This window comes from Lycium barbarum, chromosome 2 (genome assembly GCF_019175385.1).
Source record: "Lycium barbarum isolate Lr01 chromosome 2, ASM1917538v2, whole genome shotgun sequence".
Classification (NCBI taxonomy): Eukaryota; Viridiplantae; Streptophyta; class Magnoliopsida; order Solanales; family Solanaceae; genus Lycium; species Lycium barbarum.
Genome location: NC_083338.1, coordinates 129,873,753 through 129,945,841, shown reverse-complemented (window position 1 = coordinate 129,945,841; position 72,089 = coordinate 129,873,753). Strand labels below are relative to the sequence as shown.

Sequence of the window (72,089 nt, the reverse complement as noted above, 5' to 3'; positions counted from 1 at the left end):
TAACTAACCACACTACGAACTACACTAAATCAGCCATGGTAGCTTGTAAATTACATAGATGGTCAACACTTGTCCTCAAGCTCGTGGTTGAATAAGATTCAGAAATCCAAGTTTATCTAACAAATACTTGTGTTGAGCCTTTCCCAAACCCTTTGTAAGCAAATTAGCCAGTTGATTACTTGTGTGAACAAACTCAGTTTTGAGCATTCCTTGGCAATTTTTTTTCTCTAACAAAGTGACAATCAATGTCAATATGCTTGGTTCTCTCATGGAATATTGGATTAGCTGCAATTTGAATAGCAGCTTTGCTATCACAAAACATCTGGTTCATCCATTTGAGATCCAGTTCCTTGAACAACCCAATCAACCAAGTAACCTCAGCTGCACATGTTGCCATAATCTTAAACTCAACTTCTGCCGAGCTTCTTGACACTGTTTCTTGCTTCTTTGACTTCCAAGACACAAATGCTTCTCCAAACTTGACCAAATACCCAGTGACTGATCTTCTAGTTTGCAAGTATGCTGTCACGCCCCAAACCATGGCCTGAGCGAAACACGGCACTCGATGCCATACTGTATGTGACCGAGCGAACCATATGGCTTGGCTGAATCATCATGAGGCATACATGAGCGGAAATATAACATGAATGTGATGAACATTTATAAAACATGAGAATCATAACATTAATAAAATACTGATTTAAAACATGAATGTAGAAATATCGTAAATGATCCAAAATCGCTATCCGACATTGAAACATCTGACATGACATGTCTGACTAGTCTAGTCTATGAAACCTTTACATAAGTCTGAACATGAAAACATACTCGCTGGGACAAGGCCCCCAGCATACCTTTAATGCATATCTTTTCATGAAAATAATAAATAATAAATGTCTAAGCCCTGGAAGAGATGAGGCTCACCAACAAGCTGATAAGTGATAAATCCTACTAGGCAGGTGCGTCGTCCTGAAAATCAGTACCTGCATCGTGAAATGCAAGCCCCTGGGCAATAAAAGGGGACGTTACCACATTGAATGTACTGGTATGTAAAGCAACTGAATGAAATAACATGAGACATGGAAATAACATCATGAACACTGAATACATATAGATATAACATGAGTAAAACATTATAAGTAGGGAGAGCATTGCATAAACCGACAACATGATATCACCACGTGGGCACGTGGAGTCTGGAGAACGTGACATGAAAGTATCCAATCAATATAACATGAAGGAATCATCCTAACTTGGCGGAGCAATCCTTATCCTACGGTGGCTAACGTAGTTTCAGGCTACTTGAGCCGTCTCGGTAATTTGTGCAACTCCCAAAAACATGAACATGAGAATAGGTGACATCTGAGCTCATGGTTTTCCATAAAAACATGACTTGCATTATACATGGATATAGTTACATAATATACTTGCATGAAAACGTGTAGACATGTAACGTATTTTCTTGAGAATAGACATAATAAATTATAACTTGCATGTAAGAACCCATGGAATGCAAGGTATGAGTTTACATGGATTACAGACTGATTCTCAATAATCAAAATGATGTATCAAGAAGACAATGAAGAATTTCTAATAATTTAATACATAATATAACATGGGCCATGGACTTAGGGCTATCATGAACATGGTTAAAAACCCTAGTTTTCGTAAAACTTCATACTTTATGGAAGAAATGGAGTGGGGAAGAACAATGATGCTCCCACACGTAGATAGAAACCCTATATACCTGGTAATGCTCCAAACTTGTATTAAAAATCTATTTTTGGAAGAAGAATTGTAATCCTTGGCCTTGGATTCCTTTAGGTGGGTTTTCTTGAAAACCCTATGTTAAGAACCTGAAATTCCTACTTAGAATTCATGGGAAATTGATGAAATTCACTTAGGATGGTCTTAAGGAACTTACCTTGATGCTTGGAAAAGTTGAGAGGAGAGAACTTTCGTGTTAGGGCTTGAGAGGAATGAGACTTATGAAATAAAACTGAATTCCCGTCTTTTAGTTGTCTCAGTCGCGGCACTGTCCGTAACACATGTTACGGTCCGTAACACTGGACCGTAACACGCGTCAAATTTTCAGAGAGGGTCTAAGTTTTGAGGTTGGGTTACAGACACGAGATACGGACCGTATCTCGTGTTACGATCCGTAACGATAAATCGTCCTTTGGTCCAAGTTACGAGACAGTGATTTTTTGAAGCCATACCCGTTATGGTATGAATGACGGTCCGTAACACATATTACGGACAGTCCCTTGAAGCGTAACGCCGGGTTTTCTGAATTGAAACATATTTTCGATTCCAACACTCTCCTTCTTGGGTTTCTAACCTCCTGAGTCATGAATATGGTTTAGTACAGATTTACGAGGTGTTACAATATCTTCCCCTTGGGATCATTCGTCCTCGAATGATAGGTCATGATTAAGATTGGGACTGGACATTGCTTGAATACATGAACGTAAAGGAAACATGGGACATGAAATGACGTGATTACATAGAAACATGAATACTGAAGCATGAGACACGAGACATGAGTTTTAGAGGCATGAACATGAAACGTGAGAAGTGAACGTGTATGGAAACACAACTTGGCTAGAAAAGGTATTTACTTGGAATGGTTTTGCTTGCTCTTCGAACAAATGAGGGTATCTGGATTTCATATCCTCTTCTGCTTCCCATGTAGCTTCTTCAACTTTCTGACTCCTCCACAGGACGTTCACTGAGGCTATTTCGTTAGTTCTCAACTTACGAACCTGACGATCAAGAATGGCTACGGAGATCTCCCCATAGGTGAGGCCATCATTAACTGTGATAGTATCAGCAGGAACAACCAACGACGGGTCTCTTACACACTTCCTCAACATGGATAAATGAAACACTGGGTGTACCACAGCTAAATCTTGGGGTAACTCAAGTTCATAAGCTATTTGATTGACCTTTTGCATAATTCTATAAGGTCCAATATATCTGGGACTAAGCGTCCCTTTCTTCCCAAATCTCATAACACCCTTCATGGGTGAGACTTTAAGGAACACACAATCATTAACTTGAAATTCTAAATCCCTTCGCCTCATATCTGTGTAAGACTTCAGGCGACCCTGAGCCGTTTTCAAACGCTCTTGAATTAACTTGACTTTCTCCATAGCCTGATAAACCAAATCTGGCCCTAACAATTCTGCTTCACCAACTTCAAACTAACCAATCGGTGACCTACACCTTTGCCCATACAAAGCTTCAAACGGTGCCATCCCAATGCTAGCATGATAACTGTTATTATAAGAAAAATCAATGAGGGGTAGGTGATCATCACAATTACCTTTGAAATCTAGGACACATGCTCTTAACATGTCCTCAAGGGTCTGAATAGTGCGCTCTGCCTGACCATCTGTCTGTAGATGGAAAGCTATGCTGAGGTTCACCTTGGTACCCAATCCTTTCTGAAAGGATTTCCAGAAGTTCGCTGTGAACTGAGCACCACGATCTGAAATAATAGACACTGGGGTCCCATGCAATCTGACAATTTCATTAACATATAACTTGGCGTAATCCTCTGCTAAATCTGTGGTCTTGACTGGCAAAAAGTGCGCCGACTTAGTAAGCCGGTCAACGATCACCCAAATAGAGTCATGCCTCCTAGCTGAACGAGGTAGACTTGATACAAAGTCCATATTGATCATTTCCCTTTTACAGATAGGAATATCAATATTCTGAGCCAAGCCACCAGGCCTCTGGTGTTCGGCTTTCACTTGCTGACAATTCGAACACTTAACTACAAAATCTGCTATATTCTTCTTCATATCATCCCACCAATAAATCTTCTTAAGATCATGATACATCTTAGTGGAACCTGGGTGAATGGAATACCTAGAGTTGTGAGCTTCAGACATGATTCGGTCTCTGTGCCCATCTATGTCTGGAACACATAATCTGCCTCGATACCTCAAGGTACCATCATCTCCCCCTTATCCAAAAGTCGTCGTCTTATGCTTGTGAATCCCCTCTCTCAGCTGCAATAAGTAGGGATTACTAAACTGTTTCTCTTTGACTTTAACCACTAAAGAGGAAAGAACTCTATTCTGAACAACCACACCACCATCCTCAGAGTCCAAAAGTCGAACTCCAAGACTGGCCAAACAGGGAACTTTCTTGGTCATAACTTTCTTATCTGCATCAACATGGGCTAAACTCCCCATGGAACGCCGACTAAGGGCATCGGCTACAACATTCGCTTTCCTTGGATGATAAAGAATATCCACATCATAATCCTTAAGCAATTCGATCCATCTCCTCTGCCTAAGATTCAGCTCCCTTTGCTTGAAGATATACTGCAGGCTTTTATGATTTGTGAAAATATCAACATGCGCTCCATACAAATAATGACGCCATATCTTAAGTGCAAAAACCACAGCTGCCAACTCTAAGTCATGAGTCGGATAATTCTTTTCATGAGTCTTAAGCTGTCTAGACTCATAAGAAACAACCCTTCCATGCTGCATTAAGACACATCCAATACCAACTCCCGAAGCATCACAATAAACCATGAACCCTTCGGTTTCTTTTGGTAGCGTCAAAACTGGAGCAGAAGTTAGTCTCTTCTTCAACTCTTCAAAGCTTCGCTCACAAGCATCTGACCATTGAAACTTAACCTTTTCCTGAGTCAACTTAGTCAACAGAGCAGAAATAGAGGAAAATCCTTCTACGAAACGTCTATAATAGCCTGCCAGACCCAAGAAATTTCTTATATCAGAAACTGGTGTAGGTCTGGGGCAACTCCTTACGGTATCAATCTTCTGAGAATCAATTTTAACACCTTCAACTGAGATCACATGACCTAACAACGCCACTGACGTAAGCCAAAACTCACAATTTGAGAATTTTACAAAAAGTTCGCGATCTTTAAGAGTCTATTCTGAGATGTTTTGCATGATCAGTCTCACTACAGGAATACACCAAAATATCATCAATGAAGACAATGACGAATAAATTGAGGTAAGGCTTGAAGACCCTGTTCATAAGATCCATAAAAGCAGCTGGCGCATTTGTCAACCCAAATGACATAAAAAAAAAATTCAAAATGGCCATAACAGGTTCTGAAAGCGGTCTTCGGAATATCAACTCCCTTAACCTTTAATTGATGGTAGCCTGATCTGAGGTCAATTTTGGAATAACATTGGACACCCTGAAGTTGGTCGAATAAGTCATCTATTCTGGGAAGAGGGTACTTGTTCTTAATGGTGACTTTGTTCAACTAGCAGTAGTCAATGCACATGCGTAAGGAACTATTTTTCTTTCGGACAAATAAGACCGGCGCACCCCAAAGTGAAACACTGGGCCTAATAAACTCCTTATCAAGAAGATTTTTCAGCTGGGCTTTTAACTCTTTTAACTCTGCTGGAGCCATTCTATATGGCGGAATAGATATCGGCTTAGTGCCGGGAAGTAGATCAATTCCAAAGTCAATCTCCCTGTCAGGAGGTACTCTTGGAAGATCTTCGCGAAAGACCTCTGGAAACTCATTTACAACTGGGACGGACTGGAGAGTTAGAGTCTGGGAATTTGAATCCTTGACTCGAACTAGGTGGTAGATATGACCCTTGGAAATCATTTTTCTGGCTTTTAGGTAAGAAATAAATCTACCCCTTGGTACTACTGAATTATCCTCCCATTCTATGACTGGCTCATTAGGGAATTCAAATCTCACAACTTTGGTTCTACAACATACTGTGGCATAACATGAAGCTAACCAGTCCATACCCATGATCACATCAAAGTCTACCATTTCTAATTCTGTTAAGTCAGTTATGATCCTGCGGTGATAAACTAGAACTGGACAGCCCCTCTAAATACGCCTAGCTATGACTGACTCTCCCACTATGGTGGACACCTCATAGGGTTCATGTAATTTTTCTGGTTCAATACCAAACTTCTTAGCAACAAATGGGGTTACATAAGATAAGGTGGATCTTGGGTCAATAAGGGCATATACGTCAAAAGTGAAAACTGTTAGTGTACATGTGACAACATCTGCACGAGCTTCTGTATCCTGACGACCTGTCAACGCATACAAATGGTTTCGTCCTCTGCCTGTGTTTCCAGACTTAGTTGCATTGTGCCCCTGCTGGGCCTGATTATTACGAGTAGCTGCTGAATTTGTGGACTGTGCCACGTTACCTCCAGTACCTTGCCTAGCTGATGGGCAGTCCTTCTAAAAATGGCCCTTCTACCCACACGACACTTACCTGAGTGTCTCTTATTACACTTGTCGCATATCGGATTGGTATAAGTCGACTGACCCACACTAGCCTGAGAGTAAGAACTTAATGGCCTGAAATTCTGCTTCTTATCATTTCGAAACTTCGGGACTGGGCACTTGTTGTGGATGGAGCAGGTCCTGCAGACCTGTTCTTAAAGAATTTCTTGTTCCCATTACCCATGAACTGTCCGGTAGACTTGACTCTCTTATTGAATTCCTTGTCTTTCTCTTTATGCAAGGCTTCCTCTTCCTTTCGCCTTGTTTCATTCCCCTGTACAAAAGCAACCATCTTAGGGATAGTCATTCCCCTGTTCTGTACAGCAATATTGGCCCCATCGTATAAATGGGGATCCATACCACCAACAAACCTCCTCACTCTTGCCCTCATGTCCAGCATCATAAGTGGAGCATGCTTAGCTAGACTAACAAATTCCAAATAGTAGTCCTGAACTGACCTGCCATTCTGCTTAAGCTTCAGGAATTGCTCAGTCTTAGCTCCTCTGACCTCTATTGACATGAAGTGGTCCAGGGATGCACTTCCAAATTCATCCCATGTATCATCAGGTGCATCCTCACCTCGGGATAATTTACAAGATTCATACCAAGTGTTAGAAATGCTTTATAGCTGATGTCCAAGTAGCTGCTTCGGTTTCCTTAACTGTCATAATCCTGAAGATTTTTTAAAGAGCATCAATGTAGTCCTGAGGGTCCTCACCTTTCTTTGTCCCCGTGAAGACTGGGGATTCATCCTGAGAAAGTCCTTAGTCTTAGAAGACTCTCCATTATTCCCTGAACTTGACCCAGATTCCTGACGTTGGGCCTTAGCTGCTACCAGTTGTGTGAGCATGTTGATAGCACTCCTAACATCCCTATCTGAATCACTAGGAGGTGTAACTGTTGGAGCGGTTGGGCTGTTATCTGAGTCGGAACGGTCTCTTCGTGAGCTACATCCGTGGTAGCCCTCTGGCTAGTGGTTATGGTCTTCCTGGTGTATTTTCTTTTGGCAAGCATTTTCTGAAAATACGTACACGCACGAATTAGAAAGTTATCCCGAGAGTACTGTTCTAACTGCACGATCTAGAGTATGAAAAAAGTGAGACAATCCTAAATGTCTTGGTGGTCAACTGTTTATGTGTATGTGGTGAAAAAAGTGAGACAATCTTAAATGTCTTGGTGGTCAACTGTTTATGTGTATGGGGCCTTCACACATTTAAAAGTGATCCCACTGGACACGGTTTCATAAACTCCCTAAAGACACTTGAACCTAGTGCTCTGATACTAAGCTTTGTCACGCCCCGAACCATGGCTTAGGCGAAACACGGCACTCGGTGCCATACTGCATGTGACCGAGTGAACCACATGGCTTGCTGAATCATCATGAGGCATAGATGAACGGAGATATAACATAAATGTGATGAGCTTTTATAAAACACGAGAACCATAACATTAATAAAATACTGATTTAAAACATGAATGCGGAAATATCGTAAATGATCCAAAATGGCTATCCGACACTGAAACATCTGACATGACATGTTTGACTAGTCTAGTCTATGAAACCTTTACATAAGTCTGAACATGAAAATATACTCGCTGGGACAAGGCCCCCAGCATACCTTTAATGCATATCTTTTCATGAAAATAATAAATAATAAATGTCTAAGCCCCGGAAGAGATGGGGCTCAACAACAAGCTGATAAGTGCGAAATCCTACTAGGCAGGTGCATCGTCCTGAAAATCAGTACCTGCATCGTGAAATGCAGGCTCCCGGGAAATAAAAGGGGATGTCAGCATATTGAATGTACTGGTATGTAAAGCAACTGAATGAAATAATATGGGACATGGAAATAACATCGTGAAAACTGAAACTGAAACTGAAACTGGAACTAAAGTCTAGTCATGAACATGAATACATATAGATATAACATGAGTAAAACATTATAAGTAGGGAGAGCATTGCATAAAACGACAACATGATATCATCACGTGGGCACGTGGAGTCTGGTGGGAATCTGTGCGACTCCCAAAAACATGAACATGAAAATAGGTGACATATGAGCCAATGGTTTTCCATAAAAACATGACTTGCATTATACATGGATATAGTTACATAATATACTTGCATGAAAACGTGTAGACATGTAACGTATTTTCTTGAGAATAAACATAATAAATTATAACTTGCATGTAAGAACTCAGGGAATGCAAGGTATGGGTTTTCATGAATTATAGACTGATTCTCAATAATCAAAATGATGTATCAAGAAGACAATGAAGAATTTATAACAATTTAATGCATAATATAACATGGGCCATGGACTTAGGGTTATCATGAACAAGGTTAAAAACCCTAGTTTTCGTAAAGATTCATACTTAATGGAAGAAGTGGATTGAGGAAGAACAATGATGTTCCCACACGTAGATAGCAACCCTACATACCTGGTAATGCTCCAAACTTGTATTAAAAATCTATTCTTGGAAGAAGAATTCTAATCCTTGGCCTTGGATTCCTTTAGGTGGGTTTTCTTGAAAACTCTATGTTAAGAATATGAAATTCCTACTTAGAATTCATGGGAAATTGATGGAATTCACTTAGGATGGTCTTAAGGAGCTTATCTTGATGCTTGGAAAAGTTGAGAGGAGAAAACTTTCGTGTTAGGGCTTGAGAGGAATGAGACTTATAAAATAAAACTGAATTCCCGTCTTTTAACTGTCTCAGTCGCGGCACTGTTACGGACCGTGTTTACGGTTCATAACATATGTTACGGTTCGTAACACTGGACCGTAACACGTGTCAAATTTCCAGAGAGGGTGTAAGTTTTGAGGTTGGGTTACGGACACGAGATACGGACCGTATCTCGTGTTACGGTCCGTAACGATGAACCGTCCTTTGGTCCAAATTACGAGACGGTGCTTTTTCGAAGCCATACCCGTTACGGTATGAATGATGGTCTGTAACACATGTTATGGTTCGTCCCTTGAAGCGTAACACTGGGTTTTCTGAACTGAAACATATTTTCGATTCCAAAACTCTTCTTCTTGGGTTTCTAACCTCCTGAGTCATGAATATAGTTTAGTACGGATTTACGAGGTGTTACACATGCTCCCTAGTATGAATCACAATAGGAAGTTAGTTGTGTAGCTTCACCTACTGGCATTAGAAGTCCTAAACCAGGTGCTTCTTTAATGTACTTCACCACTCTAAGTGTTGCTTCCATGTGAGATGCCTTAGGAGAATGCATATACTGACTTAGCACTTGAACTGAGAATGACAGACCAGGTCTAGTCATAGTAAGATACAATAATCTTCCTACAAGACTCTGATGTTTGGTTGGATCTTCAAGTATGGGATTATCTTCACTATTGATATTCTGAATACACTGATCATATTGTATAGAAGTTAATTTTTTATTCAATTCTAAGGGAGTAGCAGCAGTTTTAGATCCTCCTAGGCCAGACTCAAAGATTAATTCTAAAGCATACTTCCTCTAGGATAAAACAATGCCTTTGCTTGATCTAGCACACTCAATTCCCAGAAAGAACTTGAGTTCACCCAAATCTTTCATTTTAAACTGTTACTGCAAATTTTTCCTTGTGTCACTCAATAACTGAGCATTGTTTCCAGTTATAAGTAGATCATCAACATATACTAACACCACTACAATGTCACCATTTGTCCTCTATGTAAACATAAAATAATCGTATTAGCTTTGTTGAAATCCCAAATTAACCAAAGATTCTGTCAACTTCAAATTCCATTGTCTTGGTGCCTGTTTAAGTCCATACAAGGACTTGTGGAGTTTGCAGAATTTATGATTGTCCCCCTGTCTAGCAAACCCTTCAGGCACCTGCATATACACCTCCTCCTCAAGATCCCCATTAAGAAAAGCATTATGTACATCCATCTGAAAGATTAACCAATTCTTAGCAGCAACAAGAGCTACTACAGATCTAACTGTGACCATTTTTGCTACAGGGCTGAAGGTTTTACCATAATCTAGACCTTCCTTTTGGCTATATCCCTTGGCAACCAATCTATACTTAAATATCTCCACCTCACTATTGGATTTGTATTTAAATTTGTACACCCACCTACACCCAATAGGCTTCTTGCCTGGAGGAAGATCAACCAAACTCCAAGTCTGATTTTCCTCTAAGGCATTTCAAGTTCCATGGCATGTATCCACTTAGGATCTAAGGAAGATTATCTAAAGGAAGATGGTTCAGACACTGCTGATTGAGCTGCAGGAATTTGATTGTAAGCTGAAGAAACATGAGAGTAGGAAACATAAGATGATAGAGGATAAATATAGGAGTTTGTTTGAGATTTGGTAACATAATCCTGCATCCAAAGATGAGGCTTTTGAGTCTAGATGATTGTCTAGTGTTGTTGTTATCAGATAGAACAAGAGGAAGTGGGATACAAATATTAAAAGAATGATCATGTGTAGGTGACATTGGTGGTTGAGTAGGTAGAGAAGTGCAGTCATTGACAGAAGTAGTAGGAGGATCACAAGGATCTGTATCTACATCTGAAATAGTGGGTGATTGTGTTATGTCCATAGAAGGAACAGGATCAGAGATGGAAGGTGAACTATCACCAACCACAGAAGGTGAGAGCAGATCTAGAACATGAAAAATTAGATTAAGGGAAGTTTGTAAGTGTTTGAAGGGAAAAATATCCTCTTTGAAGACTACATGTCTATTCACAAAGAAACTTTAGAGTGAAGATCATAAAGTACATATCCCTTCTGAGTAGAGGAGTAGCCTAGTAAAAAAGCAGGAATTGCTCTAGAGGAAAACTTGACAGTAATTGTTGGAGAAGTAGCATAACACAGACAACTAAAGACTCTAATGTGAGTAAGGGATGGTGGATGTGAGTAGAGCATTTCAAAGAGAGATTTGTACTTGAGAACTCTAGATGGTAATCTATTTGTGAGGTAGACAGCAGTAGACACACATTTACCCTAAAATTTTAAAGAAATAACAGCTTGAAATCTAAGGGCCCTAGCCATATCTAGGATAGTTCTGTGTTTTCTTTCAGCAATGTCATTTTGCTGTGGTGTATAGACATAAGAGGTCTGATGTAGTATCCCATTGTTAACTAAAAAGCTTTGAAATTTAGCATTCATAAACTCACTGCCATTATCTGTTCTAAGAGTCTTAACAATAGTTGAGAACATATTCCTAACTTGAGTAATAAAATGTTTCAACACTACACGTGTATCTGATTTAGAAACAAGTAGATTAATCCAGGTATATCTGGAGAAATCATCAACAATTGTCACAAAATATCTTTTTCCATTATGAGTTGGCAACTTATAAGGGCCCCATATATCACAATGTATTAGTTCAAAAACTGCTTGTCAGATGTGAGTACTTAAGTGAAAAGGTTGTTTAGACTGCTTAGCAAGAGGACAAACAGTACAATGATCATGTTTAGCAGACTGTAATCCTTTAAGAAACTCATGCCTTTTAATCACATCTATAGGGGCATGACCTAACCTCTCATGCCACAAAGTAACAGACACATACTCAGAAGAACTAACTGTATTTACAAGTTCTTTTATTGGCTGAACTGGAGCTTGTTGAGGTGTTCCTTCTCTCAAAATGTAGAGTCCATGTTCCTCCCTACCAATCCCCTTGATCTGCCTACTGTAAAGATCTTGAAAAATACAGAAGTCAAGAAAGAAAACCACTAAACGCATAAGTTCCTTTGTTAGATGAGAAACAGACAACAGATTCTACTGAAAATCAGGAACAAATAGAACATTAGTGATGACTTGATCCTTAAGTACTCATAAACTTCCTACATGTGATACTGGAACTGCATTTCCATTTGGCAAGTGTACTTTACTCTTATCAGATTTTGGAACATGTTAACCTTGTCTAGTATATCCAGGTTTGATGTCATATGATTAGTTGCTCCAGAATTCACTATCCACTCCTTATTCACATATTTTGAAACTAAGGCAGATAAGATTCTACCTGCATTAGCTGAAATTTTAGTGGTTGCATTCTCACTGCCCTTTGATAGCAACTGCAGGATTTGTTTGTACTGGTCCAGTGTGAAGAAAGTGGTAGGTGCTTGAATTGATGGCATCTGCATTGGTGTCTCACCTTGACTAGTCTCAGCATAATTAGCATAGGCTCCAGACTTCTTCTTTATTTTCCACCCTCTTGGATATCCAATCACCTTGAAGCATTGATCCTTGAAGTGTCCTTTATAACCACAAACTTCACAAATGATAAACTACTTCTGAGATTTGGTAGGATTCATGTGATTTTCATAGTGACCTGCTAGTCCACCACTTGGATTACCACCTCCATTTCTATGATTATCATAGTGTCCACCTCCTGGACCTCTATTTGAATTATTGCCACTTCTTTTAAGACTGTATAAGGTTGTGCCTTCAATCAGACCAGATCCCACACTCATATGAGCAGAACTAGCAAGGTTTCTCTAGCTTTCCTGATCAATTATTAGTGAGTATGACTTGTTTAGACTAGGTGTAGGTGACATCATAAGGATTTGGCCTTTAGCTTGTGAATAGGACTCATTTAGTCCCATTAGAAATTGCAGAAGTCTCTGGTACTCAAAATGTTTAAGGAATTTCCTTGATTTTGGGTAAGGACAGCCAGGACAAGGCATAATAGCATCAAATTCATTCCACAAATCTGTCAACTTAGAGAAATAATCTGAAACTGACATAGTTCCCTATGTAAAAGTATGAATCTCTTTATGCAGTTGAAACACATGTGAACCATTTATTTTATCAAATCTCTCCTTCAGTTCATGATAAGTTGGTATTTTACCAACTTATCTCTTCTTTAATCTTATATTTTTGCTATATTTGCTTGAGAAAATAGTGTATTTAATATCATTTACATCTATATTACAGGTTTTATGTGATTTAGAAGTGATCAGAAGAAACCAAGTGAAAATTTAGTCAAAAAGAGGCCAAATGGGACAGTTTTGCAAAACTGTCCAAACTGGACAGTTTTGCAAAAACGGGACAGAACTGCAAACAACGGGCAGAACTGCAAAAACTGAAAGTTGGGGCATATTTTGTCATTGTTTTGACTTGGAAAAATCTGGGCATAAAGAGAGGCTTAGGGCAAGAAAACATTTTCATCTTTGGCACCACACACAAGTTCTTTGAGGCTAGGGTTCATCACCAACACCTTGGAAGAGAAGATTTGGAGACACCAATGAGAAATTCTTTACCCATTTCTTCTACTCTTGCTATGTATTGAATATTTATGTGTGTAGTATTTCATTTCAATACTTGAATTTCGTTTATGGAAATATTCTTGATTAAAGTTTGGATTGAATCTCTTGTTTTGCTTATGTGTTGAATGATTTTATTCCTAATGAAGTGAGTTATTGTTTCTTTAATTAATCTCATTTTGAATGATTCTTAAGGGAGTAGCTAACCCTAAGACTTGCCCATTTATTTCGGTTTAAACTTGGAAGAGGCAAACTCGGGATTGGGAAAGATTAATTAACAAGAATTTGGGGCGTTAACCCTCATCTAATGGAAATCGACCTAGGAATAGGCGACACCACTTGTAGCCATATTCGGGTGTTCTTAATGCTCCTAATTGCTTTAGGGATATTCAATTAGGTAGTCTAGTTAGTCTTCGGAAGAAGCTAATTTAGAGTCATTATCCGAGGCTAAGTAATATAAACTCACCATTATTTGTAAATCATGAAGTACATTGGATCGTTACTTGAGCGTAGTTTCCCTTGTATCCATGCTTGTGGCCATTGATCATTTTACTTGCTTTCTAGGTTAGTTTACATTTTTGCATTAGTTATAATTCTCTCAAACAAAACCAAAACATTATCTATCGTTTGGCTTTAGCGTAGTTGGTGAAAATTCCTACTTTTCCTAATCGCCTACATATTGTTCTCTGTGGGATTCGACCCCGACTCATAGTTGGGTAAATTATATTTGCATACGACCGTGCCCATTCCAATTAATAGGGTGGATTTGGACGTTATCAAAAATGGCGCCGTTGCCGGGGACCAATTTGGCGTATTTAGGTTAGTTTGGGATTTAAGCTAACTTGCTTTGGTCCAAATTTCCTTTGCTTTATTTTATCTTTTAAAAAAAAAAAAAAAAAAAAAGAAACTGTCCAGTTCTGAAAAACTGCCCAGTTTTTGCTTCTGCAGAAACTGTCCAGTTTTTGCTTATGCAGAAACTGTCCAGTTTTTGCTTCTGCAAAACTGTCCAGTTTCTGAAAAACTGTCCAGTTTTTGCTTTTGCTAAAAAAAAAATTTAAAAAAAATGACATCATATAATGAAAATTGGTTGGATGGTAGTTGTTCATACTTTGATGACCCATGTCCATATTGTGGAGGACCTCACTTTTGGCAAGATTGTGAAAATGCTCCCGGGAGAGAGATGTGTGCACCGTCTCAATCCTATGATGGGAATATTTGTAATATATGTGGTGGTCAAAATGGACATTGGAGTGATTGTCCTAATTATTTTCCTTCCCCTCCCCCAAGTTGTTCTAATGAAAATACTAGTTGTGCTTTTGAGTTTGATAGGAACAATGATATGGCAAACGAAGGGCAAAGTACCGGATATGAAGGTATCATGGAATTGCTCCAAGCATACTTTGACCGGGAAAGGGAGGAGGAGCGAGAACTCGTCGGGCAATCCATTTTAGAAATGAACAAATCACTTGAGGATGAAAATTTTTCAATTTCCATGGATGTGCCTATTCCTCAAAATGAAATAGTTGAAGAAGAGATTTCAAATTTACAAGAAGAGCCCGAAAATTCTTGTGACCACAACAAGAGTTGTGAAATTGAAGAAGTGGTTCAACTTGAAGAAAATGAGCTAAGTCATAAAGAAGAAATCTCCAACACTCGAAAAAAGGAAATTGAGGAAATGTTAAGTGGCATTATGGAGAGAAATGAAAAATATGGGAAAATTGTGGCCAAATGGTGGGAAGTAGTTCAAAATGGAGATGATGAAACTATCCAAAACATGGATTTCACCATGTTAGGATTTTTACAAGCTTTGGACGATTCTCACCATGAAGAAAATCTTGACAAAATGGAAATGGTGAGCCAAGATTGGCTAATGAATCAAGCTCAACATCTTGAAGTCTATGGGGATCACCGTGAAGGCTTTTCACGGATGATGGAAGAATATCTAAAAATGCATGTTGAGCAAAGTCAAGAAGTGGAGCTACTTGAAATTGATATCCGGAAATTGGAGGCCGAATTGAATGCAAAGATTGAAGCATGTAATGCTCAATATCAAAGGGTCATGGATCATAATTTTGAGTTGGTTTCCAATGAAGAAGAGGTCAAGATTGATTTTCATGAGCTAATGGTGAATTGCCAACCGACCAATCCGAAAATAATGCAAGATGTCGAGATTGAAGAAATGATACTAGAGTTGCATAAAAAAGTTCATAAAATAATTTTTGAAGACTCTAGTTCATTTTTGGGTGAGGATGCAAAAATTCATGCAAATTTAGAATTTGAGCGCGTTGGACCTCATTCTAGCCATTTTTAAACGTTGTGCTTGGTGGATGATATGGAAGTTGAACCAATCAAGCCAATGGAGATTTTTAGAGATGAAGAAGAAAGCGTTTTCATTTTGAAGTTTGCTATGCCAAGAAGAGAAAATGGCATGCCTCACTCACGGGCCAAGAAGTGCAAAATGCGATACCCAAAAGTTGGCCTCTTTGCTTTCCTACCACCGCCTCATGAGCATCACCGGAATCTTGATTCAAAGTTGGGGCGCAAATTCATATCTTCCAAATGGAGGGAAAAGTGGTAAAAGGTAACCGTCGTGCCGCGACGTTAACTTAAGCGCTTGGTGGGAGGCAACCCATCGTTTTAAAAATTTTAAATTATTTTTGAAATTTGAGTTTTTAGAATAGTTTTGTTTATGGTTTTTGACTAATCTGCAAAGTTTCAGAATTTTTGGAGTTGTTTTGAGCAGCTCGAATTTTCGGACAGCCCCAAACCAGTAGCTGCTGAAAATTGCAGAAACTGTCCAGTTTTTGCAAAACTGTCCAGTTTTTGCTAGTGCATTGAGGACACTGCAATGTTTTTAGTTGGGGGTGGCATGTGGTAGCACGTTATATTTTGGTTATGCTTGATTGTGTGCCCTTGTCGGGTTTATTTTGTGACTGTTGGTGTGGCTGTGGATAAACGTTACAAATGGAACTTGCTCAAATTCTTAAAAATTTCGTTCTTTTTGCATGTTGTGGATTAGTTACTTTTGTTATTTTATTTTCGTTCTTAGTTAGGTAGTTTAGGAGTAAAAATGGTGTTGGGATGTGATTTTTTACCCCTTGGCTAATTTTTGGCTTGCTTGGTACCAACTTATTTAAACCTTAACATATGAACTCTTGATTTTTGAAAAAGAAAAATGATTGAAGTAAGGTTTCTTGTTGTGACTTTTAGATTTAATTTTTGACTCTTACTTTCACTAATTAGTCTCTTTAGGCTATGTGTGACTTTTTGAGTTCATTTGTTTCAATTGGTTCTTGGATACATATTCTACTTGAGTTTTCATGTGCCATGTGTGATGAGGTTTATTTGTGAGTTCTTTTGCATTATTTGTGGTCTAGAACTTGCCCGGAATGAGTTTCAAGGCGAAATCCTAGACTACACTTGGTTTGAAAAATGATGTTAGGCCTTCCTTGAACCGCTTTTGTTGCCTTAAATTTCCTACCCTTGCAGATTTTTCCTAGTCAACCCCTTTTGAGCCTTTAACCTTTTCTTTGGCAACCATATTACAAGCTTTAACATTCTGTTCTTCATTGATCCATCTTTTGGTACCCTACCTCCTTAAGTGCGTTGAAAGTGCAAACGTAGGCTAAAAGCCTAAGTTTGGGGGTGATAGTTGGAAAAAGTTGTGATGTGGGAGTTACTTTAAGAAAAAAAAAATGAAGTAGTAAAAAAAAAAAAAAATTGGAAACTTCCTTGTTATTTTGAAAAAGAAAAAAAAAGGAAGGAATAATGAAGAGTTATGAATAAAGGGAAGACTAGTTGGTGAAATGGAAAATGAAGAAAAGGGTGGAAAATTTTCAAAGGAAGTGTGCTTTGATTGTTGAAAATTGTAGTGCTTAGGGAGGTTTTTGAGTCACTATTTCCAAATTATGTTCCTACCTTAACCAAAAGCCTACATTACAACCCTTTAAGCCCTAATTGATTTTGAACCAAGTGTGTCTATATTAGTGGAGAAATACATGAAGGGCAAGCTTATGATACTACTTGTGCAATTGAACATCTTTGTGAGAGAAGAGAGTTAATTCTTTCTATTTAATATCCCATTATGTTTTGACTTACATTTTCTAAGTGTGGGATTCCCTCTTGAGTGTGAGGGCACATGAGAATTTAAGTTGTGAAATTGTTCCATTTTCCAATTGAGAGGAATGAACAAAAGAAAGTTGTTTTGTGATAAGGAGTCAAATTTTGAAGCTTTAGTGTCATGACTTGATTGCTACTTTGATCAACTTGGTGTTTGAGCACTTGAAAAGAAAATGAAGTTTTTAAGAAGAAGTTGGTGATTCATATGTTTTGAATTAATTGTTGGTACCAATCAAAGTCATGTTTTTGTGCTTAAAGTAGACTTTTTAATTTGGTATGATGTTGATGCACTATTGAGTCAATTTCTTAGAAAGAGATTTTATGTTTTGAATTGCTTGAGGACAAGCAATAGTTTAAGTTTGGGGGTTTGATAAGTTGGTATTTTACCAACTTATCTCTTCTTTAATCTTATATTTTTGCTATATTTGCTTGAGAAAATAGTGTATTTAATATCATTTACATCTATATTACAGGTTTTATGTGATTTAGAAGTGATCAGAAGAAACCAAGTGAAAATTTAGTCAAAAAGAGGCCAAATGGGACAGTTTTGCAAAACTGTCCAAACTGGACAGTTTTGCAAAAACGGGACAGAACTGCAAAAAATGGGCAGAACTGCAAAAACTGAAAGTTGGGGCATATTTTGTCATTGTTTTGACTTGGAAAAATCTGGGCATAAAGAGAGGCTTAGGGCAAGAAAACATTTTCATCTTTGGCACCACACACAAGTTCTTTGAGGCTAGGGTTCATCACCAACACCTTGGAAGAGAAGATTTGGAGACACCAATGAGAAATTCTTTACCCATTTCTTCTACTCTTGCTATGTATTGAATATTTATGTGTGTAGTATTTCATTTCAATACTTGAATTTCGTTTATGGAAATATTCTTGATTAAAGTTTGGATTGAATCTCTTGTTTTGCTTATGTGTTGAATGATTTTATTCCTAATGAAGTGAGTTATTGTTTCTTTAATTAATCTCATTTTGAATGATTCTTAAGGGAGTAGCTAACCCTAAGACTTGCCCATTTATTTCGGTTTAAACTTGGAAGAGGCAAACTCGGGATTGGGAAAGATTAATTAACAAGAATTTGGGGCGTTAACCCTCATCTAATGGAAATCGACCTAGGAATAGGCGACACCACTTGTAGCCATATTCGGGTGTTCTTAATGCTCCTAATTGCTTTAGGGATATTCAATTAGGTAGTCTAGTTAGTCTTCGGAAGAAGCTAATTTAGAGTCATTATCCGAGGCTAAGTAATATAAACTCACCATTATTTGTAAATCATGAAGTACATTGGATCGTTACTTGAGCGTAGTTTCCCTTGTATTCATGCTTGTGGCCATTGATCATTTTACTTGCTTTCTAGGTTAGTTTACATTTTTGCATTAGTTATAATTCTCTCAAACAAAACCAAAACATTATCTATCGTTTGGCTTTAGCGTAGTTGGTGAAAATTCCTACTTTTCCTAATCGCCTACATATTGTTCTCTGTGGGATTCGACCCCGACTCATAGTTGGGTAAATTATATTTGCATACGACCGTGCCCATTCCAATTAATAGGGTGGATTTGGACGTTATCAGTTCACACCAAACCTTATGAGTATCACTTTCATAAACAACATTTCCTAACAATCCAGGTCTCACAACACTCATAATTCATGATAACACTATGGCATTACACTTCTCCCATAAATCATGATATTCAGACGAGAAACTACTTTTAGGATATCGACCATCGAAAAAAACCTAGTTTACTTTTACCTAGCAAACCAATTCTCATAGATCGACTCCACAAAGCATAGTTTTCAGAACCTATAAGCTGAAGTGAGATCAAGGAACTACCTGGAGTGTCAGTAGATTGTAGATACAGCGGATGATTCTGATCAATTTTTGGAAAAGTAGCATTTATTGTTCCAATACTTTTCCCATTGTTCGTAATTGATGTGTTCGTCTGTGTATTACCATTTCTTTGAGAATCTGAAGCTTCTACTGTTACACTCGTCATTTTGCAATCAGGTTTGAGCTATAAACTCTCGATTTTGATACTTAGTTGCGATTCAACCTCAGCTATTGAATCTAAGCAATTTCTCTTGTAATCGACGAACAATTTGACCTAATTGAACTCAATCGAAGTCTAATCTAGGAGCGATTGAGGCTCTGATACCATGATAACTCCAATAATGGAGGTTTAGATAAACATAATTAATAGATTTAAGAAGTAAACGAAGAAGAGAACGAGAGAAGAGAGGAAGAGAGGACAGACGGTTATAGAGAGTGAAATATTACATTGGTAAGAAAATGACTGGATCAGAATTGTGTGTGTTAGTTATAATCCCATATGTGCTCATTTACATATTTACGCATACATACCCAATTTGGGGCCCACTCCACTAACTCTAAAATGTCTAACTAACCACACTACTAACTACACTAAATTAACCATGGTAGCTTGTTAAATACATAAGTGGTCAACAGGCATTTGATTGTGCAAGAGATATAACGTGAGTTGCATATACACACTTAACTCTTCCAAAATCTTGAGACAAAGCACAATCACTTCTCTTGAATTTTTTTATCTTCCACAAGATTAGAGAAGTTTATCGATTAATCTATTTTTTATTTTTATTTTGATAATGTTCTTTTAGCAACAAAAAAATTTCCTCTCTTATATTATTTGTTGTCGCGTATTCCCTTGTTTTTTTTTAATAAATTAATTACTCTCATATAGCTTCGAATAAGCAAATATCAAAGGACATGAAGTTTGGTGAATAGTTCATCATTTTAGATTTCCCTTAGACAATTAAAAAGGTTCTTTATTCTGTGGTTCGAGCTCTAAAGAATATGATTAGTCCTTTTTTTTTTTTTTGACGTCAACCCATTGTTGGAAGATTTATTAAATTCGTAGGGATCTAGTAGCTCAGTTGGTTGACTACCTAAACTTTCACCTTGTTAGTGAGGGTTCGAATCCCCACATTGTAATCCCCTCCCCATTTCCCCTTCCCCTACCCCCTATGTAATAAAAACAATTTTTTTTTTTAAAAAAAAAAAAATTCAAAGTTTTAGGAAAGTCGAAAAGAAAAAGACAAAACAAACAAATAGTGAAAATAAATTATTAAAAGTAACTATACGACTCATCTTTTGGATTGTTTCATGGTTGCAGAAGTACTCTCAAGGAACATTGTACTTTTCCTAATTATTTCATATCTCTTGCTTAAGAGGACTTACAATTTTTGTAGATACGAATGTTAACTCTATATACCAAAACTGAGCTTCATATTTATTTTTTTACCCTTCAAGATTTAAGACGAATTTGGGCGTAGGTATAATTGGGATTACTCTTAATCACTTAATCTCAATATGAATTGACATAACTGTGGTTATTCTCTCATTTTCTTATCCAACATGCAAATGTCAAGGGGCCATTGATTTGGATGAATGCTGATTTTATATGGCTTTGGAATTAATATTAATTTTTCAAGTCCAGCTTTGGATATTCCCTTAAATAATACATAAGAAGTATTTTGCTGTCTGGCTTGAGCTTCAAAAGTAAAAGAATCTTGTTGTCATCAACTTTGCAGTTGGGCGATAATTCCATTTATGCATAAAGATAATATAGTCAAGGAAAATAAGTCAATCAAAGAAAGAACAAGAATAAAAAATAAAAAAGAATCTAGAACTACATCACCAGAAGAAGAATTTAAAAAAGAAAAAAAAAAAAAAAAAAGGGATTACCTTGTCTTATTTTCGGATTCATTTGGAATAGCTCCCCTATAATTACCAGTTACCAGGGCAGGATCTACACATGGCCCACGGTGTTCACTCGAACACCTCGGGCAAAAAATTATAGTGTATATTTAGGGTAAATTTTCTGTGTTCATGTACATATATTAACTTTTGAACACCCTGAATAAATGCAAAAGGCTAGCTCAAGTAGTCCAGTTGTTTTTCCGAACACCCTGAGTGAAAATTCTGAATCCGCCACTGCTAGCTACCTACGCGAAATTGAATTTTAAATATCAAAAAGATTCATAGTGATTAAGTGGATAAATGCTGAGAGACAAAATGCTCGAAGGATTACGAATGATCTCATGGCAAACTAATATAATCGGTTCGATTTCTTTTTAGGTATAAATTAAATCAAATAATGAACAGTAAACATTCTTAGGTGAAATCACATAATCAATAAAGAACAATTAAACGGGCTCTAAAAAAAATTCAGGAGACTCAATTTAGAAGGGAAACTTACCTAAACAGCTACCTTTTAATAGCTTCTAATAATTTATAGCTACTTTTTCTATATTTACAAACTGTAGCTAGTTTTTGTTGAATTCGGTTGTATTTCGCGTTTTTGAAATACAAGAAAATACAAAATCCGGCAGAGTTTGTGTTTTGAAATACACGAAAATACAAAATCCAGCAGAGTAAAAATAGGCTATATTTATGGAATAGATTCTCTACTTTCATTTTAAATGGTAAGTCAAATTAAATCAACCATGTATCACGCATAACGGCTGAAGTTCCATAACAGCTCACATCTCTCTCTCTAAATTACTCCATTCCAAACTTTTTGAATTCAAAAAACTCAGCACGATAATTTTCCAAAAATACAGAAGTCCCATACCACATTGTTTTGCTGGATTCTATTGTATTTCAAATTTTTTTAAATACACGTAAATAACTGTATTTCAGTGTATTTGGATACATTGTTCAGTTGTATATAGATCATTCAAGTAACACATACAATCAAATACATCTAATTTTCCCAAAAATATAATCAACCAAATATATTAAACTTATATTTATACTCAAAAAAGGACGAAATACACTCAAATTCTGAGATACAATGAGATAGAAGAAGGAGAAGAAACCATGAATTTCAGTCAAATCTTCGGTGAAATACAAAAAATTACACTAAAAAAAATGACGAATACACATTTTCTCCTTCGAAATATCAAGAGCCAATATCCCTTTTTTTTCCGCCACCGTGAACCAGTCCAATACCATCGCTGCTGAGTTCAGCCAGTGGCGGATCTAGCTTGCTAGGTGGGGGTTCCATTGAACCCCCAACTTTCGACGCGGAGCATAAATTTATGTGTAAAAATTTATTAAAACTGCAATAAATAGTAGACATGAACCCATAACTTTTAAAATACAACGGGTTTACACTAAGAATCTTAAGGTTGAACCCATAGAGTTCAAATCCTGAATCCGCCTTTGGGTTCAGCCACATTCCTCTACAACACATCTCTATTGATTCCAACTCCCAAACAATTGCGCTTCCCGGCCTTTCGATAAAACTTGATCAGGAAATACCTTTGGCAATCTATTGTATACTCTGCATTTGAAGCCTTTGATTTGGAGGCTCATCTTGATGGATCTAACATTCCATCTGCCACTATCTCAACCACAGCTCAGGCTACTGCTCAAGCGCAGTGGCGGATCCAGGATTTTCATTCAGGGTGTTCGAAAAAAAAAAAAAACTAAATATACACTGTAATTTTTTGCTGAGGGTGTTCAAAAGTTAATATATGCACATAAATACAGAAAATTTACCCTATATATACACTGTAATTTTTTGCCGAGGGTGTTCGGGTGAACACCCTCGGCTCTTGGTGCATCCGCCCCTGCTCAAGCCACATCTGAATCCACACCAAATCTGGCCTTCACAACATGGAAAAAGAGGGACAAAATCCTTCTTCTTTGGACAAAGCAGAATCTTCCAAGGATGAATATGATTCATTTTTACTTCAAACCACAAAGTACAGAGAGATCAGAGAGGGGTAAGATCTCACATATTTGGGAGTGAGGATAGGTAACGGAGAGAGAGAAGAGAGGGGTGAGACTCTCACATATCTGGGGTAAGGAGGTGAGTAGCTAATCGACCGTGTATTTAGGGATAGAGTAGCTAATGGACCGTGTATTTAGGAGATGAGGAAACACAGTAATTGAAATATAGTTGGGTAGCTATGAAATGTAATTTTAGAATAATATAGCTGTGAAAATTAAATATTAAATAAGGTAATTATTATTCATAATTAAATCTTAGGGATAGCTATGGCAAGTAAATTTTCCATTTAGAAATGTGACGAAGCAAAACTATAGTTTGAAAACTGTAGGCATTTTCCTCATACGATTGATACTATATCATTCTTTGCCTTCTTTAAATTATTGGAGTAATTTTTAGATAATTATAAAAGATAAATGGTACCACAAAGGTGTAGCCTGGTTGGTACTTACAAAGTGATATTCAGTTGCCACCTTCTATGAAAAAAAACCTTCGTTAAATGAATCTATTGAACAGTAAATTAGAAGGGGTGAAAACTGAACTCACACGTTCCTATGATCAAGCACTATAATTTATGACAGATAGGTCCATCACAAAATTGTGACAAGTTTGGAATGTTTTATGACAAAATTCATCAATATGAACAAAAACAGTTTTATTCCTCAATCACAAAATTTTTACGATGCTTGAATTTCCGACAAATTGTGATGGTTTCTTCCATAGCAAATATTTTTCCTTCTTGAAGTGAAGTAGTAGCCTTTCCCTTTCAATTCCCAGGAAGTCACCGCGTCGTCAAGAAAAGAAATACTTAATAATCAACATTAGGATAGTAAGAGTTTATACTAGGGAAGGTATTTATTTAATGAGAGAATAGACACAAGTGAAGCTTCCCTCCCTATTCCTTTCACCTTACCTCGAAAAATGAAATACGTAATAATCAGTGAACTTGTTCTTGTTTTCTTTGTTTTGCTGGAGAATATTTCAAAGGAGTAGGACAGAAATTTATTCACCTCCATTCCTAACCAAACTTGTGGGGCATGTGTTCCCACTCAATACCCCAATTCTTCTTCGAATCCACATTTGGCGTCAACTTCAACCATCTTTACTAACATTGGCAGCCGGTCCCAACTATTGATTTTTCTTTTTCTATAATAGTGATGTTCCCACGTGAACGCCAGTGTGGTGGATTTAGAATTTTTACTAAGGCGATTCAAAATATAATAAGTAAATACATGAATTAAAGAAGTGAAGGAGATCCAACATTTACCAAATATACATAAAGATTAGTTTCAATATTGTGTATATAATTGTAATTTTTCGACGAAGAGGGTTCATACAGTATCCTAGCTCCATCCATGTCTGGACGTACCTCAATTATTTTATTTAATACGTATTACTTCTTACCAATATAGGTAAAAGTAATTGTAGTTATTCAGACTTTAAGCAAATAAAAAGAAATCACTTAGCATTTTTGCTTTTGTTAAGATTTGAAACCAGATCTTTCATGATTATCATTACGATTTATCGACAGACAGTGCACATCCTTAGGCATGGGCATAGGTAGGCCGAATCCAGGACTCTTAGCCCAAAACCCTATGTCTATGTTACGAATTCACTACAACAACAACAACAACAACAACAACCCAGTGAAATCCCACAACGTGGGGTCTGGGGAGGATAGAGTGTACGCAGACCTTACTCCTACCAAGGTAGGATGGCTGTTTCCGAGAGACCCTCGACTCAATAAAAACATAAAAAGAGGTCAGACCCTATGTCTATGTTACGAATTCACTATGTACAAAAAATAATCCAGAACTCAATTACTAACTTTTGAGGTCCTTGTCGTAGAATTCAGAACTCATAAAATTCAAATCTTGAATCCGTCTCCAATTATTAATGGAACCGCAAACTATGTAGGATATCTTAACCAAACCCCACCATTTTCTTATTCTTCTGGAAGAGCGTGGGAAGGGAAGGGGGAGGGTCCATCCTACTAAATAAACACAAAGTCTTGTACACAGCTCTTAATATGCTCTTATATACCCTTATATATGCTCTTAATATTCTTAATATGCTCTTATATACCCTAACATTTCAAAACACGAGCAAAAAATCCCAAGTGTCACAATTTGAAATACACTTGACAGTACTTTCTTGTCCCAACAAAAAGTTAAATGTCTTCTTGGTTTGAACAACATCCCCTGCAGCCACCCAATGAAGAAACTCCTCCAAGAAATTACAGGAACAACAAGAAATATAGAGTAAATAAGCCAAAAAGCTTTGATGAATCAATCTTGATACCCAAAAATTCTCCAACAACTTTTGCAGCTAATTGTTATAATTATTCATCATCTGTTTCTCATGATTCTTACACAAGTACAAAAGATAAGAAACTTCATCCTCTTTTTCCTTTGCCTTTGCCATTAGATTCACCTCAATTCTCTACAAGATCAAGTAATGGATCATCATCTTCTTCAACTCAGTTCAATGACGATGAAGAACAAGGGATTAGTCCATTATTTAGTCCATTCAGGTTTGTACAATCTTTCTTCTCACTACAAAAAATAAAAGTTGAAATTAGCTATGAACTTCATCACTAATCCATCGCTAAATTGCTTATAGCTAACAGAATTTTTTGATAATCTGTCGCTAAATAGGATTACCGACATAGTTTGTCCGTTGCTAATTCCTTTTTGTTTTAGTGTCTTGCCTTTTCCTATAAAGGGTTCAAGCTGTCTTTTCTTTTTCTTTAGGGGATTAACTTAACATGTGATAGTATATACATTGCACAGAAATAAATGCAATTATTGGTCAAGAACTTCAAATGAGAGTTCAAAATCTACCTCACCTTGCACTTCATCAACAACATATCCAATGGTATGGGGAAAGATTTTGGATTCTCCAAATCGAAAACAAGAAAAGTGTAATCATCCACGCCATCCTCTTCCTCTTCCACCAAGTTCTTCTACTAAAACAGGGCAAGCTCTCGAATCCAATTGGAAGAAAGGGAAGTTGTTAGCAAGAGGGACATTTGGACATGTCTATGCTGGATTTAATAGGTATATTATGACTTTCACTCATCCTAGTTTACATCGTTGCTCTTTCTTGAAGGACCTTTCACATTTTAAGATACATACACTCACAATATAAAAAAATATTTACTCAATCAGGTCACTTAAAATATTTATAGGTAAAACTCTATGCTAAGCATTAATTGATAACCTGATAAAAATAATAACCAACCTGCTATGATAATTTAAACTACATTAATTTTTACACCACGAGTGTATATAACTAATAACTTAAGTCCTTTCATGTTTCTGTACAAGGTAGCTCGATATTGAGAGTACCGGCAACCTAGTGCAAAAGGCGTCCTGTGATCACGTAGGGTCCAAGGAAGACAGCACTCTTGTTATGTAGGCAGTCTACCTTGACACAAGTGTCAGTGACTGATTCTATGGGTTACCATGTTTTGTAGGTCACATAGAGATAACTTTACCGTTGCACTAAGCTCAACACTTAGATATCGAGAGTACCCTTTTACCATTTTGTCTCAGTGCCAAGGGCTTATCAAAGAAAAAATGTCACTTTTAAGCCTAGTGACTGCCCAAGAGTTGCTATAGTTCTATTGGTCATTTTCCTTCCCTTATACATGCCAGCTGTTGTCATAAGCTATAATTCAGAGGTCTTGAAATCAACTTTACCCTCATTGTTCAAGAAAGAAGGGCCATTTCTCAAGGAAAATAAAAACCAATAGAGAAGAAAAGAAAAGAAACACACAAGGAGAAATATATAAAAGAATGGAGAAATGAAACCTCACTAAAAGCTGCAACTTTTTCCTGCAACAGTGATAATGGACAAATGTGTGCAATAAAGGAAGTGGGAATCATCTTTAATGACGCAATATCAAAAGAACGTCTCAAACAGCTGAACCAGGTATATATATTTTCAACTCAAATCTAGTAATTTTACATGGTCTTTCATGTTTTCTTTATTTATTCTCAATGATTAGTACAAACAAGTTACTTTCTTGGTTAAACAGGAGATCACATTGCTCAGTCAATTCTCCCATCCAAACATTGTGCAATACTATGGAAGTGAATTGGTATGGCCCCTTTGTGTTTGTTATCAGAAGAAGCAAAAGCAAACTATGCTTTCTTTCATCTTGTAATGAATTAAAATTTGAACCAGGAAAACTGACTATTGACAATCTTGTTTAACAGAGAGGAGACAAATTGTCACTTTACTTGGAGTATGTCCCTGGAGGATCAATTCTTAAACTACTTCAAGAATTTGGTCCTTTTGAAGAACCAATTATCAGCAACTACACTCGAAAAATTCTATCCGGATTAGTCTTCTTGCATGAGAGAAACATAGCACACAGGTAAAAATTACAGCTAATGATATTATCAGAAGAAAATTTTGCTCTGTAAGATCAGTATAATATTCCTTGAAATTGTCTAATTTCAGGGTCTTTTTATTTCTTATTTTCTCTAATGTCATTTGCTTTGGCAGGGATATTAAAGGAGCAAACATACTAGTAAATGCTGAAGGCGAAATCAAGCTTGCAGACTTTGGAATGGCTAAACAGGTATGTTATTGATAGCCATATGTAAATCGAAAGCGTAACAATTTTAAGCAGAACACCAAGTTTTGATTTCCATTCTCTAAATTGCAAATTTAAATTTATGTTCATTTTTTTGGTTTTCCAATTTCAGATAAATTCATGTTCTCTGATGGATTCTTTTGAAGGACGTCCACATTCGACGGCTCCAGAGGTATTCTCTCAAGAATCTATCAAATGGCCTTAATTCCATCTTCTTCTTTTTCTCTCTTTCTTATTTCCTATGTTTCAAATATTATACCAGGTAGTAAAGGATGCAGGAGGTTCCAGTGTTGCTGTAGATATTTGGAGCCTAGGTTGTACTGTTCTTGAGATGGCAACAGCTAAACCTCCATGGGGCCAATATGAAGGAGTATGATATATTTCCTTTAGTTCTAAAATGTTTGTTTCTGAAATTACCTAAAGAGAATGCCTGGACTAACAGAAAATCTGACACTAATAACTTTTTGACTACTTGGACAAGGGGATTGATTAGAGAACTGTCACTTCTAGTTTTGAAAAAAAAAATTGAAAATTGTTTCTCAATATTATGGATCATGATATAACTGGACTATGCTAGTTTCTTTTGGCAGTTGAGACTGATATTCTTACATGTGAACAGGCAGATGGGAAGAACATTCCTGAAATTCCCAGGAACCTCTCAGATAATGCAGAGAGTTTTTTGAAACTGTGCCTGCAGAGGAATCCAAGTCTCCGTTCGACGGCTGCTCAGCTGCTACATCATCCATTTGTTCAGGCATAGTGGTGAGAAAGAGTTAGCCACACCCTCCATCTTGATGAAAATCCATCATTAATCGGCCAGTTTTAAGGTATGACTAGAACAACGTCCGTTTTATTCATGAAATTAAGAAGAAAGGACATGATTGGTAATGTTTTTTGACCTGTTGCAGGCTGTGGATATTTGCAGGCTTGTATCTAGACAACAGGCTGAGCAGGACTGATAGTGAAGGAGAGCTGCTATTTAAACCGTAGTAGGATGGGAAGGATCTGGAATGAAGAGACGAAGCTCAACAATCGAGTTAAGACAACATGCCAAGGAAACGAAAATGAGCAAGTTGTTGGAAGCTCAAGACTACAAAGCAAAGGGAGTCTTGTGCGTTCGATTAGCTTAGAGGCAGATAGGTCATAAGGAAATAGACGTTCGAACAAGAGATATCTCCTATCCGCACATACCACCCAAGGGACGGAGGTTCGAACAAGAGATATCTCCTATCCGCACATACCACCCAAGGGACGGAGTCAATAACAGAGACAAGATTTTCACCAAGGGGTTCAACATCTATTATATACACAAAAATAAAAGAAAAAAAACCGCCTTGTGCATGTAGTATAATTTTCGGGAGAAGAGGTTTGCTTCTAGCTCCAACCAATGGCCTGAGGTAAAGGTAATCGTTTGAGGGAGTGGGTGTAAGATGTATATCCTAGTAAGAGCATCAGTTGAGATAATACTACCCTAGTAGTGGATCAGTTGCTCTGCCTTAACAGTTGGGTATTCCGTTCAACGTAATCATGGATGACCTCAAAATTCTCCTTTCAGATGTTGGGAAAATATGGCAATTTTACCTCCATCATTAGAAGCAGCTAAAATATCATTTACCATAAGACCAAGGTAGAATATACCAGATGGTATCGATGATCACCCTTGTACAAGCTATATAATATAATTCAATCCAACAACAGGTCAAAAATACCAATTCATGTACAAAAATATCCAGCACCACGAACACCCCTATGAGTCAAACAAAGCAACTCTCTGACTTCTTAACAGAAACTTGGTTACCAATCAACGAACATAACATGCATGACTTGTGCAGCATCAATCCTTACTATCAGTAATAGTTGCATAAAAACCTGCAAAAAAAGGCAAAATGCAACATAATTCAGTACAATATTGCTGGAAAAATGAAAAGAATATGCACGAAATATCAGCTTACAATTTACTTCAGCTCCGACTGATGCAGAAAACGAGACCTTTTTATATATTAATATCTACCATGTTACATTAAAAAGTGACCAAGTGCTAAAAAGTGACCAAGTGCCATTCTACATGATGGAATCAATCCTCTTAGCAGAAGGATAAAATTCAGGCTTGAGGAATTAGATCATAGTCAGGCCTTTAAGCCTCAGTTTGACATTCAAGTATTCCGTCTGTTGCAGGAGCCTAAATGTAGCAGGCTATATGAAGCACATCAACGTAGAAGAGACACTAATAGCTAGTTTCAAGAAAGCAGCCATGCTGCTATGATTGGAGATTATAAGGTGATCCCTATGCCTTCTCTCCAACATCCAATATATCACTAAGATATTTTCTTTACCAGTACAGAGAGCAGATGCATAAACTCAGAATTACTGGGAGGCACCAACATAAGCACTTTGGGCACATAAGAGGAGCAGGGACAAGATTGAATATAGATAGTGTCTTTTTTTTATTATCCAATTATTAAATATAATAAAATGCAATATAACCAGACTCAGCAGCCAAATTTCTTTACCAGCATTTCTCTAAATTATGTTTTCCTTCAAGTCTTGCTAGGTAGAATATGTATGTCTTCAATAATGTAAAATACAAGTCTGTCGCAAGGAGAATTGTTCCAACCTCAAAATGAATATTCTTTTAGATCAGCTTTTGAGTCTCTGAGTTCCAGGTCATCCATACATTCTTCAGCTGTAAGTGGAGGGAGTTGCCTAGTTTTTCGCCTGAGGTTGTGTTTATGCCAGTCACTCTTAAAGTGCTCTCTGTATTCTTTTGAATCTCCCACAACAGCGTTGCAAGTAGTGCACTTGTTCAGTTTTACTTCTCCCTGGGAACTCCCAATTTTTGCAGGTTTGTTCAGTTTTTCTTCTCCCCTGGAATTCCCACTTTCTGAAGAAATTGTCTGCTTTTGCATTTTCTCACTTAGCTGAAGGACTGGACCCGTAGAATCCTTCCTAAAACTCGAAGAATCATCCTCGTGATCATCGAATTGATCAACGAAAGTATCTCCCTCCACATGTACATTGACTGCAAGAATTTCCACTCTCCCCTGTTGATTCCTTATCAAGGCATCACAATCCCGGAAAAGACTAGGCTCAATTTCACAAATCTGCAACACAATGCTTAGAAGGGTAGTTAAGTACCACAAAAAAAATGTAGCTGAACTAGTCAGAGCCTGCGAGGACCATCACTCAAAAAAAGATTGAACTGCAAAGCTGACCTAAATATAAAATGCAGAAATTAGTTTGGCCACCTCAAAGCATTAACATTCTTATCACTCCTTACTTTGGTGAAACAAGGAGTCAAAAAGTTTGCCCTCTTCTTCTTGATGAACAACACCATTCTACTTGTAGAAATAGCAGAAAATGTACTGGTTGAGGTTCATTAAGCTTCAGAATAAATAAAATTGATATTTCAAGAGAAAGAAACTCAAGTTGAATTCAATGGGGAGGACGAATGCAAGGTAGAAAAAGTGATATCGAATAACTACTCCTTGTGGCCTCCTCCTATTGATAAGCAAGTATACAAGGAGCAGCGTTTCCCAAGGAAAAGGGTGATAAAACGACGAGGCTCGAGGCGCTTTAACTGAAAAGTGAAAATATAACTGCACAATCTAATAACTAATTTCAGCATCCAGTATACAGTAATGGCAATACTAATTTAAGAACTCAAATTAAATACTATCATTTTTGATAAAGTAAATAGTATTTGCAATTAGAATAGCTAATTTCAGCATCCAGAACCGCTTTGAAAACAAAGAAAGCTCTATTCAGAAGATCAAAATGAGATGTTTACTTTTGTTTTGTTTTTCACGTAAGCAGAATCTTAATAGTGAAACAGAGGAACTGATGTTAGATCTGATAGTATCCCTGAAAGAGCAGTAAGGGACATACTTGTGCTTTTGATCTGTAAATACTTTTGCTTGCACCTTCTTGGTGCTTTTATTATCAATACAAGTACCAATTCTCAAATAAAAAAAAATGAAACAGGAAGATAACTAATAACATGAACAACTAACAAGATCTCATACAACGTTGTTCGCACCCATAAATACATTATTACCGGAAGTCAAAATAATGAGAGACAAACCTTAAACCGTTAGAATTCATATCTACTGTGCTAGTTAAAAGGGATATTTTCATTATTGTTACTTTCATTTTCAAACTGCTTTGATCTATTTGTCTGTATCTAACCTTTTTGTCAAGTTTTCTCTTGAGCCGAGGGTCTTTGGGAAACAGCCTCTCTATCTTCCAAGGTAGAGGTAAGGTCTGCGTACACTATCCCCCCCCCCCCCCCCCAAACCAAGAAGGGATTTCGCTGGGTATGTTGTTATTGAGGTTAATTTTAATAAGAATTGAATACAAGTTGAATAGGTGAAGGAAAGCATGCAATGTGGGTGCGGAGAAGTTTATCAGAAGAGAGGAGTCACGGTTGGAAGGGAAAAAACAGGAGACAAGCCTACCAGTCAGGGTTTTCTAGATGAAGGTGGTTTGTGCATCAGTTAGGGATTTTGTTTTAGGCAGTATTGAGTATTTTTGGGCCAGGGACCGGTTTGAACCATCATCTTTATGAATCACTCTTGGTTCCTTTGTATCCTGATCTCTTTCTTTCTCTTTTTTTTTTTTTTTTTTTTTCTTTTCTTTTTGGCTTTGGTTCTTTGCAAAGCCCATGTTAAGTTTCTTTTGTTTTCTTGTGCCAACCGCTGTTTTTTATTCTCTATTTCTTTTCACCTTTTTTTTAATATTTCTGAGAGAGAACAAAGATGATACCCATGGAAGCATCCCAGAACAAAAGATCTTTTATCGTTCAAATTTTTTAATATGAAGGTAGGGAGAGTAGTTGGATGAAGAAAAACATCCCAGAATAAAAGATCAGAAACCTCAAGCTGCAAAAGTGCCAGAAAAATCACACGAACTTCTCTAGTGCAATATGAGGTGTCAAATGTAGATGTCACTTACTATGGAGTGCTGACTTCCAGATTCTTCTTTTGAGACAATGGAGGCATTCCATTCCTTAAGCTTGTCCAAGACAGAAGGGCTCCCCTGTTCTGGTACATGTATCCTAAGCCTCATGGGGGCCCGTTTAATGGGGTAGTGCTTTTGAAGCTCCCGAATGACCTCCAGTGCCTGTAGAAGTTAATCAATCACTTGAGGATATTAAACCTAAAGAAAAAACAGTCAAAACCTTACAGGATTAAGCATATCTGTTACCTGTTTTTTTGAGCTGCTATTTGGATCAACTGCAAAATGGATTTCATGCATCAGACGCTCAATCATGCTAATTGTGTATGGACGCTGAGTTTCAGGATTGATTGTCTTCTGCATAACTATGGTAGCAATATCCCTGAACTGACTTGAAAACTGTGATTCCCTCTCCTTCCCTGCAACTTGCAGCTCTCCTTTGTCCAAAATCTACAACATAGAAAACATTTTTTACATAATGGATTTCATGAAGAGTTGAAAAGGGGTTGAGGGTAAAGGAAATACGGTTATTTAAGCTGCTTCCTTTGCTGGTAAGCTAAAACAATTTTGTTGGGTAGGTGCTTGAGTTATCAACTTATTAATGTGTTCGACATGATTAAAACCATTATGCCATAGGTTATTAGGAGGTCCTTTTGTATCTTATGCATCACAAGTTCTGAAGGCTGCATGAACAAATACTCACTTCACTTATCAATTTGAACAGGCAGAACAGGTTTAAAACAAATACTTTTTCAGCTTATCAATTCAAAAGACAGAATTAGATTAAAAAACAAGAAATGAAATATTCTAAAATATTGCCCAAACGATAAAAAAGTATAAACAAAACCAATCCCTCAACATCACTATCCAGCATCATGATATTCAAATATGGCTGATAAGAAAGTATCAAAATTATAACATACCCATTTTAAGCAGTGTCACGCTTCTAACTGGCATATGCATATCACTAGGAGAACAAATAGGAAAAGGGAAATCATACAACCATACAAAACCCAAACCAAAAAGGCCAAAAGTAAATGTCAACACTTTTGAACAACTTCAAATGCTTTCAGTATCTTCTGCAGTATGATTCAAGTAAGAAACCTTCATAGTATGCTTTTAAAAAGAGGGGGGGGGGGGGGGGGGGGGTGAAATGCTCACCTCCAGGCAGATTTTTGTCTGATCATCCGTTCCAAAAGCCCTAATCAAATCCTTAGACTTCGCAAGTACACCTTTCGACACATTCGAGTAAACAGTTTGTGACTGCAACACTTCATCCACGTCTTTCTCTCTACACCACAAAAAATTCCATCAAACTATCTTCTAACAATACTTAATCCATCTACTATCAATGGAATGCACTTGAAATATGTATTAAATGCGACAATGAAGGAGATGGTCTTTTATGTATTTCTTTTAACTAGTACCACCATTTCTTTGTTTTTCACTTCTTGTTATAGAGCTGAGTCTTGGAAATTCCCACCATAAGACCTCATCAAACCCCACCTCCAATGTTGCAAATTTAAACTATGTATTCGCAAGTTTGGCAGAATTCAGTGCTTAATAGAATTTTATGTGTAAAAAACAAGTATAATAGAGTTAAATATTCAATTCACACTTAAAAAAAAAAATACCGGAATCAGCGGCGAACAAATTTTATAGCTAAACAACAAAATTCGTCTACGACGCACAAAATTTTGTTAGCTACGAAGTTCGTAGGTAATTCCAGTTTATTCTTATAGTGAATTAGAATTCTCTTTCAACCCAAAATTCATAGTGAAATTCTGAATCCACAACAATTTTTTTTTCTTCACATAAGATTTTACTTTAATCCCTTTTTCACACAACTCCAGTTATCAAAAGCAAAAAGCGCAAAAAAGCGCAAAGGTCAGCGGGGCCTTTAAGCGCAAATAATGTGTGGGCTTTAATGAAAAAAGACGCAATGGTGCAAATATAAAAAACATATGTATGTTTAGCCCAAGACTAATAATAATAAGCATGAATAACAAATATATGGACAAACAAATTGTAAAAACAGAACGATAAAGTGAAATATCAATTATCTAGTGTCATCTCTTCAAGAGAGACTAATTGGCGAGGAAAAGTATGTCATAGAGCCTTGATGATGACACTGAAGCGCACATAAAGCGAGGTGAAGCGCTCAACATGTTTTGAGCCTCGCTTCAGGGCTTAAGCGCGCCTTTGACAACACTGTTTTGTTTCTAAATATAATACAAACTTTTACTAGTGTTTCACAATAATCAATTAAATGAGGTGCTAAAAAGAAAGAATAACTTACACGCCAGAACGCCAAGAAAGGACTTTATTCTTGTAACAAGCGATTTCGAAAAGTACAAAAATTTCATCAACCTATCTTCTAACAATATTTAAATCGGGAAAATTACAGCCCCATACCTCTGGGTGACCTAGTTTACAAACTAGCCAGCAACTGTATAGGCTTTGTATATTTATAATCAAATATACATATAATATACGTATACTATAGGTATAATATACATATCAGTGTATAGATTTTGTATATTTGGACTACTGCCGGTAATTAAGTTTGACCGAAGGGACATACACGAAAGTATCCCATACTTAATGGGTCTACTATCCGGTGAAATCCAACAATTTTTTTTTCTTAACCTGAGATTTACCTCAATCCCTTTTTACACTACTCTATTTTGCCTCTAGTTATACAATTTTTTAGTATTTCACGGTAATCAATTAAAGGAGGTACTGGAAAAGAAAGAAAACTTACACGCCAGCTACAAATGCTTTCGAGACAATATTTTGTGCTTTCATACCAAACACAAGAAAATCACTTATTTTCCCTCGTAACAAACACACCCTTAATCAGTCTACTATCTGGTGAAATCCAACAATATTTTGTTTCTTAACCTAAGATTAAGATTTCTTGAGGCGGATCCAGAATTTAAATTTTATGAGTTCAATCTTAAGATTTTTAGCATTGAAGTCATTATATTTTTAAAGTTAGGGGTTCATATCTACTATTTATTATAATTTTAATAAACTTTTACATATAAATTTAGGCTCCGCATCGAAAGTTTGGGGTTGAGTTTGAACCCCTAACTTGTAGGCTAGATACGCCTGTCTATTAATATATACAAACTTTCACTAGTATTTCAGAATAATCAATTAAAGGAGGTAGTGAAAAGAGAGAGAAAGAAAAACTTACACGCCAGAACGCCATGAAAGGACTTTATTCTTATAACAAGCAATTTCGAAACGGTTGCCGTGCTTTTTTAGACGCACTACTGCAACATTCGTAAGTCTTTTTTGGCCTATTGGTTGAACCAGTGTTTTCGACATCTCTACTTCTCGACAGCTTTTGTTGTTTGGGGAAAAAGAAATAAATAGGCAAAAGCGGCACCGGGGCAAAGTAGAGTTTATCTACAATGTTTAATCGAGAAAATGATCGAAATGGTCCTTCAACATATGGGGTTTGGATGATTTTAGTCCTTCATGTGTAACACCTAATAGAAATAGTCCTTCAAGTATGCAGAAATTAACAAAAATTAGTTTAGTTTTGATTTTAATCAAAATTAACCCAAAAATCCGAACCAAACCAACTACATATAAATACTTGTTTACATTTTATAATTGTGCGCCCGCGCCCGCGCGCACACACATATATATGGTACATATTAATCCTTTGCATTCTTGGCTCTTTATCTTTACTTTCTAGTTTGATTTGTAGTCTTATTTTCATAATTTCAAGAATCTATCTCGTGTCCAAAATAACTTGTCTTTGGGTCCTTTAGTTATTCATAATTGTTTAGTTCAATTATCGTCCAAATATCTTGGTGAATCACAACTCTTCAATTTTTTGCAAAAAGATATTCATTGTAAGAAATTTTATTAAGTTCCTCTAAAATCGCTAAATTCTGAGATGGTGTTGTAACACCTCGATCGTACCTTTAAACTAAGCTACGTTCATGATTTAGGACTTAGAGACCAAGACGGAAGTGTTGTGATTAGAAAAATTGCCTCAGACGGTAAAAGTACACCTTACGTCAAATTGTATGGGCCATACTTTTAAGACATACCTCACGTGGGAAAAATTGAAGTAACTGGAATTTGACTTTTGAGGTACGGGCTAAATTACACGGGTCATACTTTTAAGTACGGGCCGTACTTCTCAAACCGTACCTCACAAATGAGAAATCTTAGGTTCTGGAATTTTACACATAAGGTACGTCCACCAGGTATGGGACGTACAATTTTGTACGGGCCATACATGATGCCTGCACTTTTCCCGACTCAACAACAAGTATAAATACATGGGTTCAGTTTTTAATCTCACTTTTCATATTCTCGAGCCCTAGAACGAAGTTCTTCTCCTCCTACCATCAAGATACACCAAGGTAAGTCTATCCTAAGCATCCCAAGTGAATTCCAACATATATCCATGATTACTAAATAGGAATTCATTGTTCCTAACCTAGGGTTTTCAGGAAAACTCATCACAAGTATTCAAGATTTAGGCTTTTGGGATTCCTCTCAAGTTCAGACCATTAGTTACAAGTTTTGGAGCATTAACAGATATGTAGGGTTTCTATCTACGTGTGGTAACATCCTTGTTCTTCCCCAAGCCATGTTCTTCCATGAATATACAAAAGTTCACCAAAACTAGGGTTCTAGACATGTTCATGTGAACCCTAAGTGGTCGTTTGGTTTAAGGTATAACATGGGTTATACCGGTACTAATTTTTATACCACGTTTGGTATAAGGTATAAATTTATCCCGGGATTATTTTATACCTTGTACCAAACGTGGTATAAAAATTAGTGCTGGAATAACTCAACTTATACCTTCTTAACCCACTTATACTGGTATTATTTTATACCATCTTTCAGATGGTATAAAATAATACCAACAGATGGTATAAATTAGTCCCGGGATTGTAATCCCGGGACTATTTTGACCTCAAACCAAACGACCACTAAGTACATGTATCATGATATACCATGCTGTATTATTAATTCGTTATTGTGTTCTTAATAGTCCATTTTGGTGATTGAGAATCTGTCCGTAATCCATTAAGAAAATATTATTTTTCTCTTGATATTCTAAAATGGACAATTAGTAATGGAAATTTACTTTAGTATAGTCGACAAGTAAAAGTAAATGGAGGGAGTACTTCCTAAAATTGTTTTCTTGTTAGTCTATTTTAAAAAAAAATGTCACCCCTCTCTATTTGAAAACAATTTAATTTTGGACTTTCCATTTTACCCTTAGTGACATGTTTTTTTTATAGCTACAAAAGATCTTTGGCATATTTAAAATCACAAATTTGAAAAAAAAAAAATCTAAAACTCCTTATTCAATTAAATTATACCACATAAATTAAAACAGAGGGAGTAATACGTATGAACATTTGTATTCCTATGTTTATATTGTTTAGAATTGTTTTCCCTAATATGACTAGTGTAATTATAGGTACGAGAGTTGGGGAGCAAGGACAGTAAATTTTTTGAGACAGTCGTTTGCATGACAAGTCACCCATCTTATACATTACACGCACGCAGAGATGAACTCTCTCGCTTTAAATCCAAAAATATCATTAACATCTAACAAAGAGTATAAAATGGATCATTATTCACAAAAAAGTCAGGATATCGAATAGCATTTCCAATAAAAACACCAATTGCAACGGGCAAAATTATGATAGAATACATGTAAATGAACAAAACATATGTAAGTATTAGTTTTACTTGCCTTTTACAACATCGACCATTCGAATTTTTAATACATTGCTTTGTTTCTTCATATAGGATCAAATAACATGACTGTGACACTTTAAAGTGTATAAAAGAACTAAAACTAAAATGAAACAAAACCAACATGTGCTGGTAGTTTCTTTTCCTAATCTCTCCTGCCTTTCATAATGTCTTTTCAAATTTTCAATCCGGCGGTAACTTGTTATTCAGATCATTTGGAGGCATAAGATAGATAAATCCAAGTAGCGGCCATCACAATGGGAACAAGGAGGACGACAAATAGAGAAGGTGGTTGAAGCGGACCCATAAATAAAGGTAGAACTAGAATACAAATCAACACCGCTAGCATTATCAATATTGAAGTAACTCCACACTGATACTCCATTTCTTCTGCCATAATTGTTTAGGTATTATTTTTGGGTGCTTTTCAAAGAAGGTGTGGATGAAGAGTTATATGATGCAACGATAAAACAACTTGTGTCCTTATATATAGTTTTTGTAAGTGTTGTTTCACAAGGGACACGACTGTTTAAAGTTGCATGCAATTAATTTTTGTTCACATTTGTTTTAATTAAATAAAGAATACAAAAGGGAAGTTTGCATAGCAGATTTAGGATAAATATGAAGACTTCATACAGTTTCTAAAACTAGAGAGCAGTCATATATACAAATACAATATTTTGTTTCTATTTAGAGTTTTGGACAATGACAAGCTATTAATAATATGGATAATAACATATAATTATTTTTCATACATACACATCTAAGTTATCTCGTATACAGAAATATATTAAATATTCAAAAACTAATTAATGAATCAGACCATCATACCCATATATAGTACTAACATTTTGATCTATTTATTATGTGTGAAATTGACAAAGTTTGTAAAGGGAACTTAATTTAAAATAAACTTATAGTTTCCTTGATTAGCCTACGAATTACAGTGGTGTCGCCAGAGGTAGAGAAACAATAATTGCATTCTAAAATTGTTAAGATTTCGAGTATATTATTTGCTAACATATATAGTTTGAATTATTCAAATATAAATAGTTATAGGATCAGTCTCATTAAAAATAGTGTATACTTTTTCTTTGTTTGCTATTTCTTGTTTGATGCAACATGAAATTAATGATCACCTCGTTTTATACTCCATTAAAAAGGGGAAAAAAGATATGTTTAAGCAATTAAGAAAGAGCTAATAAAAGAAAGAAAAAAGAACTCATGCTGGAATGACATGAAGAAATTGTTCATACTATGTGAAAGATTTATATTAAATAAAGAATAACTAGTTACTACTATTGTTGATTTTTTGCACTAGTGGATCTTTGTCTAATTATGTATATTCGAAAGTTTGTAATACCATGTAATTGAAAGCATTTATTTATCAAAGGAATATGGAGATTTGAGATTTATTAATGCACTACATTAAGATATTCTGGTACCTGTATATGATTTATGTTTTGCTCATTTAAGATTGTATAAGAGTTGGAAAAGTGTTGATAGTTTTCACAAATTGTGGGGTTTTTATTTTTACAAGAAGAATGAAACTTAAAAATCCAAATTACATTTCCAATTTCAACTTCGAATCAACCTAAAATTTCAAAAACTCTAAGAGCTTGCTTGGCCTAGCGGCTAAAAACTGTTTATTTTGAGAAGTGTTTTTTTTTAAAAAAAGTGCTTTTTTTAAAAACACTTTTGGTGAGAAGCAGTTTTTGTTTGGCTAATTAATTTGAAAAGTGATTTTGACTGCTTTTAATAAGCAGATTGTGTCTGAATAATCTTGTTAAAAAGTGTTTTTTGAGTATGAAATTACGAAAAAGGATAGTTATCACTGAACGTTTACTATCAAGATTTTATTAAAGAGAGAAATTATTTTAAATATTTGTTATGAAAGATTTTAATTAAGTTTTGACTTTTATTTAATTAAAATTAAAATTTAAAAGTGCATATTAAAATTATCAATTAATATAATACATACATAAATCAAAAAAATATTAAATATTGATATAATATCAACACGGTGATTTAAATATACTAAAAATCTACAACCAAAATAAAATTCAAAATCAGTCCACAAATTATAAAAGTCTATTACATACGTCAAAGCTAACTTGATACTACGTAAAATAAAATAAAAAAGATTATTAAACAAAAATTAATGGAGTAATGAGGGATATACTTGGTAATATGTATTTATGGTAGGGATATTTTTGTCTTGAAAAAAATAATTTTCTGCTTCTGCTTTTTTCAAGAAGCATAAATTTTCTGCTTCTCCCCAACCGCAGAAAAACTGCTTCTACTTCAACTTAAAAGCAATTTTACTAATTGACCAAACAGCTCAAATATCCCAAAAAAATATTTTTTTCTCCAAAAAAAAAGAATGATTTTGGCCTCAAAACCGCTAGGCCAAACAGGCTCTAAGTCTTAAGAGTCAACATATTGGAACTTCTACAAGGTTGGCAAAGAAAAGGTCCGAAGAGTATGCATTCAAGATTTTGATATGTAATACTAATGGAAAAGAGAAACTCAAGAATTTCGAAAGACAAGAAGGAGAATGTATTTAGTCATAAGTTTAATTATGTTTTTTCAATGAGCATTCTCAATATTATGCCTTGAAGAGGACTCGAACCTTCACGCTCTTTAGCACGAGAGTATTTAGTCATAAGTTTAATTATGTTTTTTCATTTTTTTTTTTTTGGATAAACATGGCAAAAGGACACTCATGTGCATTTTCTCTGTTCTGTGCTCGCTACACTCTTATGCCTTTAGTTGAAGTATAGGTCGTCGATTCAATCTATCTTGATGAGATTTGCTCCAAGAATGTCGACAACATGAGAACATATGTTATAATGGTTGATTCTAATTCTTGATGCCTGCTCGATTCGGCAGAATAAGAGAATTAAGGGCTTGACCACAATTTCCCAAGAGATAGAATCTCACTAATTGGAAATGTACCTATTGTTATAACCTAGTGGCCATGGGCAACTTTTATTAGTTCTCTGCGAAATTTTTTAGAATTATTTTTATGCTACACAATTGTTCAGGCATACCACCATACTACTTATGCTGATAAATTTATAAAATTTCACCTTACTTATGATAAACCAAAAAAGACTTGAGAAATGGATATGAAGGACTCTCTTTTAGTTAGCGTTGATGACAATTCATTTTAAAGTATCAAAATTTTCTTATTTACACTAATTCCCCTACTACTACTCCATGCCCCTCTTCCTCCTCTACCTTATCCACGGTCTCTTAAATTGCTTAAAATGGGTATATGATTTACGTCTATGAGCTTATTAAGCTTGTATTTAATTTTTAATAATTTTATGTAGAGGCCATGAAGACTTTTTCTTTACCACAATTTTACAACTTATGTATAAGGAGTTACAGTTATCATGTATACCTTATCAACACCCACTGTTCTCCATTGTGTCTTCCTTTCTTGTTTGCCTTGAAACATAAAATTCCTAAAATATCCAAAATGCCCCCTGCTAAGCAGGGATGTCAACGAAGTCCTGCCTGTTTCAGCAGGCTGTCGCTCACTTCTTATATAGGAGAATATCTCAAAATTCAAAGCCTAAATAGTGTATCATTTTTCTTTGTCTATTCTATTATTTTTAGGTTCAAAAGACGTAAAATTGCTTATTCTTTCTAAAGTAATTTGTGTAGATCAGTTATAGATAGAGTAGGATGTTATACTCTAGATTTACAACTCGAGATAATTAAGATGATATTTATAGGCAGTGGCGGACCTAGTAAGAGTTCATCCGAACCCCCTTCGGCGAAAAATTGCACTGTATATACAAGGTGAAAATTATTTTTTATGTATATATAGTAGACGTTGAACCCCCTTAGCTTCTTCATTTATGACTTCTTTATACTTTTGAACCCCCTTGGCATAAATCCTGGCCCCGCCACCGTTTATAGGCCTTATTTTTCTATTATTACTCTACTATTACACTACAGTTTATCACTATTTATTCTTTACAAGTGTATGACTTCTCAAAAAGATGCCATTTTTGAGGTGACATCCACTTTTGGTACTTCTCATTTTCTGATATCTTCTTTTGTTGGTCATGCTTTTCTTTTAATTTGCTGATTATATTGATGATCCTTAGCTGGTTTGTCTTCCATTTACAAATCCACTGCCAACTCGATCGAAATGAGATGATATTATTAGTGACAAGCGAAATCACGTGAATATGATACACAACAATGTGTTCGTGAAAGCTTATGTCTAGATAAATCGATAAATATGTATGAGATTAATACATTTAAAAGTCTGTTCTCACCGATTTTCTTAACAAGCTATTATCCGGCGGATTAAATATGCGTTCCTCTTATTATAATTAATTAACTTATGATTTAATCTAACTAAATTCCATTACCTTTTTAATTATGTCTTAGCTTAATGAAGTTGAAGATGGATAAAGAATCGAGAATAACTTTAATAGGATGGGTGATTCCTCAAGTTGTCATCAAACTTTTCTCTTTATTAGCTTGGTTGCTCTAACTATACATAAATATTGATATTTCGACTAATCCACTAACTACTTCTAAACGAAAATTCCTTAGGATCTAGGAATACTATTTGATTATACCTCCTTCCCGATTAATGTTTAAGATGCCACACAAACAATTAAATCACACGTCATTCGACCGTGTGGCTAGTCGGATTATGATATGTTTATAGGGTGCTCATTAACTAGATAAATTACATTTTCTTGAATTTACAACGATCCAACAAGGTTAGAATTATTTTTCGTCAAGCTGAAAAAGAGTAATGCTTGTCATTATGATATTCAATGGCATTGGATGAAGGATCTCGATAACCAACAACATACAATCTAAGCCGCAACATACAATCCAACAAGGTTAGAATTCTTTGTGTTCTTGCGATTACAATGAGCTGAATTGCAATGACAACTTATATCTTCTGAGCCGCAACAAATATTCTGTTTAAGCATTTTTATTTTCAAATAATTAAATTTTATAGTGACAAAGTTGGAGGCAATGGTGCCAACTGAAATTCTTGTTTTTATTATTTTTTATCGTTCACCCTCAAACAACTTTGCAAGAGTGATGATGAGAGTAATTGGTTAATGATCATGTGTTTTCAATGAATAATGATTAAAAAAAAGGGGAAATTTCACTTATAAACAATTTATGGGTCAAAATTACATATTCATAGCCCATATTTTAAATTACAAACCTACAGGCCAACATTTCATGGCCCAACTTGAATATTCACCTTTATACAACAATATACAACTTTATACACCTACTGTAGGCAATGTATACACCTTGTATAAAAGTGTATAATAATATATAAGACTAGTATACAATATTTATACAACAATATATAACTTTATACATCTACTGTAGACAATATATAAACCTTGTATAAAAGTGTATAATAATGTATAAGACTAGTAAAAAACTGAAGAGGAAAAAAATGGCTATGGCGGGTAATTAAAAAAAGATGGGCTAAAGCGGGTAAATATTTTGCCATAATTGACATACAATGTAAAATTCCCTAAAAAAAAGTGCCATTAGAAAATTTGAAAGATTGTACTAATTAATTAGGGCATCCCGTTAATTAAGAAGCAAAAGAAATTACAATTTTACCCTTCTAATGATCAATCGATTATTTTAAAGTTACCGGTTAATTGTCGGATGTTGGTAGAAGGGGAGGAAGATACAGTCAAACCTCTCTATAACATCATCGTTGGGTCCGAAATTTTTCAGCTGTTATAGAGAATGGTTGTTATACACATATAACAGCATTGACATTTAAATAATATTTCGCTGTTATAGGCAAAAAAGATGCATAAAATCTGATTTTCATTTTTAATTGTCAAATTCTAAGCTTAATCACACTTTGTATAACGAAGGAAAATCGTTTAATGATGAAAATATATATATTCATATAATATTTTTTGTTGTAATGGTGTATTAAATTATCAAATATTTGGTCAAAATCTCTACACTTATTATTGGTAATCATAGATATTCCATTTTTATAAAGATAGTTAATTATTATATTACCATAAAAAGAAGATAGCTGTTATATGGGGGTAATTTTACAAAGAGAGTATTGTTATAAAGTTGGTTGTTGCTATTATAGGTGAAATGCTATTATAGAGAAGTAAAATATAACATAAAAAATCGGTTCAGAAAAGAGTTGGTTGTTATAGAGAGGTGTTGTTATATGCGGGTGTCGTTATAGAAAGGTCTGACTGTATTTTGTTGAAAGTTGGAGGGGAGTTGATTTTCAAAACACACTTTGAGCGAGGGGAAAATTTATATTTCTAACTTTTAAAAGGTTAAAAACATGTTTACAAAATTTGACTTGAAAGCATTAGTGGGTTATTGTCACACCCCAATCTTAACAGGGTGCGATGGGCACCCGACCCTTATTTAGGGCCGAGCGAACCCACTGACTCTTATTACATTCATAATCTCTTCGAACTCTTAAACCAAATAGAACGGAATACATAGCAAAGACTTTCAGAAACATTCTTTTCGTCATTCTCAAGTCAAATAAAATCTGTAATCATATGACATATATATCACAATGAATAATGGTACATCAGCTTGCAAAGCCGCTTACAATACTGACAACCCACATACGTGACTTTGTCTGCAAAGTCTCTAACATCAATCAAGAAAAATCATAACATGTACACTCTGACTCGGCAACACCCCGGAAGAAAATGGAGCTCGCCAATCCCGCTGGAACATCTCTAACAATGTCTTCTACTCATATGTGTAAACCTGCGCGGCATGAATCGCAGCCCCCGAAGAAGAGGGGGGTCAGTACGGAATATGTACTGAGTAGATAAAGCACAAAAATACCGTAAACAAGACCAACACTGAAATAAGAGGTATAGAAAATGAAATACAATAACCAACATATTAAAATGCTTACTTTCTAAACACAAGTAATGCATATCAAAGTCATGCATGAGGCTCAGGAACGTGGTCGCCACTCCGACATTGGCGCCACAACACATCATACTCCAGAAGATTTCATATCTCCGTACATACTCTGTAACACATCATAATATCACAGCACATCATACGCCATAAAACATCATAATGCCATAACATATATAAGCGGTACCCGGCCCTCTAGCGAGAGGCTTCGGCGAACCGTAACACATCATACTCCGGAATGTAGCCTAGTGCGCACGACTACATAACCGACCCGGGACTCGGCGAAAGATGTACTAACAGTATGCACGAGCAGAGTAGTGAGAAACTATATGCAATTTTAAAACATCATCAAAGACTCAATAGAATAATCAAAATGAATTGCCATTTACAAATCAGTACGATAGTCGTGTCAAATACCTTTCGGTTGTCATTATGGATTACATCAGAATAGGACCTCTGGGATCATTTATACGTAACAGGATATGTCAAAAGACCCCAATGGAATAGTTAAAATGGACTATCATTTGAAAATCACAATAACAATCATATCAGATGCCTTTTGAATGTCACTCGGAAACATATTAGATGGAACTTCGAAAATCATAGATTCGTATCACAACCATATGAAATAGCTTATGGAAGTCAAGGACGCAATCATCCTAGTGTCTCTAAGAATAGGAATTTCTTTAGATTCACATACACATCGTCTATTCATTTCATAAGGATCATGCCAAAAGAAAGAAGGGTTAGCTTTACATACCTGTTCCGCCTCCTATTAGCTACGCTTATCTGTCCAAGCTTGTAAGTCTACATTTAAAAGGATTCATACTGACGTTAGACTCTGTCATCGCACATTTGTACCATATTTCAAATTATACTATTTTATATTCTGCCAAAAATCGGACAGCATCTCCTCTGTTTATATGCCTAGTCCGAATTCCAATTCAGCAACCAACAACATCAACAACAATACCAATAGTATCAACATCATTTCCAATACCAACGTATGTCATAAAACAGCCCGCACACTGTTTCCTAAATTCCTCCACCAACCAATTTGTGGTATAACTATTTAATAATTTTATTTCCGTAAAGAAGCTGAAATTAATACCAATAACATTAATAACAACATCCTCCACATTTTACAAGTTAAATACATTTATTATCATCCAAAATTTTCTTCAAGTTTCATTCCATAATTCACAACACCAACAAACGAATTTATCAGGCTATTCTCTCCGTGCTAATCCGTCGAAACTCTAAATAAACTTGTTAACAATGAAAAGGAACCTTTTCATACCTTAAGCATGCAGCCACCACGTTATCACCCTTCTCCTTGGTTGATTTTTAGCTCAAATTGAAGACAACGCAGCGTACAACACTTTTCCCTTCATGGGCTTTGGGATTCGGGGCTCAGATTTCGATCAAAATTGGTTTTTCTTCTCCAAGACTCTTTTTCTCTCTCTCCCCAGAATTTTCTGGGCGTTCCTGGTCTTAAAATGAGGAGGAAGGCCGAAATTTGCACTTATAAAGACATGGGTAATGGGCCTAACCCGGTTGGGCTCGGACTGGGCCTAGCCCACTGACCTTTCTGCCTTAAAACGTCCATATCTCTTTATTCCGACGTCACCTGTGGACCCACCAGCTATGGTTGGAAATCTAATTCAATTATCTACAACTTCTATTTCTTGGTATTTTTCCAAATTCCAAACTTATAATACCGTTTTTGCCCCTCGAATTCAGATCACCCGAAAACGTTACTTAAAAATATTTGTTTGGAGGACTTCCACTTTGATTCGGCTCAAGGGTCCTTCTTGAGTTGCGTTCAACTTCACATATGTGCTTCATATAACTTGTCATGTGTCCTAAAAAAAATCTCGACGTATGGGCCCCACCTCAGCTTATGAATAATCCGACGTACAAAAGTACGGAATACAACATTATCAACGTGAGTTTAAATTATGTGGCAACAACATGATTGTCAATTTTGAGGAAGCGCGTGTCACGCTCATGCTCTGAAAATGCGGGGTATAACAGTTATACTCTTTTTTTTTTGCTCTATGGATTTTGTCACACACTTTTAGCCTTGTTCGTATACTCAATTTGAGCACACACTATTAGGGGTTGACATTTGGTTCTTCGGTTCAGTTTTTTCAAAATTCGGTTCGGTTTTTTTAAAGTGGACACAGAACACCGCACCAAATTAGTTCGGTTCGGTTTGATTTTTTGAAGTTCGGTTCGGTTTTTCTAATTCGGTTTTTTTCATCATGGGCCTGAAATAGGCTAATTTCTGCTTGTAAAATTAAGAGTGGGCATTTTTATCAGTTAATAATCGTTTTATCGAGCAACGTCAATTTAATTTGGTGGCTCTGTGCAGACTGCAAAGTACTGATTATTGAATGCTTATTGATTGTTTCAAAATGAGATGCTTCCAATACCACATCATCACCAAAATATTGACTTACATGTTAACTTCCAATGCCACATTGTTTTGTTACGTAACTTAAAACACATTGGAGGACATAGAAGTTGATATCATACAGAAAATAATATTAAGCAGCTAAGAACCAACAAGAAAATAGATCATGAACAGAGCCTGTCAAAGGATGGTGAGAGTAAAAATTCTGGCAGTAATCTTTTTTTCCGCTAATTTTGAAGATTTACTACATGAAGAACAGTTACCAAAGGTTCTGAACTTTTGATATACATAAACCAAACAACTGAAGATGTACCAATATTAGCCATATTCGGGAAAGACATCACATTTAAGAGTGAATATTGAAAAATTTGAACTCGTGATGTAATCTTTTGTATTATTTATTCATGTAGTAAATCTTCAAAAAAAAAAAAAGTAAATCTTCGGTTAAACCGAAATACCAAAGAACCGTTGACCCGAAACCGAACACCGAACCGAAATACCGGATTTGTTATAAAACAAAACCGAAACCGAACCGAACCGAAATACCGAATTAATTCGGTTCGGTCCGGTTTTCGGTATTTACGCCCACCCCTACACACTACTTATTACCTTTGACGCTATTTAGAGCCCGTTTGGATGGGCTTAAAAAAGTGACTTTTATGTATAAAGTGTTTTTAGAACTTTTAAGTGCTGAAAGTTATTTTTATAAATAAGCAGTTGAGTTGTTTGGATAAAAGTGCTTATGCTGAAAATAAGTTGTTGATGTGTTTGGTAAATAAGTGCTGTTAAGCACTTATTTTCTGTCAAACTGATTGAAATACCCTTAAAGCTGTTAACACCATAATAAGTTGATTTAAAAGATTTTTAAACTCTAAAGTTGATTCAAATCAAAAGTAATTTATATCACTTCCACTATAAAATGTTTATTTAAGTTAATTTTTTATAAATACATGTTACTTAAGGGGGGGGGGGGGGTGCATGAGCTAAAAGAGACACTTATTTTGGAATGAAGGGAGTAATATCTTCTTGATTTATTTCATTATTGGAAATGTATTTATATTGATTTGTTGTTTCAAGAAAGAGTTGTGTATTAATTATGAGAATATTAATTAAACCATTCTTCTTCCTCCAACAAATATATCCTATGTTAACGGTGAAGAGTGGATTTTACAAGATTTATAATGATACGTTTTGGCACTGATAACATTTTTGGACTTGCTCTAGGGAAAAGTTTGAATATTCTCACCATTGACCTTCATGATGATAATTCAATTGTACTTGCAATGGATACAACTCTAACATCAGTTTTCAAAAGATTGTTCTACTTCTACCCCAACTTCATGTGAAAATTTATGAGATTTTTGTCCATTGGATCGGAAAAAAGTCTAAAGAAGAGCCTCCACATTTTGAACAATTACATAACTGAAGCACTAGATGAACGTGCAAGTAGAACAAAATCGTCTAATTCTAATAATGATGATCTATTATTGGCATTTATGAAAAAATCGGAAGCAAATGGGCATTTTTTTGCCTAGGACTACTATAAAGAGCACAATTTTTTTAATAAGTTAGGATCAACATGACTTAAAAAAGGGTAATACTATTCATATTTCAAAGATGGAGAATTTGACACAAAGTAAAAGTGCTAATACAACCGAAAGCACTCCACTATAAATACAAGAAGTGGAAAATATTCATATAATACAAGCATCAAGCATTAGAAATGTCACTAGCAGTCATATCACGAAACCCCATCCAATAGACATCATTTTGTTCTCCTACATCTTCGACATCTACATTGTTAGCTCTTGAAGTTGTGCCAATATCATTAGAATCAACCGATGGAATATAGCTCTCATTCTCGGCTGTTTGGAATGCATCATCCACATTGCATTTCTTTCTAATATAATTGTGAATGGCCATAGTAGCAAGTACGATGTCTCTTTCTCCAGTAGCAACAATATCAGAAAACAACGCATCATAGCGATACCATATAAGTGAAAGATCTATTTTCCTCATCCTCCAGTAACAAAAAAATCAAAACTACTTTAAACTAACCAAGAAATTTAGCAATCAAAGAAAAAAGAAAGACATATAGAAAAATGTGAGAGATGTACTGTCACGACCCAACCCCGTAGGCCGTGTCTGGTGCGCGACCTGGACACCCGTATACACACTTTTTAGCTATATGTTCATTTCACAACAACTCAATATGGATCTTATAATGACCAAACCATGATCTCGGAACTGTCACATAAATATACATATGAATGCAAGTCGTCAAGGCTGCTACCACAACATGATAATATCTGCATGCCGACAAGGCTGCCATTATAGATGAACATCAAATCGCAGCACATCATATAGACACAGCTGAACAGAACCCATACACAACCCACACATATGTCCACAGACCTCTAAGAGTTTCAACAGTGAAATATGACGGGACAGGGCCCCGTCGTACCCTTAAACAACATATGCATATATTTAGATAAAAAAGGATCTATACCAAAGTCTGGGCTCCGGAACAATGGAACACTCCAAGATAGCAGAAGGGAAGTCTTAAGCTGGCGGTTCACCAAAGCGCGTATATGTACCTGCGGGCATGAAACGCAACCCCCCGAAGAAAGGGGGTCAGTACGGAATATGTACTGAGCATGTAAAGCATGAAATACAGTAAACAGGATCATATCTGAAATGAGGAGTACAGAACCCGAGTACAATATCCAGAATACTAAGATGCTTGCCTTTGAAACATAAATCATGCATGTCCGTATCATATATCATACTCAACCCGTTTTGAGACGTAGTAACATAATTAGATAATCATCTTGTACGTATGTATATAGAACATGTCCCGGCCCTATAGTGAAGGACTCGGTAAATAAAATCATATCATCATCATGCATATATATATATATATATAGTGTCCCGGCCCTCTAGTGAGGGGCTCGGTGGATAAAGTCATCATAGGCCATCCTGGCCGCCATCACCGTATCATCATATCATCATATACATATAACGTGTCCCGGCCCTCTAGTGAGGGACTCGGTGAACAATGCAGTGAAACTGTGCACGATAACATACCCGACCCGGGACTCGGTGAAAGACATATTGAGGTATGCACGAGCAGAGTAGTGAGAAACTATATGCAATTCAAAACGTTTTTAAGGACTCAATAGAATAGTCAACACGAACCATTGTTCACAAATTCAATAATAGTCATATCATTTACCTTTCGGATGTCCCTGTGGATTATATCAAAATGGAACTTTGAAATCATATGTACATATCAAAGCATATATATAAAATGTAAGTTATGAGAATTAAGATCATTAGCCATCCTAGTGACTCTAGGAGTAGGAATTTCTTTGGAATCATATATATATATCGTATATTCATTTCACAATGATCATGCCAAAAAGAAAGAAGGTTTAGCTTCACATACCTTTAGCGCTTATTTGTCATACAATATGTATACGCTGCCCAATAATACTTCAACCTATATTAAGACGCCAACAACTATGGTTAAGCTACGGGGAGATTCAAAACGTATTCTAACGTTATTAACTCCTTTCTAGATGTTTAGACGACGTTTTCTCTTGTAGCCAAACCAGCTACATACAACCAATCCCACATTAGTAATTATCCATTCAATACCAATCCGGACAGCCCACACAATATTCCAAACAGTCCGTATTCACAACATTCAATAGCGATTCACATACAGCTACTACATTATCAAGTTATTCGTAATAGTTTGTAGCCTTAACGTTTGCATGTAACAACTTTATAACAGCCCATCCAACATATAACACGATGTATACTCTTAACTATAATTATTTTTTCCAACTTAATGAAAACAACACGTCCAAAACAGTCCCTCACCAACAACACGTCCAAAACAGTCTCTAACCGACAACATAACAATGTTCGGAATTCTTGCAAACGTTTACGAACATACTAAGCAAACCACATATGATTCTTACACATTATTTCATGTCTTCTTTTCATATAATTTTAGTAAGTTATGACCAGCAATCACATGACAACTACATCATCAATTCATACGCAACTAAGCTACATCGTCATCTCTATAATCCTTACAACAACTCACAAACGACTTTAGTTCCAACTCCAACCATTAAACACCTTTATTTCCATCATAAAATTCATGACAATAACAATAAAAATATCAAGTAAAATCAGTTCACTAACTTCCACACAAAACAGTCCACTACATGGCTTAACCATGCTTCAACATCACACACATAAAATCATGGATTCAATTATTTTCATACTAACACAACTTCACCTTTAACCTTCCAATTCTTTTCATTCTTTTTACCATGCAATCTATGATAGCAACAACCATAATTACTAAAGAAAATCAGTCCACCATGGCCACTAAAACAGTCCCTACGGCCACACTAACATTCCAACACCAACATTCATGATCTTATGCATGCAATTCATGTTCATCAAGTTACAACCATACTTCAACATCAACATATATAAATTCATGTCTACTATCATGTTCCAACATCAACACACATCATTTCATGCATGAAACTTATATTCACACATCTACATCACCCTTAACACATGTAAAAGAAAGTTAGAACTTACCTTGACAATCCGACTTCTCAACTTGGCTAGAGTTGTGAATTAAAATGGTAATGGTTCTTGTTGCTCCAACGACTATCTTCACGTTTCTAGGGACCTTCTAAAGGGTTGAAACACCTTGGAAAATAATTTTTGGATCAAGACTCAAAGAGCTAAATTTCAGCCCTCTTGGCCGAATGGCTCTCCCCTCTCTCTTTAGGTTTTCTATTTTTGTGTTATGAAGTTGAAATGAGAAGATGATCTATCTTAGTCTTCCATTTGATTAGACTAAGATGCCTACAAGTTGGACACAACACATGCTCCACTCATGACATTGAGCACTCAATTAACTTTGAACTAAAATTCCATTTTTTTTTCTACAACTTTCGGCCAAGTGTGGCCGAGCCTCACTTTCTTGTTTCCTTTCTTCTTCCTTCCATTTAATTGTTTACAAGACAATTGCATGTGTAGTGGATGATTCATACACTAACCTTTGTCCATTGCAGTCATACAAAAATGAATGGTCAATATTTAAATGTGCAATGACTCATCCAACTTGTATGCCTTCATAAAATAATGCATGCTTTTATAAAGTAATAGATGCCTTCAATATTCAAATGCATGCCTCACATGGATGCCTTATTTTCAGCCACCTTGGCCGAAATTCACACCCCTTTTTCTTTCCATTTGGTTGTCCATAATATAATGAAAGTGTAGTGGATGAATCAACATTAAATGCATATTTGTATGTCTTCCATAATAGCCTTGTTTTAGATGACTTTGAGTCATCTTTTGGACATGGCATGTTAATGTTCATATTGGCTCATTGTTGCCACTAATTTTTACTTAACACCACAATTAAGTAGTTCCTAATTTCCAATAACATTTTTATGCTAAGTAAAATTTATAACCGATTAGTTCTAGTTTAGAAATTAAAAATCCGAGGTTTCTATCTCACGTCGATTCTTTCGCGAATAACTCGACGTATAAAATACGGGGTCTAACATGTACCTTAATTTTTCGCTCCCACCAATCATCATCTGTCATAATTATATTTTTCGTGGCATCCCATCCTAAACCTGTCTCCTCTCTCATCAACTTCTTAAAAAGAATCCAATCTTTTTTCATGTTATCCCAATGATTTTTCATTTGTTTTTTATCATAGTTTCTTCCCGTGGCTCTATTGAATTCTTCAACAACATTATTCCATCCATCTCTATTTAAATGAGTGTGTGGTCTACGTCCTTGTCTAATCTCATTTTCACACAAATCTATAAATTTAATGTTGGCATCATCATCCCACTTAGCATTACTTCGTGCTTTACTAGTTTCCGACATGATTGAATGTAAACAATCTGAAGAAAGGAGAAATAAATGTTCATGAACTCTGCAACATCATAATGTTGGCAGCTCAATAACTAAACACACAGCCACAATTCCCTAGTCACACCTTTTTGTACACATACCAAAATAGAGAGATAATAAAGAAGAAGTGGAAGCATAAAAAATATTTGATTATTTGAATGTACCGAGAGTGGAGAAAAAGAGGCAACAAAGAGCAATAGTAATAGAATAGACTAAAAGGCAGCAGCCGCAGCAGCAACCAGCAGCAGCAGAAGCCAATAACATAAGTCCCAGTTCCAAATGAGAAAATCATCATTATTCTGACATGAGATTGGATCAGAACGGCTATAGGTAGTATAGCATATAACAAGATACAAAACCAATTGAAAATATAAATAGGTTATTGCCATTCATCTTTCAGAAACTTGCACACAGGTAGCGGAATACTTGGCCAGAGTGATCCCAGGGGCGTAGCAATGTATGTCGAAGGGTGGTCAGTCGAACGAGAAGTACTTCACACCGAAGATTACTGCATAATTATGATAAAGGGACTAAAAGCACATAAATCAAAAATCCTGAAGAACCACTCAAAATATTATCTGCGTAACAATGTCATTTTGTAATTAAATTAATAGGAACTATCCCTTCTTACTGATAGAAACATATCTTGGCCTTTTTTATGGTTTTCTTGACCTCATAGAAAGAATTAGGTTTATGTATAGACTATCCTGAAGCAATACACCAATGTTAAAGGATTTAGCTCTTCCCTAACTCCAAGACATTTAACAATTGACTAACTATCTATAACTCTGAATAACTGGTTTATGCATGATACGAATTACGAATATCAACAATTACAGAGCATTTGGCTGCAGTTTCTTTTGCTTAAATGAGAAAAGCAAGTACAAAAACGAAAATGAAATAGTCCAGACACTATTCAGCTCAGAATCACACTGGAAGATGGACTTTTAAAGTAGCTACTATACAGCAAAGATGGAATTAGTCTAGAATGTGCAGTTCAAAGGCAACTACCACGGTACTGAATACATATATACATCACCACCTAGACTAGTACATTTCTATATGTTAAAACACAATGCACTTTGACTGTTATTCATGCAGATATATCCACATGTTTGTGTTTACTGCATTAGCTAAAGGCCTTTGCACTTACCGCAAATCCATAGGCTATAGTGAACGAAAAGATACAAGAAATCTGTTGTGTTCAGTATACTAATCTTATCAAATAGAGTTATTATTTACTTAAAAACCAAAAATATTTATCGCGAAGAATATTAAATTAAAAGCTTTCATGTGGATTTTTTTTTTCTAATTATCCAATTTGTGAATTTCAAACTTTACACATCACGCAGGTGACATGTAGTGAAGTTGTTGTACAATTTAAAATATGTCGGACCAGTCCTAGAACTACTTTCTTACAACTGTGATTTCCGAACCAGCTTGCGTGCACCTCAACTAATTTAACGAGCACAGGTACCGGGTAATTCAGTCCACTAGTGCTTGGAAAAATGGGAAGAAATTACCAAACACACCACTAAACTAAGAAATTTCAGCAAAAAATAGTTGCAGGTATCATTATCCCCAAAAAAAAAAAAATCACCAAATAATACTAGCAGATTCCTTGGTTATAGCTAATAGATCTCTGTTAATACAATATTGAATCACCTTCGACAACAATTTCAATCTGTAATATCCACGATAATCAAATAATTATTTCAAAAGCGCATTAACAAAGGTCGATTTCAAACAAAATTGTTCAAGCAATGCTACACACGAAGCAAATCAAAAATGAAAAGTCTCACTGATTACACTGAAAAATTGAAATCTGAAAATCGCACAGTACCTTTATCGACAATATCTCAACAACAGAAGAAGCAATTTCTTCTAAACCAACGAACTTAGATACGAAAATGAAAACACAAAATCAGTGATTTACAACGAGCTTATCATCACTGATTCTACTGAGAGTTTCAGCGTAGAAAAAACACAAGTATGCAGAAAAAATCCACATGCAAGATGAAATAAAGCTAAATTACAATTTGTAGAGCAAAATCAAAGAATAAGGAAGAAGAATACCTTAGATCAGTAGAAACTTGAAGAACTCAAGCGATTTTCAACATTGATTTTAGATTTACAACCTTACATTTTTTAAGAACTCAGCGATTTGGGGAAATTTTAGAGAGAGAAAGAGAGTGAGTGTGGGAGTGAAGGAAGTTCTGGGTTTGGAGACTGCGTTGTTGTAGAAGATGATGAACATATCGTGGAGGCTGCGTTGTTGTAGAAGAAATGAGGAACAGATCGTGACTTTTAGGGCTTTAGGTGAGAGGGTAGTTTGGGAATTAAAATAAAATATAAGGGATATAAAAGTAATTTCAATGGTCAACGAAAATGGCTTTAAGCCCTCAAAAAAAAAAAGTTAGGATTCCCAACTTTCATTTTTTGGTGACTTTAAGCACTTTATGGCTTAAAATAAGCAATTTAAGTTGGTAGTCAAACACTACAATAAGCTAAAAAAGGCTTATAAGTTGGTTTGACCAACTTATAAGCCCATCCAAACGGGCACTTAATTCCCAATATAATTCAAAAACTAATGACGGTGTTAAGCCAACAAAAAAAGCCAATGGTTGTGTTAAGCGTCATGATGCAAAAACTCATGATTTGTTTTTTTAATTAATTATGAAGATTTTAAAAAAACATGAGGATGTATGAAGTGACTTATAAATTCATCGAAATCCAATAAACTTAACTTGAATTTATAAATGTAGCAAAATATTCAAAATACATAAGTGTATACAATAGATTTCGACTCAAGTAAATCAAACGCGTTTGTGGTAAAATAATTCACAGGGCAAAATTCGAGTAAGGGGTAAAAAAGTTTTAGAATACAACAATTACAAGGAATTCGATAATATAAATATACACTTTTTTATTTTATTTTCAAGTTCAATTACTAAATACGCCTTTTCAGAAGGTAACTTTGTTGGGTAGAATCCTGAACTCGAACCCATGATATTCAATTCAGGATCCACTCTAGAAAAGCAACAACAACAACATATCCAGTGTAGTTTCACAAGTGGGGTCGGGGAATGATAGGATGTACGCAAACTTTATCCCTATCTTTGTGGGGTAGAGAAGTTGTTTCTGATAGATCCTCGGCTTGAACGAAAAGACAAGAATGTGAAGCATGGTATCAAGAAAAATATGACAACAAAATAGCAAGATAAAAAGCAAATGAGGCAATAGATAGTAATGCACATTAAAGAAAATAAACTACACGATTACTAACTAATACTAATAATAAGGAGACCACTTTTCTACCTATTAACCTTGTAGTCTCAGCATCGACCTCCACACCTTTATATCTAGGGTCATGTACTCAGTAAGCTGAAGTTGTATCATGTGTTACCTAATCGCCCCCAACTCTTTTTCGACCGACCTCTACCTGTAACTCCCGTTATAGCCAACCTCGCATACCTTCTTACTAGCGCATACCGGCTTGAAACTTGATTTGGTTATCTAAGGAAGCCAAGCCAATTGAAAACTCTATTTTTTCAAATGAAGGCTCTTTTTATTTTTATTTTTATTTTTTAGGAAGACTATTCCCAAAAAAAGAATTCAAAAAAAAAAAGATTGCTCTTGTAACTAGGGATGAACCTTTATCAGTGGAGGAAAGGAATAGAGATGGATTCCTATAGAGCATCCAGGAAAAACTCTTGTTCGTTGTAACTAGAGGTGTCAAAATGAGCTGGTTCAGTCCAACCCAACCCAGCCCCAAGGGGCCAGAGAGTTAAATGAGCTAGGAAGAACTGACCCTTTTTACTAAAGGGCCCCTAAAATGGCAGCCTAACCCAGCCATACGCAGGCCGCGGGTTAGGACGGGCCAGCCCTTTTAGCTTTTTTTTCTTTTCAAAATAGCATTCTCTAAGTGATTTTTGTACCACCTGAATACGAAAATTTTGCAAATCTGAAATAGAGTTTTCTACCGTATTATTCTTACACGAGCTCACATTACAGAAACAAATATAAATTACTATCTTTGTTCACTAATCCAAGTCGCGTCCAAACAAAAAAATTAAACATAATATGATTTTTGAGACTAAAAAATGTATAACTCTAATTCCTAATTTACTGCTTAGTAGTTGGTACTTTCTTTCTTTTGTCATTAATTTATATCTTTTGTTTAATTTACTCATAATTTTTTAAAAATAAACTAATTTACTGTTTTTTCTTGGCATCAAAGGTTGGCGGGCCAAGATAGGCTGTGCTATTGAGCCTCACTTCTAAATAGGCTAAACAAAGCTTAACCCAATCCTACTTAAATAAAAGGTTGGGTTGGGCTGACTTCGCCGGCCAAACCCATTTTTACAGCTCTAGCTTTAAGATTACTGAAGGAAAGGTTGATCATAAATTTGGAGAACATCCACACACCTCCCCTTCACATGTCCGAACCATCTCAATCCGGCTTCTCCCATCATGTCCACCACGGGGGCCACTTCCACCTTGCCCTGTATACCTTCGTCTGTGTCACACATCCATCTGAGCATCCTCATCTCTGCTATGCTCATATTCTGAATGTGGGCGTTCTTAACTGACCAACACTCTCCTAGAAAAACATTAAGATTGTTGACACCCAATTTTGTCCCGCCTTTCTTCCAAAATACCTATTTACGCCTCTAATATTTTTAGAAAAATTAAAATATATATATAGTCATTTTTTACTAAATTATCAACTTCTCATCAATACCGGCACTTTATTATTCTGTTGCAGTTACTATTATTATTATTATTATTATTATTATTATTATTATTATTATTATTATTATTATTATTATTTATTACTATTATTATAATTCACAATTTTATCATTTTTTTTAGTATTTTTTTACCAGCTTACGCACACGCATCGCATTTATCTTTTTTGTGTAATTAAATAATAGTATTTATTTTACTGTGGATTTTCAAAATATTATTGCACGGCTATTACAACGCCATCTTTTTTTTTTATATCTGAGCATTAATGATTGCATATCTCATATTGAGCAATATTTTAACACAAGTTATTTAAACAGGTCTTTATTTAAATTTAAAAACCAAACTATTTTTTGTGCACGTAGTCCGTATTTTTGACTTACCGGACCCCAAATCAAAGTCCGATTAACTCCTAATATTTTTTGGACTAGCCCATATCTTTTATCTCAATTTTTAAACCCAGTCTATGTTTTTAATTTTAGCCCATTCTCAATACTCAGTCCAAAAATGGACCCAGTCCAAAAAATACCGGGTCCGACCCGCATCAGCTCCAACATAAAGGGAAACCCCTAGGGTTTCCTTTATTCTTTTTCTCCTCCGCGCCTCCCTTCCCCCTTTCCCTTCTCTTCTTTCTCTTTCCGCTTTCTCGCCTCTCCCTCATTTCCCCTCACCCACCACGCCGCACCTAACCCCACCACCGTCACTCCCTGTTCCCCGCCTCCCCACTCATCCCTGTTCCTCGTTTTGTCCCCCCACGCCTGTCCGTCGTCTTCCCCAACGCTCCCCTCTTTATTTACTTTTTATATACAAAACGAAAAGGAGAATTGGGGATATAAATAAGAGTTTTCTGTTAATTCAAGGGGGGATTTTTTTTTTGGGGAGAGAGGAACACGGATGATAAAGTTTGCTTAGCGGTAGAAACCTTTTAAAGATAAAAATCGAAAAACCCCAAAGAACAGGACCCTTTTTGATTCAGCAAATTCCCAAATAGCCGATTTTTCGGTTCAAGAAACCCCTGCAAAGTATATTTTTTTTACTGTCACAATATTACCTAGTATCGATTCGAAAAGAAAACATTTTTTTTGTGGTTCATTTTTTTCTGTTGGCTGTCTCGAATCCGAGAGGATATCGATTTAGAATTTAGTGGCGTTCGAGGGATATCGAGACCTTCGCCTCACTTCGCTGCACCCGAAGAAGGTAAATTTCCTTCCCTTAAATTATTTTTAGCAATTGTTTGAGTGTTTAAACTACTCATGTGATTCGTTTGGTTGATTATGTTTTAGTTCCTATTTGTGGTGGTTTTAGTTGTATTATGCCTGTTTAAGCTCGGATTGATTCTGTTTTTCCAGTTCTGTGATTGTTCGGTTCTGTGTCGTGTATCAATGTGGGTTAATCACAGGCTAATCAGTTCCGCAGTGCCTGTTTCATTCTTCATCGACTAGTTCTATATATTATTCTACAGTTTGCTAAATTACGTGCATACGCTTACCTTTTAGTTGCTCTATTGATTCATTTCATGTTTTGTTATGAGAAGTCGTATATTACTTAGCTTATAGCAGTTTAGGTATATCACATGTTAGGTTAGTTTAGTTAAGTTAGTTTAATTTGATAGTTTCTGTTAGTCAATTTATGTGGTTAAGTATGCTTATGTATGATAATTTAGTTTGAGCATGTAAACAACTCTCCCATATTTAGTTTAATATCGTTTAATAGCTTAGTAGGTATTTGTGTGTTCGTATATATTGGTTGTTTCTAGTTGGTTCAGGTTCAGTTCAGTGTTTTAGTAGTATCCTATCTGCTATTTTTTTAGGGTAATGGCGTCTGCATGTTCATGTCTTAGTTTGGCTAAATTTTCATTTTTAGTAGTCAATAGCATCTTAGTTTGGTCTAGTTCAATCTCGATTTTAATGGTATTCATGTGTTCATGTGAGCTTGCGCATGATGAATTGTGCCAACTAGCAATGATATATGATATATCAACTTGTAGCGTCATCCTGTATGCTTAAGTATCGACTTAAAATAAGGTCTGAGTCTATCCTGATCAGTGATATGTTCTTTCATACAATGCTAAGTTAATGGCATGCCTCAGTTGTTTTCTTTTTTGTTAGTCGTATGGCTGATTCTGATCCTGATTTTTCTACCCTCCATAACTCTGCTTCCGCTTCTGCTTCGCGTTTTCTTTAGTTTGTGGAGTGGCTGGTCCTGCCTCTGTTTTATTCGTTTGAGGGGCTGGTTCTGATTTCCTCTCTGTTTAATTAGAAATACTCTGTTAGGCCGAGATTTATGCTTTAAGGATCCATGTGATCCAGATATGTGATAGTTTTAGTGTGCTACTGTAGTAGTTGATTTATACATGGTTAGCTTGGTGTAAGTATTCAGTTAAATGGATAATAAGCTTACTAAAGGTTATCATAAGATTTTGTTCTTATTTGAATTTGATGTATTATAAAAAAAAAGGCTAGTAAGAATTGGCTTTCTTTTGAAATTATATTGGTATCATGTTAGGGAGGTTGCCGTGCTTGTTTAGTTTAAGAATTGAGTTTGCCTGCCTGAATATCATTCATCTCTCACATTACCTTTGATTTAAAATTTAGTATGCCCACTGTTTGGATTGGGTAAATAACATTTTCCCTTGGTTGGATCTGTGCATTAGCCGAGTGAAATAATGATCATATTGAATGTTGATGATTTTTTGGGAAAACTGATTGCTGCCCCACTCTTTTTTTTATTTGCTTGTGCGGCTGTCCAGTGTGATTGTATTATGGGATTGTATATATATTGTATATGATACGTATATCTTAATTAATAACGTTGATAGGAAGACGGGGGTGAAAACTTTCCGATATTGACCTTCTATACATCCTTATGAATATGTATACATAAGATATATTTAAATATAGACAGCATATACATAATCTTTGATCTGTTTTGAAATTCTATCTTTACATGTTCGACCTTATTCTTTTGATTATATTCTAATCCTTTTCCTTTCTTTTTCTGTGCATGACCATCGCATACGAATCCGAGGGACTCGTTCTTCTCCCGCATTCGGAGTTGGGCTATAAGTCCAACGAAATCTTTCCGAGTCATTCCCTATCAATCCTGTCCGCAGCAGAAAATAGAAAACAGAATTTATTGGGTCAAAGCCCAATAGCAGGCAGATCCGTAGCATTAAAAAACGTGGACTGAGCCCACTCTCACCAACAGCAGCAGCAGTCCTTCAAACGTGGGCTGAGCCCATTAAATTTTATTTCACCCCCTATTTTGTTTTTATGCATTTAATTTGTATTATTTGACTAACCCGTTACTTTGTTTTGTTTTCTTAATTTAGATGAACCTTAGTGAAGTTAGAGAGGTTTAGTCTTAGTAATGGGTAATAAACCAATAATTAATTACATAGGTTTCATCCTTATTAATTTTATGTTAAAATTATTTATAACGCTTATAACATTCATCTTTCATTAGAATATTTTTTTTTAAAAAAAATAGCATATTCAAGTAAAGGGAAGCATATTTTACTATTATAGACACTTCAAAACATCATTAATACTCAAATATGAACTCAAGTATATTTTATTAATAACTCTTTAAGTTTGAATCAATCATATATATAGTTTTAGCTAAGCATAGTTAATAAAAAATAATGAAGAGGATAAAGAAAACTTTCAATAGCTATTTTTGTATTTTTGTTCCTAAAAATCAATGAACCATTTGAATTATTTCAAGCATTTTCGTCTACTCATATGTAAATTATCTTTTGCAAGTTTTATTGCAAAAGTAGCACTAGTATTCAAAATCATATCAACATTCATGAGTTTATTTTGAATGGCATTTGAAATTTCCTTTTATGCAAATCATCACGTTTTCTACAGGTCTTATTCTAAATAGCATTTTTTATTTAAAGTTTTATCAATTTCTATCAATTTTGTTTTAAATGGCATTTGAAATCTTCTTTCATGCAAATTATTATATTTTCTTTAAATCTTATCTTCAACAACATTCTTATATTTTTCTTAAAAAACCTTAGCAACATTTCTTAACCTTTTTTGTTTTTCTTAAGGTTTAACGTCTTATTTAGCATTAATTAATTAACCTAAGTTTGGTCGGATAACCGTAAGTTAACGGATTCTAAAGGATGCCTAACCCCTTCCCTTTAGGATAATATAGAACCCTTACCTAGAATCACACTGGTTAAGCAGACTATTAATTAAGGTTTAGTTTTAATTTTACCTTAGTTAACATTTAGATGTCCTAATTCATCGTTAAATTAATTAGGTGGCGACTCCTTTAAACAATAAATAGGAATCACCAATACGTCATACCTCCTAAAATTGACTCCGGGTTAAAATGGGGGGTGTGACAGCTTGGCGACTCCGCTGGGGACTTTAGGTTCTTAACCATAACAACTTAGGTTAATAAATAATTTGTTGGATGTTTTGTTTGTTTTGCTTTATTTTTCCTGTATTTTTGCTTTATATGCTTTTAAATGTTTATTATTGTTTTATTCTTTATATGCATTTCTATGTAATATGTATGTTATTACTTTCCTTAAATTGGCATTCCGCTCATATTTCTTCCACTCCTGGAAAACTCACACATATTCACACACTTAAAGCGGCTTCGCAGTTTGCGCCCGTGCACTACTAAATTACCCCTTTTAGTTGGATTGGTCTTGTGGATTTAGTCGATCGGCGGTGCAGTCGACGGCCACGGACTTTCCACTTCCAAGTTGTCCGCTTGGGGGAGCCTTGTGTCATAGGAAAACCATTCTTAGTCTACCTAGGTAGAGCGAAAACCAAAACCTTGTAAGGACATGCATCATTTTAAACCTAGGAGGCTTAATACCCTTGGTGTATTAAGTCCATTAGTCAACCTTACCAAATGTCCAAATGAGTCTATGACTCTAAGTGACACTACTCACTATCTATGCGCATTATTTGGAGGACAAATATGTGGATTATGTGGACCTAATACTCTATAGATAAATATTTCAAGGAAACTAACCTTTTGTTGCAGGTTGTTGTGGAGCATCCAAAATTAATGCCGGAGGTTTGAAGACAGCCAAAGGAAATTAGTGGAGTTGCAGTATTAGATATCTTAGATTAACTTTGAATTGTATTATTGACTGGCATGTAATAAATTTTTATTACTCTTGTAAACTAGTTTTAGAAAGAGTTATGGAATGACACATCAAAAAACATGTTTGTCCTTCAAATGTTCGTTAGGCCTACCTCTGGCATAAAGAGGTCCCTTGCATTATAGAACGTGATGTATTATGTGCAATAATGTGTTTATATGCAATAATATGTCCTTACCGTATACTGACTCATTTTCTTTTTTTCTTTTTCTTGTTTTATCTTTTTTCTTTTTAAAATTTATTTTCAAAATAAAAGGTTGACTTGTGCTAAAGGGGAACTGGCGGAGCATCCATATTTCACACGGTCTAGAGCCAAGAAATCAGACTCTGACTCATCACTAATCATCTGGTTAACTAAAAAGACTCGTTCTAAAATGGAGCAAAGTTTGATCAATGCAACCACTTCATCTGAGTCATCTCTTAGTTTACCGATCACGAGTGATCCCACATCTTCTAATCAACCAGAAACACATTTGGAAATCATTGCTCGTTTGGAGCGACGAGTTGCTGAATTAAGTCACATGGTACTTCACAACCGGTCATTTTCTCAAACGCCACCACATATGACTCCGTCCCAGGGAGTTCGTCAGACTTTGCCTATGCCACCTCCATTCCCAAATTTGGACGAATTTAACCAAGCAAATTATTTTACCACCTCTCAGCCGGTTCGTTCCGAACCCCTCACTCAAAATGCTCCCTTTTTATTTACAACCACCTCTTCAAAAACTCAGTTCATACCGCCGGCACATGATGTTACCAATACACATCAAGTTCCGCCAGTATATACTTATACCACAGCTCCACCCATGACACAAATCCAGGGACAATGTCGCACAGATGTTGATCATTATGTCGAAGTTGAAAATGAGGCACGGTCAATTAATGATGAAATGATAAATAGAAAGCTCAAAAGTTTGGAGGATGCCATGAGAAGTTTGCGTGGACTTGGTAGTAACCAAAGCGTGAGATATGAAGAATTATGTGCATTTCCTGAGGTAGAATTGCCACCAGGTTACAAGATTCCAAAATTTGAGAAGTTTGATGGGTCGGGGAACCCTTTCTTCCATTTGAAGGTCTATTGTGAAAAGTTGATTGGTGTGGGGAAGAATGAAGGGATAAGAGTCAAACTATTCAATCAGAGTTTGAGTGGAAAGGCCTTGGAGTGGTATTCTAAGCAAGATACAACCAAATGGCGTACTTGGGATGATTTGGCAAATGCTTTTGTGGATCACTACAAGTTTCATGTTGAGATCGCTCCTGACAGAATCTCAATTACAAAGTTGAAGAAGAAGTTCACCGAATCATTTCGAGAATATGCTATACGGTGGAGGGAAGAAGCATCTAGAGTACACCCACCCATGGAGGAGACAGAAATGGTTACTTTCTTCATTCAAGCGCTAGAGCCGGAATACTATGAACGTTTGGTGACAATGGGTGGAAAAACCTTTGCAGAGGTGATCAAAGCCGGGGACATGATTGAAGATGGCATTAAGACAGGGAGAATAACAAGTCTTGCGGCTTTACAGTCTACTAGTAGGGCCATACAAACAGGTACTCTCGGGAACGGAAAGAAAAAAGAGAAAGAAGCAGCATCGGTAATGGCTTTGGGAAACACATCATACCACCATCAACAACCCCCGCGATACCAGCCTAACGCTCACCACTCACAATATTTCCAATATTCTCCACATCCCTACGACCAAGCTTTGTCATCTTACCAACCTCAATCACCACAAATATCCTACCCTGTTTACAACACACAACCAGTATATCGAGCTCCACGACCACCAACATATCCAACTCCACCATCACAAACTCATCATCCAAACAATGCATCCGCACCTCGCCCAAATAAACCGTTTCGCCATTTCACACCATTAGGAGAGCCACTGAGCGTTGTTTTTGAAAGACTGCAAGCTTCAGGCTTAGTATATCCTGTGGAAGGTAGAATTCCAGATCCATTACCCAGAAGCTTTGATCCCACTAAAACATGTGCATATCATTCGGGGGTAAAAGGCCATTCCACTGATTGTTGTTACGCATTGAAGCATAAGGTTGAGGATCTTATTGAAGCAAAACAGATCACGGTCAAACCACCAACACCAAATGTGGTTAACAATCCACTCCCGACCCATGATGGGGCCACGATAAATATGATTGGAATAGATGAAAATGTTGACGACCCAGCCGAATTTATAGTGCCTGTGGATCGTGTGGAGGATCATGATTTTGTAGCCGTTGCTTCTCCGGCTGTAGTGATAAGGGGTTGTGTGCCTGTCGAGATATTAGGAGCTTCATCAATACCTGTGGAAGTAGTTCGAGCACCAAATCAGTTGCCAGTGCTCGATACAAAAGCTGTACCATGGAATTATCAACAAACTGTGATGGAGTGTCGAGGAAAGGACACGATCACTGACAAGGTTAAGACGTCAGGAATGACAAGGTCTGGGAGGTGCTATTCTCCAGAAGAACTAGTTAGATTGGGGCAACTTAAGGAAACCAACGTACCTCCCAAAAGGGTCGTGACTGAATTCGAAGCAGAAGAATTTCTGAGGAAAATTAAAGCTAGTGAGTACTCAGTTGTGGATCAGTTGAAAAAGACCAATGCTCAAATTCCTATTCTCTCTTTGCTTTTGAGTTCAGATATGCACAGAAATGCACTGTTGAGGATTTTGAATGAAGCATATGTTCCAAGTGAAACAACTAGTGAGGCGTTAGCTGGGATGATCGAGCGCGTGCTTGACAGTCATCGAATCAGTTTCGATAATGAAGAACTGCCGCCAGAAGGATGCATGCATAACAAAGCGCTCTATATAACTGTCAAGTGTCGTAACATGTTTGTGGCTAAAGTGTTGATTGATGGGGGTTCTGGACTTAACATCTGTCCATTAACAAGTCTGAAGAAGATCGGATATAATGTTAGTGAGCTCAAGACAAGTGATGTGAATATTCGAGCATTTGATGGGGCTCAAAGGCGCCCTATTGGAGAAATAGAGTTGAAAGTGTTGATTGGTCCTGTTGAATTCATTATGGATTTTCAAGTACTGGATATTTCCACGACATACAACATGCTGTTAGGAAGACCGTGGATACATCTGGCTGGGGCTGTACCATCTACTTTGCACCAAACTGTCAAATTCGAGTGGGATCAGCAACAAATATGTATACATGGAGAAGGGGATACGTCTTTCTATCGAGAGCAATCCATCCCATTCATCGAGGCAGAAGGAGGGTTCGACGGAGCAGCTTACCACGCTTGGGAGGTTGTGAATGTCATTAAAATGGGTGAAGTCTGTCAAACTCAAGAGTTTAAAAGGTCATGCGCCGCGATTATGGTTGCAAAAGAAATGCTGAGAAATGGGTACCAACCTGGATTTGGGCTAGGGAAGACATTAAATGGGCGGGTTGAGCCAGTCGTTCTCCCTACGCAACAGTTTACATTCGGTTTGGGATATGAGCCAACTGAGGAAGAAGTGAAGAAAGCACGAAAGAATAAAAAGAAAGAGGTTCCATTGCCAAAACCTATTCCTACCATTGATCAAACTTTCTCAAAACCTTCAGATCTAATTATTGAGGTTGCCTATGATGATATCGTGGAGGGAATCAAGAACCTGTTCGTGGAAGATGAAGATGATCATGCTGTGATAATCAAAGACTTTGCTGAAATATTGACTTTATAGGCTGTTGAGCCAGGACCTGAGTTGCAGAATTGGACTTCTATCTTAGCCCCAGCCCGCCGGGAGTTTCAGTAATTTAAGTTTAAATTTCCTTTGTAATAGGCCGGAGGCATCAACTAGAACATTTAGTTCCTTTTGTCATGCTGCCTCTATGTTTTGTTACGGCCTTTTTGAATTCAGAGTTTGTCATTTTTTTTTTTGTTTGTAACGAACTACGTTTGGCCTGACTTCCTGTTGGATACGTAGGCAACCCACATCGGGTTCGGACACTTTTTCAAAATATTTCAGTGTTTTGTTGTATGGGTGGAATTACGTGTGGCCTGACTTCCTTTTGGATACGTAGGCAACCCATATAGGGCCCGGCCCCCTTTTTTATCAAAAAAAAAAAAAAAAAAAAAAACTCAAAAGTCTTTATTTTTTGTCACGAACTACGTCTGGCCTGATTCCTTTGGGATACGTAGGCAACCCGAGGCGGGTTCGGCCCTTCTATTTTAAAATTTTCAATATCTTCGGTTTGTCCAAACCATTTTAATTCCTATAAGATACATAAGGATTCTTTATATAAGATTTTGGTCTTCCACTGTTTAAATTCATATGTCTTGGTATCTTGAAACTGGGACAAAATTTTGAAATCGGTCAAATCGCTTCCAAAAACTTTCATTATAAGTTCTCACTTTTCAATCGTTTAGAGCCAAGTGTCTTCAGGACTGAAAACTGGGACAAATTTTTAGAAGTAGCATAAAAGTGGTCTTAAATGTTTAACAATTTTAAATAAAAGTCCATCCATATATTTCTAAAATGCGGATAAATTCAAAAAATAGAGTCTTCGTAATCATTTTACCTATTAGAGCCACTAAGTATTTCCCTTCGAAATCATCCAAATCTCGTTATTCTTATTTTTGCAAAATACACTTTTATGACTGAAACTCCCCAGGCAAGGCAAAATATGGAATGAGGTATCGAAGAACGTGAACGCGACCGAAACAAGGATCAATTCAAAGGCCAAGTTCCCCGACTTGCACAAGTCAACCAATTTTCTTTTAAACTCACAATTTTTCTTTGATGAGACAGGTTCATTAACATGAATGTGGTGCATATTTGACTCTTCTTAAAATTTTAATTATGCACGTGATCAAAGAGTTAGCTTTCTTCAAAAGGCAAATATTCTTCAATGTGGATGTAAAGTCAGCCTGCGCTAAACGATGGACGTTGTTCCACTCTTCATGAAATTTTGATCGCAACAGTGGACATGAATTTATCTTCCCAACTAGGGACTGTGAGCATAACTCTTTCAAACCCAGCTATTTACATATTCTTATCACTAACAGTTGTTTTAGCTCGTGGCATTTCTCGATGGATCAAGTGCACATAATCGTGGATTTAACCTTCTTCAAAGTGGATACTGACATGGGACACCTGTTATTGGTTTGAATTCCTCAACTTTGTCATCACTTTGTACATTTTTATTTATTTCAAGTCGCTAACAAGTTCTTTTAGAATGTGGTATTTTAATAAGATAACAAGATTGAAATCTTGCGTCGTATATTAAATTGTGGGGATAATTATGGATTTCACTTCCCTCACAAACGGAACACGGATTAAGATGTGGATATAAATGTGGATACCTTTCTACAATACTATTTTTTTTAGTGGGCGTGGATTTACATTGTGGATGCGAGCATGGAAGTGGAAATAGAATTATATTACAAAAAAAAAATATACATATAATTGTAGAAAGTGGATACAGATTTATGTTTTCGAAAGTAAAAGTGAATTTATTTTTGCGCCGTATATTGCAGACGTGAAAGTAGATGTAAATTTACTGTTGTACCGTATAATACGTATGTCAAAGTCGACGTGGATTTATATTTTGTACCGTGAAATGCGGACGTAGATTTATATTTTGAACTGTGAAAGTGGACTTGGATTTATTTTTCTGCACCCTGAAAGTGGATATGGATTTACATTTTTGCACCATGGGAAGTGGACATGATATAGGCACCCACCTTAGAATGCGGGTATTTCAATGTTCAAATTAGGCACCCACCTTAGAATGCGGGTATGTCAATTTTCAATTTTAGGCACCCACCTTAGAATGCGGGTATTTCAAGATTTAATTTAGGCACCCACCTTAGAATGCGGGTATGTCAATTTCAATCCAGGCACCCACCTTAGAATGCGGGTATGTCAATTTCAATCCAGGCACCCACCTTAGAATGCGGGTATGTCAATTTCAATCCAGGCACCCACCTTAGAATGCGGGTATTTCAATGTTCAATTCAGGCACCCACCTTAGAATGCGGGTATTTCAATGTTCAAATTAGGCACCCACCTTAGAATGCGGGTATGTCAATTTCAATCCAGACACCCACCTTAGAATGCGGGTATTTCAATGTTCAATTCAGGCACCCACCTTAGAATGCGGGTATTTCAATGTTCAAATTAGGCACCCACCTTAGAATGCGGGTATGTCAATTTTCAATTTAGGCACCCACCTTAGAATGCGGGTATTTCAATGTTCAGTTCAGGCACCCACCTCCGAATGCGGGTATCTTATATTTCAAGTTCAGGCACCCACCTCCGAATGCGGGTATCTTATATTTCAGTTCAGGCACCCACCTCCGAATGCGGGTATTCTATATTTCAGTTCAGGCGCCCACCTCCGAATGCGGGTATTTTATATTTCAGTTCAGGCACCCACCTCCGAATGCGGGTATTTTATATTTCAGCTCAGGCGCCCACCTCCGAATGCGGGTATTCTATATTTCAGTTCAGGCACCCACCTCCGAATGCGGGTATCTTATATTTCAAGTTCAGGCACCCACCTCCGAATGCGGGTATCTTATATTTCAGTTCAGGCGCCCACCTCCGAATGCGGGTATCTTATATTTCAAGTTCAGGCACCCACCTCCGAATGCGGGTATCTTATATTTCAGTTCAGGCGCCACCTCCGAATGCGGGTATCTTATATTTCAAGTTCAGGCACCCACCTCCGAATGCGGGTATCTTATATTTCAAGTTCAGGCACCCACCTCCGAATGCGGGTATCTTATATTTCAGTTCAGGCGCCACCTCCGAATGCGGGTATCTTATATTTCAAGTTCAGGCACCCACCTCCGAATGCGGGTATCTTATATTTCAGTTCAGGCGCCCACCTCCGAATGCGGGTATTTTATATTTCAGTTCAGGCATCCACCTCCGAATGTGGATTCAACTTTCAAAACAGGGGTTGCAAGTGTAACTTCTCCAACCTCGTCTTATTTACACATATATTTCTTTATTGCTAACAATTGTTTTTAGCTGTTGGCTTTTTGACAATATCGAAGTTGGCATCACACATCAACTCGTGGAACTATTTCTTCGGCAGCGAACTGGGGTAATTTGTCGGGAAGGATAATCAGACCTCCCGACACGGGTCAAAGATCTACCTCGAACACTCGTCTCTAATCACAAGTATTCTTTTGCATTCCAGCAATTGAATTCTCAAGTCTCTATCATAATACCCAGTGTTATCATAATTCAACACTGGGACAATATTTTGCAAGATTCGCGCTAATCGGGTTCAGGTGTCGTAATTGTTCCAGAACTACACTCGACCTGATTCTCGTGCAGCCCGAGATATGTAGGCAACTCAGAGACCGGAGTTCGGTCATAATCCTCTCAAGTTTCTTTTAGCCGGGACAAAATAGGCTACTGAGTCAACGTCTTTGCCCGACAACTCTTTCATCATTACCGGGCAAAGAGGGACAAGTTGTTGACACCCAATTTTGTCCCGCCTTTCTTCCAAAATACCTATTTACGCCTCTAATATTTTTAGAAAAATTAAAATATATATATAGTCATTTTTTACTAAATTATCAACTTCTCATCAATACCGGCACTTTATTATTCTGTTGCAGTTACTATTATTATTATTATTATTATTATTATTATTATTATTATTATTATTATTATTATTTATTACTATTATTATAATTCACAATTTTATCATTTTTTTTAGTATTTTTTTACCAGCTTACGCACACGCATCGCATTTATCTTTTTTGTGTAATTAAATAATAGTATTTATTTTACTGTGGATTTTCAAAATATTATTGCACGGCTATTACAACGCCATCTTTTTTTTTTATATCTGAGCATTAATGATTGCATATCTCATATTGAGCAATATTTTAACACAAGTTATTTAAACAGGTCTTTATTTAAATTTAAAAACCAAACTATTTTTTGTGCACGTAGTCCGTATTTTTGACTTACCGGACCCCAAATCAAAGTCCGATTAACTCCTAATATTTTTTGGACTAGCCCATATCTTTTATCTCAATTTTTAAACCCAGTCTATGTTTTTAATTTTAGCCCATTCTCAATACTCAGTCCAAAAATGGACCCAGTCCAAAAAATACCGGGTCCGACCCGCATCAGCTCCAACATAAAGGGAAACCCCTAGGGTTTCCTTTATTCTTTTTCTCCTCCGCGCCTCCCTT

General features: G+C 36.2%; 2 protein-coding genes across 3 annotated transcripts; one reads left to right on the top strand and one right to left on the bottom strand.

Annotated features, from left to right (window-relative positions):
* The first annotated feature begins 25,399 nt into the window (after window positions 1-25,399).
* Window positions 25,400-29,738, top strand: LOC132627225 (mitogen-activated protein kinase kinase kinase 3-like). Of its 2 annotated transcripts, none has more exons than XM_060342445.1 (10): window positions 25,400-25,934; window positions 26,194-26,460; window positions 27,250-27,337; window positions 27,444-27,506; window positions 27,625-27,785; window positions 27,917-27,992; window positions 28,120-28,179; window positions 28,270-28,377; window positions 28,627-28,834; window positions 28,933-29,738. In XM_060342445.1, the coding sequence occupies exons 1-9, from the start codon at window positions 25,576-25,578 to the stop codon at window positions 28,765-28,767; spliced, it is 1,323 nt and encodes a 440-aa protein (XP_060198428.1). In that variant the 5' UTR covers window positions 25,400-25,575; the 3' UTR covers window positions 28,768-28,834; window positions 28,933-29,738. The 2 variants fall into 2 exon arrangements, with proteins under 2 accessions (XP_060198428.1, XP_060198427.1); XM_060342444.1 differs by having other exon boundaries at window positions 25,404-25,934; window positions 28,916-29,738.
* LOC132627226 (uncharacterized) lies at window positions 29,597-36,346 on the bottom strand. The gene is made up of 6 exons (XM_060342446.1): window positions 36,163-36,346; window positions 34,122-34,251; window positions 33,210-33,410; window positions 32,958-33,125; window positions 30,622-31,108; window positions 29,597-29,876 (listed from the first exon to the last, which is right to left on the bottom strand). The coding sequence occupies exons 1-5, from the start codon at window positions 36,294-36,296 to the stop codon at window positions 30,623-30,625; spliced, it is 1,119 nt and encodes a 372-aa protein (XP_060198429.1). The 5' UTR covers window positions 36,297-36,346; the 3' UTR covers window positions 29,597-29,876; window position 30,622.
* Between the last annotated feature and the right edge of the window lie 35,743 nt (window positions 36,347-72,089).

Excerpts from the sequence above, each read along its gene's own strand:
- LOC132627226 (XM_060342446.1), bottom strand. The coding sequence starts at position 36,296 with ATGTCGAAAACACTGGTTCAACCAATAGGCCAAAAAAGACTTACGAAT. Across the intron at positions 33,411-34,121 it reads AGACAAAAATCTGCCTGGAG|ATTTTGGACAAAGGAGAGCT; the intron begins GTGAGCATTTCA and ends TCTATGTTGTAG. Across the intron at positions 33,126-33,209 it reads ATAGCAGCTCAAAAAAACAG|GCACTGGAGGTCATTCGGGA; the intron begins GTAACAGATATG and ends TAACTTCTACAG.
- LOC132627225 (XM_060342445.1), top strand. The coding sequence starts at position 25,576 with ATGTCTTCTTGGTTTGAACAACATCCCCTGCAGCCACCCAATGAAGAA. Across the intron at positions 27,338-27,443 it reads GTCTCAAACAGCTGAACCAG|GAGATCACATTGCTCAGTCA; the intron begins GTATATATATTT and ends TTGGTTAAACAG. Across the intron at positions 28,378-28,626 it reads CATGGGGCCAATATGAAGGA|GCAGATGGGAAGAACATTCC; the intron begins GTATGATATATT and ends ACATGTGAACAG.